This window comes from Mytilus galloprovincialis, chromosome 3 (assembly GCF_965363235.1).
Source record: "Mytilus galloprovincialis chromosome 3, xbMytGall1.hap1.1, whole genome shotgun sequence".
NCBI classification, from domain to species: domain Eukaryota; kingdom Metazoa; phylum Mollusca; class Bivalvia; order Mytilida; family Mytilidae; genus Mytilus; species Mytilus galloprovincialis.
This window is the reverse complement of record NC_134840.1, coordinates 19,205,199-19,263,410: the sequence shown is the minus strand read 5'-3', so window position 1 is coordinate 19,263,410 and position 58,212 is coordinate 19,205,199. Positions and strand designations below refer to the sequence as shown.

At 30.9% G+C, this 58,212-nt stretch overlaps 1 protein-coding gene across 15 annotated transcripts; it reads right to left on the bottom strand.

The window, feature by feature from the left end:
* Positions 1 to 998: 998 nt before the first annotated feature.
* LOC143067345 (protocadherin alpha-4-like) lies at positions 999 to 46,990 on the bottom strand. Of its 15 annotated transcripts, none has more exons than XM_076240527.1 (21): positions 46,783 to 46,990; positions 42,637 to 43,170; positions 40,105 to 40,218; positions 26,018 to 26,093; positions 17,799 to 17,831; positions 15,585 to 15,656; positions 14,506 to 14,699; positions 13,645 to 13,734; positions 12,753 to 12,863; positions 12,367 to 12,468; positions 11,885 to 12,016; positions 11,591 to 11,675; positions 11,103 to 11,197; positions 9,908 to 10,096; positions 9,519 to 9,577; positions 8,353 to 8,437; positions 7,791 to 7,913; positions 7,364 to 7,419; positions 6,597 to 6,875; positions 3,171 to 3,663; positions 999 to 2,711 (listed from the first exon to the last, which is right to left on the bottom strand). In XM_076240527.1, the coding sequence occupies exons 4-21, from the start codon at positions 26,085 to 26,087 to the stop codon at positions 2,643 to 2,645; spliced, it is 2,337 nt and encodes a 778-aa protein (XP_076096642.1). In that variant the 5' UTR covers positions 26,088 to 26,093; positions 40,105 to 40,218; positions 42,637 to 43,170; positions 46,783 to 46,990; the 3' UTR covers positions 999 to 2,642. The 15 variants fall into 15 exon arrangements, with proteins under 15 accessions (XP_076096642.1, XP_076096643.1, XP_076096640.1 ...); XM_076240528.1 differs by having other exon boundaries at positions 42,985 to 43,170; XM_076240525.1 differs by lacking the exon at positions 40,105 to 40,218.
* Positions 46,991 to 58,212: the final 11,222 nt, after the last annotated feature.

Here is a 58,212-nt window from a genome sequence, read left to right as displayed (position 1 = left end):
CAATCCACCATTTTCTACATAAGAAAATCCCTGTACCAATTCAGGAATATGACAGTTGTTATCCATTCGTTTGAAGTTTCGATTTTGCCATCTGGTTGGGGACTTTGCTTTTTGAATATTCCTTGAAGTTCAGTATTTTTGTGATTTTACTTTTTTCAAATCGCTAAATTATAGATTAACACATTAGCCCTCCATTTGTTTTGATTCCGTCGATTTTTATTTGTTCCATCTTGTTTTATATTTTTGTAGATTATTTATTCCGGTTAATCGTTATTTATTTTAATGTAGATTTTGGTAATACAAATTGATTTCTTTCATATCGTCGTGTAGTTGTCGAAAACACCACAAAAAGTGTGACACATGTAGATAGGAATCTGTGTTCTTTTCTAGGGTACATAAAATAGCCCATAGTTTTGTTGTTTTCCTACATGTCTTTTCAGTTGTTTATGTTCCCTGGTATCTCCGGCCTCTTTTATAGTCAGTGGTATGAAGTTGGTCATTCTTAGAATTAACAGATGGATCAAACTTCAATTAGAACAATTATTCAGTCTGTCTTTTACAGATGGAAATCACGGACTGACAAAATAGCGAAAGCATGCTTGTGGTATGACCATTCCGAAGACACCGTCAACAATTTATTAAAGTTTGTAAATAGAACAGTTAAAAAAAGTCAATGATATTTAGTATGTAGTTTTTAAATATTTGCATACCTGGGTGCCATGTATTCTATTTTTGCCTTCTCCCTTTGGTCATATTCTATTGACTTTGGAACTTATTGTACATTTGACATGATAGCATTGATAAGTGCAACTAAAGAGACATTAATTAATGATAAGTCAGTGATAATTGACATGTAGTTGTACAAGCATTGGCATATATTTCATTTCCATTATAATTACTAGTATGTTGTTTTGTATATTTGAAGTTTAAAGCCTTGTCATTTTTAAATACAACGTTGCACTTTACTATTACTACATACAATTGAGGCAAGACATATATCTTGGTCATCAATTTAATAGTCTGTTTAATTAATCAACCATCTTACATGAAATAAAATATATAATACTATATCTTTTGACCCATTCCGTCAAAAGTAAACAAAAACAACTATAAATTTCAGTAACTGTGGGAATGTCAGAAAAAAACCGTTTCTGCACACTATGAAAAAAGGATTGTACTTAAGATAATACATTTTTATTTCCGTTAAACATTTAAAATAAAAACGGAAACTATTTCAGGAATCAAAAAAGAAATTCTATGAAACCTTCACATATCTTCAAAACGTGGAAGTCATAAGATTTCCGTAAAATACACATATATATACAAATATATAAAAACTACTTTTTATGTGTATACAGGTTAATTGTTTCAATAATTGTAGTACATTACTGATTGCTTGAAAAAAAGACAAGTAAACAATTTAACTTTATTCTGTAAACCAGCAAATGAGGTAAGATTATTATTTTCAGGAATTGTTTATTGGGGTAGGGTGGAATTGATCATCCAGTTAAGATAAAAGATTTCAAATAGATACAGAGCATTCACATAATGCACAGACATCACAATGCTTTGAAAGATCATCAATCACTTTTAAATCTGTCCTAGAAAAATATACTATAAGTTTTTAATTTGGTCATCTAAATAAAATCAATACGTTTTGTTATGATTCATTTTATGTCTGCTATAATCATATAACATGTAAAAGGGATAGAAACCATAAATAACTTTAAAACACACATGTAACAAAATAAGACTTTCTAAACAAAGATAAAACAAATAAGATGTAAAAACAATCTTTGTTTTTTTTTCGAATAAAAAGTGGTTCTTTAACTATAGAGTAAATTAATGTACAAAAGAAAAATAATAATTTATTATAATATGAAGATAAGAAGGTTATGCAATATAAGAGACAGTCGTATATAGGGCAGTGTACTATAGCATAAGTCAACAATTTCATTGTGTAACAAATGCAATAGACACAGCTACTGAAACTCTATTAACACAGTAATTAAAAGAAAACGAACCGAGCTGATTGCAACAAGCAAAACCTATATTACTTCAATTTTCACATATATTGGAAATATTTGAAATGAACAGAACCAACTCTTGCTTACTACTTGAATGATGTGAAAGTAGAACATTCCTAACAAACAAGACATATGTTCGATAGACCAATTTTGACAGTGCATATGGCAAATGCCAGCATCTACCATACTTTAAAAAAAGACAACATGAGAAACAAACATTTTTTTCAAAAGACCTTACTATGAAAACAATTGTTTTAATTCCTGTAAATTTATATAGAAAACTGAAGGATATTATATAGAAATATAAGATTAATATTCATAAATTGTAGTACAAAAATATCACAAATTTCAGAAAACTGTTATATATGTTAGTTAAAAGATCAAAGTAAATTACAAATTATACATGATCGGCAAAGGAGCATAATATCATTTACATTAACCAAAACAAACTTAAATATATGCTGATATAATGTAAACAAATCCCAATTTAGCACCTGGATTTAGGTAAACGTGACTATAAATATTCATTAATGAAATTGAACTGACATAATTTATGAAAATATTTATATCCTACATAGGAATGAAATTATTGCACATGTCGTTTCCAAATATGTATCAGAAGTAAACTGTTATTTCTGGTTTTTCTTTCGATGATTTCTGTCCCAGTCTACTTTCTAATACACTCTGTAAGGGAAAACTGATATTTGAATAAAAAAAGACAATTTTATAAACTCCTATGTCAAAAAACATTTCAGAATTGAATTTGTGTCTCACAGAAAGCAAACCGTTAATAATATATTGTTTTCTGGTCGGTTAAATTAGTTTTTTGTGTTGGTGTATGTATGTTGCGTGTTTTCGAAAAGATTTTTTTAAATAAGCTGCCAAATTAATCGCAATAATCTTCCGAGCATGTCAAACACTGTTTTGTACATGATTTTCTAAATGAATTAAAATAACACTTTTGTTTAATTCTGTACGTCCAAATCGATTTTCAAGATTTAGCTTTACCACAAACACTCCAATTTGTGATTTTGAAACTCGACGATTGTTTTTTTTTCCAATAAAAAAAAACATAATTTGCAGATTCAATGATCATGAAAGGTACATTAACAGTGTTCAAAGCCCTTAATAAAGAACACTTACGTCCGACATATACGAAGGTATTCTGTTTGTATTTCCTATTTTATCTGACCCATTTGCTAATGCCTGTTTCTTCAGGTTTTTCATTAGTCCTTTGTTACTATCCCCAGTGCTATCGCTAGCGTAACTATTATCACTACTATTGCATTCCTCGTGACCACCACCGAATGTTTTCATTCGTCCACTTCCCCTGAAATAGTCTTCTCTTTCAAAGGGTACAACCGCAGTGTCAATATGGATCTCTTCATCACCAGCATCCAAATCCACGTCACCATTTAAATTGGGATAACCATATCGATAACGACTATCTGACAGTGGATTGTCTTGAATGGTTGTGGATCCATCTATTTCAGAAGTTTCTTCCAGGTCACCATTGAACTTTAAATCAAAATGTGATGGCACTGGTGAAGGATCTCCCGGTCTATATGTTAAACCACGTGGGTTCATTCCGCGTTGGTGTTTCACTCGGTCTAGTTGTTCAGCAGCATATAAACGTCTGCAAGAAAATCAGTTATCTAAAGTAGATGAATTTTAAAACAGTCGGAGATAATATGAAACTTCAATTTGAAATTTTTGTATTTTGTCTAAGTATACGGACTCGCTGATTTCTCCTTCTGAATGAATATTATTGTGTGTAAAGAAATCAAATCTTGAACAGATGTGCTCCGCTTATGACTTTAAAATAAATTTAAATCGGTGTTAAGTAAACTGAAAAAGGTAGAAGCAAAAAAAAAGTCAGTTGAAGGACAAGGAACAGTCCCTTTATAGTCAATTTTAATATATTGAAAAGATTAAAAATCTATTTAAACAAACTAACTTTAAAAAGTAGGGTTTTTTAAATTGACGCTCGTGTGTGAGTTTTTGTATTTTATTTTAAAATTAACGCGAAATTGACTTTTATGTTATATTTTCTCTGTTAGATTTGTTTAAATGCATTTGAATTTAGAGCTCAGGTAAGTTGATTCGTCATCTAATTTGAATTTTGTATCAACTGCCATAAAACTATCACTTGCTTACCAAATATTGTCATTTTTTCAATACTTGCTATAAACATATATTGTTTATCATTATGGATTTGTGGAACAAGTTTATAAAAGAATGCGTTATTGGGCTGATTTGAAAGAAAAAAAACCTCCTAAACTTGATTGCTTTGTTTTGTATTTTAATTTAAAGTGTGGATGTAAATCATTTTTTAAAAATTCTTTGAAAAGAAGATATTTAAGATAATATGTCTTCATATTTGTATTAAAAATGAACATTTTGTGAAAAAAAAATGAATATCTAAAGACAAATAATGAAAGCTGTGTATATAAAGATAATGCATATAAATTAATCAGAATATTCAGAATAAATGTTTTTAAGATACAATGTATGTATCTTTTCTACAATTTAAAGATATCTTAAACGCGTATATTCAATGATATTTCATTGAGTTGTGATCAGTTAAAAAATGAACTAACATTAAAAAAGTAAAATAAAAAAAATACTGAACTCCGAGGAAAATTCAAAACGGAAAGTCCTTAATCAAAAGCTGAAACTCATCAAACGAATAAATAACAACTTTCATATTCTAGAATTGGTACAGGCATTTTCTTATGTACAAAATATTGGATTAAACCTGGTTTTATAGCCAGCGAAACCTCTCAGTTGTATGACAAAGTAATATATAGATACAACAAACGAGATAATTAAAACAAATATTAAGTGTCTAGTAGACTGACATTACCATAACAGAAACTAACCATAACACAACCAGCATTAACCCAATACACAACGAAAGATTGAATAAAAAAACACACTAATAAAAAGGATTCGAACTCGTGCTTATGAAAGTTAGCAGCTCCCTGTTTGTTCGACTAGTGGCAACCGTCGGTGGTTGTACAAATGATAAATATGTAACATCCAGTTATTTCATAAAGACACAATAAAGGATACGACAAATGGAAGTTATTATTTGTTATCTGATACTACTTAAAGAATCTCAAATAATGATAACTTTATCATTGTGACGACACAAAATCTTTTACAAGGGAAGCACAATTTGTCCCCATCGGAATTGCTCAAACGTTACCATATATGTTCTGCCAAAAAGAACAGGTATTAAAAAAAATACAAAATATTGAGATTTTAAAATCATTTAAGGGTGAACATATTTAATATTTCAATGTTATTTTTATTAGTGAATAAAAAATTATTAAGACTAGAATTGAAAAAATGATATCAATATTTATCAAAACACTTCATTGAATGAAAAAAGTGTTTTTTTTATATTTTCGTTTCTTGGGTTAATAATTACGATCTAATAGTGGCACAAACAGGCCTGTCTAGTATTCGGAGAATTTCAAAGAATTTGTACTAAAACAAAATAATAATGCAACTTATATCAGATTAATTTGTGTATTTTCAAATTCAAAATACTTCAACAAATTTCTAAGCTTTCGTTTGAAGTATACTTATAATCTATAAAGAGATAAATTGAGCTGAAGCGTCTGGGATTGTTTTATGAAGAATTTAATAGAAGTTGAATAATACAAATCATGAGCTGAATAATGATTTGAGGATAATTGTAGCAAAGTGTAAGAATAATAACATTTTCAATTATAATTTTTTTTCAAGTAAAGATGTATAGGTTACAATTTTAAAATGAAGATACGAATGCACTTGGTTTTTTTTTGTGTTTTTAAAACAAGCATTTGAAGAGAATGCAAATTGGCTGGAATGGATATCAAACCGAGTTAAAAATATAGTAGAAATAACATGAATTCTTACTTCTTTTAAGGAAGCTCGCTTGTCATGTTTTGGAATTTTGGTCAGATTTTCGGAATCCTCTGGTTTTATCCATTTGAATGCCTTAACAAAATTTGCCCGGTGACCCCCCTATTTCTTTTTATAATTCTTTTACATAATGATAAGCTGTCTGTTAAACTCTTATAAAATTTTAATTACTTTTTAATAGTTTTTGAAGACTTAGCCTTGTCAATGATAAAGCTATGAAAAATCAAGAGAAAACATTTTCCCGCCAAAATTTCAATGGCTAATATCTCGAAAACAAGCACGGTGACCTATATATTTTTTTTGCTCTTTTGATTCCTTTATTAATCCCCTATCAATATATGTTAGTGTTTTGAAAAGTTAATTTCTTTGAAACTGAGAAGCCAGCTCCATTAAGATGAATTTTAAAATATACTGAGAACTAACGCTAGAGGGACTACAACCTATAAATGAAAAATGTTAGTAGAAAACACACCCATTGCGTGGTCTGTAAGGGTACAGTTATATGTTCTACATAAGGAAATGTCTGTACCAAGTCAGAAATATGATAGTTGAATGTTTGAGCTGTTTTAAAGGACATTGCGTTTTGAATTTGCCTTGAAGTCGGTATTGTTTTTATTTCACTTTTTTAAGCTATGACATGTTACACCAACTTACCTCCTTATGATGTATACAATAAGTATAATAACAATTATGAATAAAACCGCCGCTGCAGCACCTAAACCTATTGCTAAAATATCACTGCTCTCAGTCATAATTGCTGCCTTGGCTACTGGTTGTGAAGATGCTGGAAAATTTACAATTACCAGGGCAATACTTTCACGAACAGGTGCCCCATTATCTTTCACAGATACAGTCAAAATATATTTGTCTTCGATTAACTCCTCTGGTAAACCAGTTATAGAAACTTGTCCAATCAAGTCGACAGCAAATAAACTAAAAATAATTAAGTACTGTTTTAATTTAGAAAACGAAATTATCAACAGGCTTAAGATGTTTGACAAAACAAAACCTAAAACGCTATAATGTCTCGTCTGTATAGATGATTATGAATTATAAATAAATGAAGTCACATCTACCAAAAGGATATTCTAAAAATATTTCAATAATAAAACTTAGAATGAAAATAGGGAATGTGGCAAAGAGACAACATCTCAAACAAAGAGCCAAAAATAGCCACTGACCACCAATGGGTCTTCAACATAGCGAGAAAATCCAGCACCCGGATACATTAAATGCATTGATTACAAAAGAGAGTAATTATCTGTTATTAATGTTGCTGTTTTATTGGTAAAATAAGCAGTTAAATTATCTAGAGAAAATGCATAATTCTATCTTCATGGTCAACAAAGTACAAAAAAGTGACAAACCAATATATGATATAGTTAAAAACAATAAGCAACGTCAATTTCAAATAAACTTACCTTGTATGACTTAACAACTGGAATGTAAACTGAGAATTGGCGTCTTTGTCTGTAACCTACAATATAATTGACCATTTGATTTGTCCACCTGGTTAATTAATTTTAAATGCAGATTCATGAATCGCGATTATTTCAATTCATCTATTACAGCAACGTTGAATAAATTTTACCATCTTATTATACAACAAATTACCAAAGGAAAAAATGATTATGTTATATTATGCATATATCTTATTCGTTATTTTTTCAAAACAAAGTTTGTTTTTACGAAATGAAATACAAAGTGTGTATTATGACTACAAAACCAAACGACTATTATCTAAATTATTAACAAAAAATCATTTTAAGTGTCAATCCAAACGGCTACAGTAAGACTATAGCATGCTCAGTTTGATATCAAACTACTATAAAGTAATAAAACACATACCTCAATTATAGTTAAAACCGTCCCTTTAACACGTTCTGCAGACAGACTAACAGTTGGTGTTCCTATAACAGGACTGTTATCGTTAACATCCACCACATAAAAGTTGATTGTTGAAATGGCTGTCTGTAAATGAATTGAACATTTTGAACTTTAAAGAAGTAATAAAGGTATGACAAATCTAATTTCATGTTGCGATTTTATCATTAATCCCGTCATCTTTCCCTCGATTCATTCCATACATCACCGAATTTTACACTTACTGTGACCAGTTTTTGGATGGGTTTATGTTACTCAAAATCTTTGTTTTCCATGTAGTGCTTTGTAGACTTGAGTTTTTCGTCGTTACTTTTACTTTTTGATTGATCCTTTGGTATATGCAATCTACTTTATTTTTAACGATTATCATTCATATTTAAACATACTCTTTAATATACTAGTATAAATGTAATACTGTCCAATGTATTGATACATTTTTGGTTTGAAAGATTATTAATGATACAGAAATTCGTTATAAATAATATATTTATCCATCCCATAATAATGTGCGCACCCTCGTACTTACATCTTGTCCATCAGTAACAGTAACAGTGATCTTATAGTACTGAAGCTGTTCATAGTCCAAAGCTTTTCCAAGTACAATGTCGCCACTACAAACAAACAATTTCTAACAATTGTGATTGTTTTATTGTGATTAAGATTATAATACAATGTTGACTGCTGTACCCATATTTTTGACATTTTTACCTATTATGTCTGTTTGTGTGGTTCACGCATCGTTGTTAATAGTATGGAATTTGATGCAACTGTCATGCAAGTAAGAGGTTGAGCTAGCGATAAAACGAGGTTCAATCCACCATTTCCCACATTTATATAATTCCCAAGTTAGGAATATGCCAGTTGTTATCCATTCGTTTGATGTGTTTGAGCTTTTTGATTAGAATACTTTCCGTTTTGAATTTTTCCTCGGAGGTCAGTATTTTTGTGATTTTACTTTGTAAAAACTATATATGTGCAGGTCATTTGAATGTTTAAATACAATTTTACTCTCTGGACTGATAATAAATAGGTTTTTACTACTTCGAATTATAATCGCTTAATCTGTCCATGAAATATAATACAACAGATTGACAAGTCGATGATATGTGTTATGTTAGTTACATATCTAAGCTATATACTCATACCAGCAAAATTTTACATTTACAGTACTCATAGTTATGTATTTATGTATACTAGCTACCAATCAACACGTATTATTATTGAATATAAGGAATGAACGCGCCTGGTGTACAAACATAAAAGTCTTGTATCTTTGATTGGTTGTTACCTTCTGTGAGCAGAAGTTTAACGGAGATTCTCTAGGAGATAAGTGTAACAACTGTGTCCTTTGAAATTGCTAATGTATTGTCAGCAATATGAGTGTCACTAGCCAGTTGAACGGTTGAATGTAAAATGCCTATGCCACGTCGGGTATATATCCGCGCCACTCGGCAGTTGACAATATATTCAGGTTTAAAATTTAATTCTGGAAATGCATGGCTGTACCAAGTAAAAAATATAGCATGTTGTTGTTCACTTGTTCCGTAGATTGATATTGTTATGTCAGTTTTTTTTATGGATTTCCCCTTTATGAGTTCGGTATTTTTGTTAAGTAAACATTTCTTCCTCTAGTTCAATTACGGGATTGTGGTGCTTTTGTAAGTATTGTTTTGAAATCACTAAAATCCCAACCTTGATTGTATGATAAAAATATTCTGATTTTCCATTATGCTGTATGATAAAGTACTGTCCTAAAATAAAACAAAATAACATTATCTGTTTGCATTCAAAAAGTTTCACCATCAAAGTATTTACAGGTTCTAGTCCATATAATCGAAATTAAGATCTAAAATCGACGGTTATATTGAAGATCGTTATATTAAAAAAGAACAAAAGAACTCGAGGATAATGTGATAAAGAGACCCTTAAGTGTTTTAAAACTTTCTCTGTTTAATATGTCATTTAAAATAAGTTATATTGATAAAATGCATTAACACATTTTTAATAACTGTATTCTCTGTGAAAGATATATGGAAATGTTAATGATTATTTGGAAATCAAATGACAAAATGTATAAATACCTTCTTTTGTCCAGTGGGATGCAAGGACTTGACAATAGTACTAACTGGAGTACTTTCAGATAATGTAACATTATACCGCTGAAACTGAAATCGAAGTGTTTCATTTTGGGTTGGTGGTGGCAGTACTCCAGTTATATCAATAGCTAGTGTTGATATACACCAGCGAAATGGGTTATCTGTCTGTATTGCCTGAAGAAAGGAACATGTAAAAATTACACATTGTGTTAACTTTAGCATCTGAAAATTCTCTTTAATCATATTTAGTGTTTAAAAAATCCATCTTCGCTGTATAGGGCAAATACTTCTAAAATATCTATTTACAGTTTTATAACGATTAAAAAAAGCTAATTGAGTTAATGATTATTTCAGTTATAGAACAGACCGCGTAATATAACAAAGCTCAGAATATGAGAGTACACTTAAATGCATATTTTTCAAGTCTATAATTGTGATATAAACAATATATGCATTTCTGGTTGCTAAGAAGTTTAAATATTGAAAGTTGACGAAGAAACTGTTTTAAACATGACACAGTAAATCTCTCTAGTGATACTGACTTGTTATTTTTTTTTTAATTACTAACGAACGAGAGCGTCCTTTTCGTCTGTGCACAACATCAGTGCCAATGAAATGTATACTCTATTAGATCTTCAACAGATAACAAAAATTATCATCTCTGTGAAATTCCACAAACTTGTTCTTTGTACTAAGTGCAGTTTTAATTCGAAGGGATGCATGTTTAACTTACCATATTCAGTATTTAATTCTAATTTAAATTTTCTACCATCCTATTTTGTTATTTGGAATTTTCCATTTACTACTCAAATTAAATCACATTGATTATAAAATAAGTGACTAAAATATTTCCGATCCTTTTTGAAAACAAAACGTAATAAAAATTTAATTAAGCTATGGTTGGTTATTTCTAATCATCACAACCGACTTAGTTTGCACTGCTATATCAGCTATCATTGGTTAATTATGAAAACATTGAAACAGATGGTAATGTATGCTGAAGTCAATTTACCAGACAGTATCACTGTCAAATTAATGAGTTGGTATAGTTTGGTTAATTTAGTATATAAGTATCATATATTGGTTAGATCAGGTACAAAAAAAAATGAAAAACAACACGATAAATAATTTCATGCTTCCGATACACTTTGATGGATTACCTTTTATCAGACATATTTACCTTCAGGATAATTATGGCGTTAGCGTCACTCCCTAGCGGTCCGTTAACACTTACAATACCAGTCTGATCATTGATAGTAAACTTTCCTTTAGGATCTGAAAATAAATTGATAAATATCTCAATCATTCAACAGAACAAATAGACATATCAGTGGCGGATCCAGCCAACTATATGTCCCCATTCAAATGCATTGATCGGCCAAAAAAAAGGGGGTTCCAACCCCCGGAACCCCCCCCCCCCCCTGGATCCGCCACTGCATATTTTAATTACATAAGACTGGAATATAAGTTTCCTATAGATATCTTCAGTACAATGTCAGTACATTTTGGCTTCTTGAAATAAGCAGTGTTTTAGTATGTACATTCATATGAGAACAGGGATGACAGTGAAAAAAGAAAACAAAATACTATCTTTATAAGCAAAAACTTTCATAGACACAACATGTCAGTTACAAAACATATGTCAATGTATTAAAATTAAAGTATTACCTGTTAACTCATACTTCACGGCAGCATTTAGTGTGTCCTGATCAAAAGCTGAAACTGCTGATGGTGAAACTGTTACCAATGTTCCCTGTTGGTTAAAACAAAAATCAATTACAATTTCCATACTTCTTACTACTTTAACTGTTAATACAATTTTCACATCTTGTTGTCATTAAAATTTAACTTCTATATCAAGATATATTCGACAAGATTTTGTAAAATAACATAGATGATACGAAACTGTATCAATATAAGTCGAAAGAAATGAATTATAACTTAACATAAAAAACAACTTACCGGGACTGAATTGCCACTAACAGTTCCAAAATACTGGTCGAACACAAATTTAGGGTTCAAATCATCAGCATCTTTAACATTAATCCGTAATTTGACGGTAGAATTTAAACTGCTTCCACGCACTGGAGTATCCTACAAAGCATATATTAATAAGTATTAGATAATATGTTGTAACTCCATGTGTTTACAGTAGAATATTACTGTAATATTAACAGCAGTATTCATTAAAGGAAGATTTTGTGCAAACGTTTATAAGAGAACAACCAAACACACAACCATCAAAAAAGGCATACATATATCAGTATCCATTTTTCAATAAGGTTTCAGGGTCCATACAATTAACATTTATTACGTTCAACATATCTTGATGTAACAAAGTGGTTGATGAATTCAACAGAACAGACAGAAAAAGCACTTGAGGTGGAGTTTAATAATATTTTTTGACATTTGATTTACAGGTTCATATGAATAATGGTACAAACCTTTGCCATGATTTCTATTTCCATGTAAGTTGTCTGTTCAAAATCTAAATTCTTTTTCAGTGTTATATCTGGGTATAACGGATATTCATATTCAAAATAATCCTGAAAAAAATATTGAGTGAGTGGTGAAGCAATGTGAATTCTCCGCAACTGGCATTTATTTTTTGAGAGGTAAGACAATTCTAGGACGAAAACAACAGAACTATGTATTACAACATTGATAACAATTTGCATTATTTGACTTAACATGAACGAAACTGAAAAAAGAGATTGAAAATAAAAAGGAAAACGATTGCGTCTTCGATTTTTAATCAATAACTATCAATGTCACTAAACTGATTGTGTATCTTAACATCCAACTCGTGTTGATAATATATCGTTCCTACCGAGAAAGGACCAGGTAATATACTGTATGAAAACAAATCATTGCCATCTCCAGATTTGTCATCGTCATGAGCTTTTGCATCTCTAAATATTGTCGTACCAGGGGCTGCATCCTGCAAAAATACAAGTAACATTAAACAATAAATTATTTGTTGATATTAATAAACAAGTTTTTCCTTCATTCATAATCAGACAGTAAAGGACAAAACGGTATCAATTGGAATTTACATCAGAATCTCATTTCTCCTCATGCTGTAATAGTAAGTATTTGTTTTTTTATGAAGGTGCCTTCTATAAAACATAGAGTGTGTTTTAGTATTTTTTGTCTTTAGACTGTGGTTGATTGATGTATGTTTGTTCTTAATAACAGACTTTCCTGTGAAAACTTTTTGTATAAAACAATATTATAATATTTTTTACACTTTATTCCGTCAGGAACAAATACTGTTTTATTTCTTCCAATTGAAATTCTATTCATACAATTTCTTCCCTTTGGAATTAAAATATAAAGGAATTTCTTTTCCATGACTTTCTAGTCTCGTTTGATTCGTATCTTTGTAATAGTGAAAAATTATGTTCACGAGGACAAGAATTGAATGATTATGATAACACTTTCATTAGTAAATCTTAGGAATATGAAGATTATATTTATACATATTAGTATTCATCCTTGCACTGGGAAAGACTATTTTAGTCAGACAAATAAAAACACAACAACAAAATACATTGTGACAGTCTGTTGTTTCAGGCTAGTTACGGTTTTATGGAAGATATTCGGTCAGTGCAATCGCAGGGATAAACAATTTTAAATAGGTTTTTTTTCTGTATTGTATATTCTCTTATATAGTAAACAATTTTTTTCTATTTTGAAGCCTTCCAGATACATGTACTTACTTCACTTATGTTTACCGTATACTGATCTTGTGAGAAGGTCGGCGCATGGTCATTGACATCAACCAGGAGTACTCTTATTGTTACAGTCACCTACAAGGAGGATTAAGTATCGTAAGTAAGTAAGTAATGACAAAGCATGTTATACATTTCAAGGTAAACAAATTGGTAAATAGACTGCTCAATTATCCGCCTAATAAACATCAGGGTATCAGATATGTTTTTTTTCATTTTCCATCATAAAACCTCATTTTTACACAATTGGTGTTTTTCACACAATATCACAAAGCAAGCTATGATTATTTGTGTATAGCTACTCTATCATATTTCAGCTATTAATATGATAAATACCGTGATGGACACTAATAAAAAAAGAACTAGACGTGATTTGATCGTCATACAAGTTCATTACAATTTGTTATGTAGGTGTTTCTTTAAAGAAATAAAAAGGACATGTACTTAGAATATTTCGCAACATCTGCCGAAAACAAACAAATTAAATAAATATAAAAATAATATTGATTCAAATCTTATTTCTTTTAGTGTTAACAATATTTTATTCAGAAACAGATAAATAAATACGTACATAAATACAATACATGGATTGGTAAACAAGTGACAAGTTATTTTCTTTTAAAATGTATTGTAACTTTTGTCCACCTACTCTGAAGAAATGGCATCCAATAATAGTTCAAAATAAAGGCAACTGTATTATACCGCTGTTCAGAAGTCATTAATCCAAGAGAGATTTGAATAAATTCTATATTTCTGGTGTGCTAATGTAATGTTTATAAATCAACAAGTTTGATTCACGAAGTAAAAAAAATCTATCAATATACTTCTTAAAAACATGTGACATTTTACCGTAGAAGAAGGCTCTGTTTTTGGAGTACATCGTATACGCAGTGATAGGGAGCTTGAGCCTTTGTCTGTGTCTAGTTGTTGTTGTAATGTGATGTTCCTTGATGGTAGTTCTAGCCGAAGGTTAGCATTGTTGATTGGTTGTAAAGTGATCTCGTTCTCAGTGCCATAAGTATCCAATATACCTATCACAGAACCTATCAAGACATAGAATCAAAATAACAATGTCTGTTAAACAGACAATAGACACTTGTGTGCCTCTAGTGTACAGCGTTCGATATCTTCAATCGTAAACGACATATATAGTAATAAGAGAAAAGATGAATATAACAAAACATGTTTCATTTTATGATCTCCGGTTCTATGACAACATAAACTTAAGTTTTAACATTATATGGTTATTGCACAATGGCAAAACATGACGCGAGTAATTGGGGTTCAATAAAACCGCTAAGGAATTAAATTTCATTAAGGAAGATGTTAAAGTTTTCAAATTCAATTAAATTAATGCATATTTCATTTTCGTTCCTCGTATATAGACTTGTTGAAATATCAACGATCAGACAAAGAATGATGTTTGACATATAAGTCTATCAAGCCAGATAAGTCACGTCTGACATAAACATTTATCAGGCTTTTCCAGTATATTGGATAATTTGTCTTAACCAACGACAGAAAGGAATTTAGACATTACGGTAATAAAACAAAGAATTGTAATAAAGACGGACAATGGACGCTGATATAAAACACAACATAATAATCATGATACTAATGGACACTAAACAATATTAGGCATCGCCTTTCTAATATACGAATCCTAGACTCTCGTAGACAAATTAAACCATTGAAGATTTAACTATGTCTTTTAAAGATGTTTACTAAAAACTATTTGTAGTCAACACAGTATTTATATAAGCACCTGATAAAATGTCTACTAAGAGAACTCCATAATAAACCATATATTTTATACCTGACAAGCCACTGAGTCTTAATTAGAGCAGACGAAACTTTATGTTAAAGATTAGTCAGGATGTATCAGATATGTTTCCATTTTAAATACAATTTACAAACATTTTACTCACCAACTGGAGTATCTTCTGGAATGTTCCGTATAAAAGTTTCATAGCTACCAAAAGATATTGTGGTACAGGGATCTGTAAATAAGGAATTATGATTTTAAATATGTTCAAAATGAAATACTTACACAATTTTTGTACAATAATACAAAATATTGCTTTCGTTGTGTTTACTATTGACAGCAAGATTTTATAATAGCTTAAACTTTTAGCTGTTTGAATATTTATTTGTATATTGCAATATTGCAGTATGTTAATATGTAAAGAACATTTGTTTTGAACATGTGTTTCTGTAACATTGTCTTTATTACATGTATACTTTTCAAATATATATAATATGAAATGAATTTTGACTTTGGAGGGACTTAAGATTGTGTTGGAGTCCCTTTTTTCACCATCAAAGATATATATAATTTTGTTTTAGATACAGCATATATGAGAAAGGTCTAAACTTTGCTGTAATGCCATTCTAAATCTAACATGAACGATTGTGAATAGTTTTATTTTCGGTAACATAGGAACACAATATATTGAATTGAGTGGATTGATATTTCAAAATGATTTCCACTTCACATTAAAACTGTACTGCATTTTAACTTTGTTTATTCAAAGTTGCTGTTTCATTTCAAGATTTTGCTTTTTACTTGCAAAATTCTTTAATATTGTAAAGATGTTCTGATTTCTATCTCAGACTATTGAACTTTTGATTCTACCTCTCATTGTAGAACTTTTGTCTATCAACAAATCCAAATCCATTGTTTGGTTTTTGTTTGAAGTAATATCTTATCATACAAAAAATCCGATATACAACGAATCCTACGGTGAAAATCATATCAAATAAAAGATGGTATTATCATTAGACACTGTGAATTACGTAGTAAATAATCGTATATAAGCAATAATTCATTCTAGTAACAATAATACGGTTGTTTCAATGTTTTCAATAAGTATTGACAGAATGTGAATTTAGCCACAGTTCTTTGCTAGCAATATAGGTTTTTCTTGGTTATTTTTATTAAGTTTTATGTCATCTTACATCTGATACTCATACAGTCCCGTCAATGATATATCAGTACACATTAATCTCTGTCGTCTTCCAGAATTCTATCTAGTATTCATTCGAATAAAATGTATCTTAACAAGCTAACTTCATGCGCTCTATTTTACCTATTCTCAAAAGCATGCACATGCTAACATAAGCAATGCTTTCCATTTCTACAGAGCCAAACTTCTTTTTTGTCATTAAACTTGCAATTTATAAAGAAGTCTATCAGAACAACAATGATTTGGATGAGCACTGGTCAACTATGTTTAGGCAAACGAGATGACCTCGTTCATAGGAAAAATTTACATTATGCAGCTAAATCCCCCTAAAATCATCACTATATTTTCGCATGTCATGAATGTGCTCCGTGACTCAATGTATAATTAAATATAGTTTCCACTTATTTCCTATAGGGTTTAGATAGGCTTTTCATTATATATTGGCTCCAAAGGAGAATCAAAACATCTGATTCGTATAAGAGAGGTGAAAGATACCAGAGGGGCATTCAAACTTATAAGTGTAAATAAACCGACAACGCCATTGCTAACAGAAAAAAGACCAACAGTTAAACAAGTTAACAAAACACGTCATATAAAAACTAAAGGCAAACCCCACCAAAAACTTGGGGTGATCTCAGGTGCGCTCCGGGAGTGTAAGGCAGATCCTGCTCCAGATGTGGCACCCAATTTGGTATATATATTCTTTCTTTATACATATACAGCACATACAGAGATTCTGGGTATGAGTTGACTTCATAACATCATTCTTTACTAGTTATACAATATTTTATTCAAAAAGCAATGACAAACACTTTTATATATCTCTACGCCGTGACATTGCCCATGTGAACTGATGGGACATTAATCCACTATTATTTAAGTAATCAATCATTTGTCGTGGATTGACTTCTTACAAATTCAAAGTTGTGTAAATAAACTCTTATCGACTACAAATGGTAATAACCTAAACAGAAAATACGTTTTAATAAGACCATTGCAATAGCTACCTCGTTTAACAATACTTCCATTTTAGTATATAAACTTCTGATATGTTACTGTTTAAGCCATACAAAGGTTTTTCAAAGCATATAATTACAAAATAAGTATAATGTGCTGTTAGTGTGATTACAGCATACAGGTACTGATGATTATAGGGTTGTAACAATCGGAACTTACATGGGGATGGACAGTTCATACAAATTGTCGTGTCTGGAAAATAATTGTATAACAACAGAAATTATTAGATATTCTGTTAAACTTTTCCCAATAGGCACCGTTATGAAAGCTGAACATGACATTATATAATAGCTTCAATGGAATCACAAGAAGGTGTAAATAATGTTGATGTATCCATTACTGATTGATGGGAATTCATTCTCTTAATGATAGCTAAGTGTCTTGGTGTCAATTAGATGGAAATGTCATTTATAAATAATGATAAATGTATAAAACATTGATTTGTGACTTTATGTTTTACTTTTTGACTTATTCTTAAAATAGTGCAATAATAATGAAGAAAAGAAAGAGATGTAGGTATACGTCAATGAGACAGCAATCCAACGACAAATATAACAAACACGCATTCAGAGGGAAACACACAATTTTCATTAAAAGACATGTGTTTATATGATATGTCAAGTTCTTAATTATTCATATTTGATAAAAATTATGTATAAATTTATCAGAAACAATTGAAGATCTCCCATTAACAATGATGTATATTTTACATAATATTTTACATAATATTTTACATAATATTAACAAGATTTATATTATGATATCTATCAACTGTTTTTGCTAGCTAGTTTGTTTTGTACTTGTGCGTATCACGAATAAGATTTTGGACACATTTCCTTTAAGATATAACTTTTCACTCGAATAAACTAGAACGGTAAAAGTATGTAAGATCCTGAGTTTTTTTAGTTACTTTTATTTAAGTATTGTTCTTTTCGTATTCGGCCTAGCCACAATCAGATGTGCATTTTGTGTTTCACATGAAGTCAAAAATGAGTATCACCTCAGGGAAAAACTCTTTTGATATTTTGGTTCAAAAATGGTTTAAATTATGAAAAATTGCCATCGTTAGGCTAACACTGGAAGCATTTATATAATTAGATCCAGTTTTGGAAGAAATATTTAATATTTTTATTAAATAAATGGTGTTTAAAAACTGTATAATTTTCTTTAATGGTTGCCTTCAAGACATGGTCACCAGTGTCAGATTTTTGGTCAATGACAAAGACAACAAAATATGTTTTGAATTATTGAATATCAAACATTTTAATTGAAAAAAAATTGACAAGAACATGTTTAACTCACAGTTATTTCAAACAACAGTAGCTTTCTTTGATCATTAATATTATCTGATAAAACTGTATCTAAAATTATCTATAAATAACAAAACTTCCAAAAAAAACCTTTCTTTTGGTGTATAGAACATTAAAATAACTTGATGCATATTCGTACAATAAACAATCAAACTTAGCAATACAATTTATATGTTTTGTCTACGGACAAGACATTGTATTCATATTTAATGAAATGCATTATTAAAACCTAATTTTGATATAGCTGAAAGTGTTCTCTTGAAGAATAAAAACATATATTTTATCAGGTTTATCTATCAAATGATGCTAACTTCGAGGAAAATGTTAACAAATACATTTTGATAATGTCTACGGACAAGACATTTTATTGATATTCAATTAAATGCTTTCAAAGATGATTGTTAAAGTTAAGATTAAAAGTTACTCATGTTACTAATCAAATTTTAAGTTGTGTTTTTTAAATTTTGGAAAATATAAAAATGTACCCACAATTCTTTACATATCTCAATAATTTATTGATTAAGCCAAAATGAAGACACATTCTTTTAACTGAAATCCATATATCTGACTGTTTAAAACAATCAAACTATTATTAAAACTCAATTTTGACATAGTTGAATGTGTTCTCTTGAAAAAATAACATACATTTTACCTATCAAATTATGCTGAACTCAAGGAAATTGGATACAAATATATTGTGGTGATGTCTACGGACAAGACAATTTCAGTTAAAAAAAAATCTGTTAGAATTAATTGTGACTATATTTATGTTGAAAATACTGAGTTTTAATTTGAATAGATAACTTTCATCACCTATAAATAAGATTTAAGTTCCATAGCAGACATATAATTGAATTTAATACTTGTTACGTACAAGTGTCTTGTCCGTAGACACTTCCTCATCTGCTGTTAATACTGAAATGCAAAAGATAAAGTTAGAGAGAGAGAAATACTTTTTCTTCATTTGATTTAGTTAATCTTTTAAGGTATGCAGCAACTGAAATAAACAAGATTGGAGTAAAATAAGGTATGCTTTTTATGACTGATAATCTGACACTTTTAAAAATCCACTCCTGTAAAGTAATTTTACAAAAATTGAGAACACTTAAATTACCATTTATTTATTAAAAATAAGATATTTCTAAGTTTAAACAACACATAGGACTTATTAAGACCCATGAAGCCAAGCAATATTGATAAAAAGACATGTCTACGGACAAGACATGTGTCTACGGACAAGACATTCTGACATATTTTTGAATTTTTTCCTCTATTAATAGATGGTAGAAAAAAATGTTAGTAGTGTTTTCATATCTACAAAAGAACAGGAACTTAGCAACGTAACATTAATGTTATTATGCTTCCAGTTTACTAGGGAATGCATGTCTACGGACAAGACATTTTTTTCACTTTATTTGTATATCCAACTTTGATGGCATATATCTCCAGCTAGGGTACTGCAATTTTGATAAATGAGGTATTTTTTTATAATGTATATACTAGAAGAGAAAACAAAACACATAATAGCATAAATTTGATTTATTTTTCTCTTTTATCACTACACTGAGCAAGCTAAAATCAAAAGTACAAAATTGCATAACAAGCGCATAGTATTCAACATCATAACTTTGTAACCACTGAAGATTTTTTGTTGCAACAACCAGTAAAAGAAAGATGAATAAATTGTCTATAACAGTGAACCAATAATGTAGTTCAAATTAAGTTCACTTATTAACTATCAAATGATAAAAACAGCGAAATTTTAAATGAAACAACATAACGTGAAATTTTGCCCATTTTCAGCGTGTATTTTAGTGTTTTTTTTCAAAACGGTAACACCTATACATAATATTTGATATTCATTGTGAAGCCCTACATTCTCTTCTTCAGTTCAAAGATGTATTACTTATGTAAAGTTTATCTTCTTCTCTTTACAAGCCTATAACATAGACCCAATATGAAATGCACATCTGATCTTGGCTAGGCCGATTGTTTGCCTAACGTTTCAATTGCATGTTCCCATATCTCCTCGTGTTGACATCAGAAGCACATGATTTTTTTTTAATGCAAACAGTTCTAAGGAAAGATAAACAAGAATGTGTCCATAGTACACGGATGCCCCACTCCCACTATCATTTTCTATGTTCAGTGGACCGTGAAATTGGGGTTAAAACTTTAATTTGGAATTAAAATTAGAAAGATCATATCATAGGGAACATGTGTACTAAGTTTCAAGTTGATGTAACTTTAACTTCATCAAAAACTACCTTGACCAAAAACTTTAACCTGAACTTTGCACTATCATTTTCTATGTTCAGTGGACCATGAAATTGGGGTCAAAACTATAATTTGGCATTAAAATTAGAAAGATCATATCATGCGGAACATATGTATTAAGTTTCAAGTTGATTGGACTTCAGCTTCATCAAAAACTACCTCGACCAAAAACTTTAACCGGACGGACGAACGGAGGCACAGACGGACAGACGGACGGACGGACGGACGAAAGGAGGCACAGACCAGAAAACATAATGCCCCTCTACTATCATAGGTGGGACATAAAAAAATGTCAATAATGAAAATGGAGACTATAGATATAGGAAGAGGTGGTATGAGTGCCAATGAGACAACTCTCCGTCCAAATAACAATTTATAAAAGTATTTACCATTATAGGTCAAACAAGAAACGTGAAACACGTATGAACGACATAAACAGACGACAGCTACTGTACATCAGATTCCTGACTTACAGACTTAGGACATGTGCAAACATTTGCAGCCTACCATATTTTTCTATTTGCAACATAAAATACTAAAACAGCATTTTGGTCACTAAAAGTAACGCCTACGGTCATTTAGAATTACTTAGTAAGGGGCTTATTGTGTAATTCAGTATTGTATCTCCTTATCATCAATCACTGTATATTCTCTTAACGCGAGCAATCATTTCATTTCATCAAAATGACGGGTTCTGTTTACTTATAAGAATATACTCGCAAGGATGTTGATTACACTTTTGGACACTATAGAATCATCATGGTTTTAAAATGATTATATGAGAAAGTGTTCAAATATATATCATTTTGGGGGTATTTCACAAACATAAAACTCTGAAGATAAAATTACCCTTATACCTCGTTATATAAAGGTATATAGGTAAAAAAGGCGTCTGTGGTATTGTTGGTATTATCTGTTGAAACACATACAGATCCTTCATAAAATAATGGTTTTATCATGGGTTTATAAACACGGCGAGTTTTTCCCTTTCCCCAATGACCCATTCAATTTAGTGTATGCATTCAAAAAATTCAAATATACATATGCAAGTATATATAATTAGTTAATTTCCTCACCTGTCAGACACTCCCAATCTAGAATATGTATTTACGTTGGTAAAAGAGTAAACCGAAATAGATTTTATAGTAGTTAAACATTAAATTAGAGAGTGAAATTAATTACATCGCCTCAATGTCATGCCATGACAGTTTACATAATTTGGTATTGCTAGAACACAACTGTTTGACGCCATAATTTGGTTCTCTAACAAGTAGAAACAGTCAAAATAGAAACTAAATACCGAATATAATGCTTATTTGTCAAGATCAGATATATATTAACAGCATTCCAAAATGTCAATTATTCGGATTGGTGTCATTCAACTTCATTCTTTATAGACAGCTGTGTGCGTTCTGTAGAGATTCAAGCATACCTAGCCATGGCTTGTACAATGAGCAAAAGTAGGCTTCGAAAAGCTCCGGTTAAAAACTGTGAAAACGTTAAAAGGGGAAAGCTAACAGCCTTAATTTTGTTTAAAAATTATAAATAAGTATAAAACAGATATGGTAGACAGAAACAACGACAACCACTGAATTAAAAGGTCCTGACTTGGAAATATATGGCGGGGTAAAACATGTTTTATGACTCCTCAACTCTCTCCTAATCTGGCTTCGAGATGCATAGCACAACAAAAGAACATGCTGTAAAATTCCGATGGAAAATGCTTTACTGATAGGATTGGCACTCGAAGCACTTGAACACAAGATAAAACACAAATTACCGATCTAATTAGGCTCACAGTACCAAACAGCTATAGTTCAAAGTAGATTTCAACAAATAAACCATATTTTCATAACTGAAATATTAATCAGTACACATCCTACGAATTTAGTGTAAAGACTTAAACATTCTTAAATAGCAGGACCTAGTTCAATCCTAAAACATAGGTATCGACAGGATGAAAGACCAACATTTTCATAGCTGTATAACAATATAGTCTACTCATCTTTTGAGAAAGTTTATTCTAAGAATCAATACATAAGCCATACATGGGTCGTTTCTATATTTACGGGCTCTTTAAACGACCTCAACGTTAGAATTTGGATGTTAAATCCGGTTTGTAATAAGATTTCTACATGTACAGCCAAACTATGAACCAAAAATGTTTATCTATGAAAGTTTTTTATACAGTTTTTTTTTTTGGTAATTTGTGGTAATGAAATCCCTTACTTAATACTTTATCAAGAATACTTTGTGTTCATACATTGAAATCATCACTACAGACACAGATATAGCGGACGAAATTTAAAATAAATACACTGAACGAAAGTGATAAATGAACCGCATTGTTCAAAATAGGAAGGGGGTGAAAAATCGTCTCTTATGTTGTATTTGTGTGTAGTTACCCGTGCGAAACTGATATATACTAACTAGTCTTTTCTTGAAATAAATTAGAATATCCGAAACACATTCGTATACCACATTTGGGTAATGTCAATTATTAAAGGTTGTGTATAATTTAAATTGTTTAGCGTATCTTGTGCAATATAAGCTACTCCCAATGAGTCGTCTGTGAATATGCTGACACAATGTTTGCTTAATCAACATTTCGTCTTTTGTTGCGTTTAAAATTGTTTCTAATACATATTTTAACAATTTTCCAAATGATCTGACACCTATCGGAATAAGAAAGTATAACATACAATCAATTATGTACAAAAATGTTTCTTGTTTTGTCTAAACATAACTGATCATGATTTATGTATTCAGATATAGATGGATTTGGACATTTTCATCATGCAATGATTACCAGAGTGCCAGTCTTTTAGTATAAGACACATATGAAATTGAAATAATGAATTCGATAAACTACTTAAAAAGAATCAAATCGCGTTGTATGCAAGACATTCTTCAAGTGTCTATTCCAGGTCTAATGTCAATTATTGTTGTTGTATGATAATTGTTAAAATAACGTGTTTAGATAGATAACGAAGACCACCTACTCGACACATAATGAAGCTCATTAGTTTCGTTGACCGTGTTTTCTAGGCAAAAAGCTTCATAAAACTTATAAACAAATTTGGTTTTATAGGCAACTTACAAGCTCCAGATAAAGTATAAACATTGCAACGAAACTACGAAATTTTCGAAAGTTTAGTCTAATTTTCTTCTAAATAGCATGGTTACACATGTTTTTCTTCTTAAAAAAAATCACCTAGCCCAACAACAAATATCAAAATCACCAAAATCACCAGCCAGTGTGAAATTGAATCCACTTTCCTTTAACATGAATTTATCGTATTTTGACGTTTTGTAATCACAGATAGAATGTTTCAATACAGTAAGTTGTTTCAATGTATTACAACAGTTTAAACATAACATCGAGTTTTGATCAAACTTATTTTCAAATACCAAACAAGTCATATAAAGTCTGAGTATATTTTCAAACATATCCACCGATGCGGTACATCCAAGCATAATGCTTGCAGTCAATCCAGTACTGTTCATTACTTACTTATTGATTTGCGTCGATAAATTAACAGCTACTTGGAAAGATAAAAATAGATTGATCTGAAATTAATTTACATTGACCGAAGAAACTGAACAGTATACTGAACTATTGATATGGTAGATATGACTGAAAAAAATTAACATGAATTGTGAAATAATTATCAGTCTTTAAAGACCAGTTCTGATCAAAATCCCCAAAAGCGATGGCTTTAGTCTAAAATTATGTCTACTAGTCATTTTGATATTATCTTGAAGTAAGTATTGCATACAAAGATCAACAATTTTCTCAATGTAAATATGACACAAAGTTACTGTATAGGTACGTCTGCTTAAGTACATCAAACAAGAAAAAAATATCCCGACATTTGATATAAATTGATAAAAAAAATCATTTCCACCATTTTTGGATTACTTCCTGAAAGATTGTTATAATAATGTAAGATTTGACCCTTCACACAACAGATTTGATTTACAATTAATATTTTATAACTATTTCCTTAAGCATATATATTGGATGACTTTCTTGCATGTTAGATGCTATTATGAATATCGAGCTGTAGCATTAACAACGATTTCTATTCGAAACAACCGAAGGGGTTTGTTTTTTGTTTTCTTTCCTTCACAGAATTCAATTGCATTTAAATTTTGTTCTCAGCTGAATGTTATTAAGGTTATAGTCCAGTCAACATTACTTGCCAATATGCATTGGGACAATATAATATTTGCTATCGTGTTGAGACCAATTTTTAAATCACAATTATTAACTGGTTATTTAATTTTGTTTATTTGGACTTTTTGAAATATTTAAATTACTTTTCTATCTTAAATACGTTTGTAATCTGATCGGGAATGTTCACATAATATACACAAATTGTACAGATTATATCAAAACTACTATACAAAAGAGAATACTGACGTACAAAACGCTACATTATATCAAAATAATGCGTGTATTTGTTATCAATCTGTATATATAGCCTTCAAATAACATTGTAGCCTTGGTTGATACCATTTCAATTGAATAATTGAGTATGACATAGTTTTGTAAAACTGCAATTATATATGTTTAATATTTATAAAAGTTTGAAGTTAGAATATTGCTCCAAAAAATCGATGCATACGATTATTATTTTGTAAAGCATAAAACGAGTTAAGAACCTTTCTTCTTCTTTTTTTTAAAATGCTTCACAATTCTATTTATTTTTAACACAAAAGATCAAACATTATTTACAATTTAGTTTGGACTGAATTCTTAAATGAGATGACAATAATTTGACTTACCCGTTGCTCCGATCTGAATAACAAATCCTATTAAACTGAGACAAAACAAATTTCCTTTCTTAATCCTCATAGCTGACTGAAAAAAAAAATAAAAAAATGTCATTTCTCGTAATTTTTAACAAATTTATACGACTTGTAATAAAATTTAAGCACATTATAAAAGCCAATTAAAATCCACTAACTCAATATTCCTGGAAGTTAAATATACATAGAGCAGCATAAACAAACCAATTTGGTCGAAAGGCTAATTGTTCTGTCTGAATAACATCTCCGCTGCCAACAACTTATTCCGAAACCTTAATTAATACACACATGCTACCCTGGTCCAATCAATTCAATATCCTAACTGGCTTCTTCATCACAAATGTTCCGTCAAATAGTTGGACATTGAACGTTTCTTAAATAAACGAGCTTAGTATGCCATAGGGATGGATAATATTGGAACGTTATGGTATTTTACTTAATATGAAAAGGTTTATTCGGGTGAAAATTAAGTGGATTGACTCGACTGAAGTTAGTGATAGTAAAAGTGTGAATTGAAAAAAACAAACTATCAATATATCATATGTACTTTGTAACTTTACTTGATTTAATACAGATGAAAAATGACACAAGACAATCGCAACTTGTACGCTTCAGTGGAAACCTACAGGAGTGTGTATTACAAACATATCTTTTTCCGCAACAGTATAACAATTGATGTCAAATCGATCATATTAGCAACAATCAGTGTAATTAATTTTAATCTTTAAACTGCATCAGCAAATTATTTTTCAATAAAATTGATGTGTTGGCGATAGAGCACGGAATTAGGAATCGGGAGACCAGCTATTTGACAAGAAAGGTTAATTGTCGATTTCAAAGCTAAAAAAACTCTCACTAATGGTAGAGAATGATAACATAGGAAAATCAATTACTTTATTGCAGGGATATGCCTTTCTCATGGCATATCTAAAGCGTGCATTTGAAAATTAGAATACAGCAATAGAAAAAAAAACATTAATAGCTCCAGTCGTCAGAAGAAATATGATTATGGTTAATTAGGTAATGATATTGCATAACTTTCGTTACAACAATTGTAGTATAGTTTTTCAACTTTAACTCCATACACTGATTCTGGCTCAATACTTGGGTAATAATGTTTCATCAGTCTGCATTTGAATTGATAACACGCCCAGTCTGAACTCTTAGCAATAAATAGAAATGTGCAAATTCATCGATTTGATAAAAAATGTTTCTGATATTTTATGATGCATTTGACGCAACTCCTTTAAAACCTTTTACTTCGTAAGTACATTCCCAATCACTTAAAATATATCTATTTTTACGAGTTGGTATTAATTATACTATCTACCCGGAGTAGCTTTTGGCTATGTCATTTCATGTTCGTTTTATACACATTAAATTATTAGATTTGCTTGTCCAGTAATAGTTAAATAAAATAAATTGTAATATTTTATTTCGATAAATGGCAAAAAAAAATATACGATAACTTTTATACGTTTATAAAATTCGTGTCTGGCGCCTAGTTAAACGGTAAAAAGTCTAAATATCTTTTTATTCTATTGCTTAAAACTCTTTCGTGTCACAAATGTCTCAAATGAATAACTTCAACTGCTTGGACAAGGAACGACGCAAGAAAATTATTCGAATATGTACTCTTGCTCTTTCTTCAATGATTTTGCAAGACCTGCGGCATAGAATGTCATAGATATATAGTCACTCCTTTGCTTCCTTCTAACCGACAGCAAAGCCATTCCCATAGTAGAGCGTCCGTTTGGCTGTGCGAGATGGATAAATTCACAGCCAAGTCCGGTCGACTTGAAAGTTAGAATGGCAAGCTCTTTTCAATGTTCCACTTTAAACTAATTCCAAATTTCCCCGCCCTTCATTTCTGTTGATTATCTTGCAGGACCTACCTAATGTATTCACTGTTTATCTGTTCTTGTACTAAACATGCATCAACTTTTGTCACTGGATGCAAATCAATTTCTTACAACAAGAAAAAGCTTTGAAGAAATGCTCGTACAAACAATTCATTAATTTAAATCTAACGCATGGTGTTTTCAATATTCTCGCACTAGTCCAGTATACATACTGATGGAATCAAGCTTTATTAATGTCTTCTAAACTACCTATGATTTCAAGCTGAATTTATTCAGTACTCAGTATCCATTTTATCTTTCTAATATTTTTTTAAATCAGGATAAATTTTAGGTTATTTTTATGCCAATTATTTGACACCATTATTTCCCACGCAAATTCTTTAAGTGGACATAGCGATAATAAATTATTGAACCTGGATCTGAATCTATTTGGTATTCATATGACGTGTTCTCACACCACAGAACACATTTTCAGTTTGCATTTCCAAATTCTTATAATTATTTCATGATTTTAACTGAATCTCAGCCCTATAAAAAATTCTAATAATATTCCACCATAAACGAAAAAGACCAGAAATAGACCAAGTAGTACAAATGGAACCAGGACCAATAATAAAACCATTGTTTAAATACACAATGCAGATCCGTTAGCTCACGAAACATTAAAGCGAGGCGCAACTGATCATAACTGAAAGTTGCGTAATTACAGACCAATCAATCGATTCAAATAACCCTTTCTTCTCTTTTGGTGTTAATTTCAATTTCTGCTGCTTTAGGTAATCAATTATATAATCCTTCTTTATGAAAAAGAATAAATTGGAAAAGGTTGTACGCCACCCACTTGGTTCCCAATAGTATTTATGACATTTGGTAGAACGACTTTGAGCTTTACTATCGCAATTTCTTCAATTGTAAACGGATTTTTCTGTCTTTTGATCGTAATGAAATTTTAACCAATCGAATACGTATCAATATCAATGCAAACGTATAAGAGATTTTTCACATATAAAACCAAACATTTAGATACGCGAAAAGAGATCCTGTTGCTTTATCGCTCGTAAACGATTATCACATGCAGTTTTTCCAGTCAGTGACACTCTGTATTTTCCAATATTAGGATTAGCTATTTGATCTGCTATATTCCCACTATTAATAAAATAATTAATTACTTTTGTTGATAGGAAGTATGGTTTGGAATCATAGGATCGAGAGATTGAAAGCAATGTAACCATATATCCGATTACAAAAAATCAAAGTTCGTATTACAGCATCGTGCTATTATATTAAAGTGTTCTATTTAAATATCAGCTTCCAGAAAAATTGGTACCGTTAATGTTATTCCATTATGAAGCTTATATAAGGTTAACAGTCAAATCACAGGTAGAATGTGTAATTGGAGTTACTTTCTAAATAGAACAGTTAGTCGTAACACATTCGAATACACCAATGAAATTACGGACAATGTAAAAATAAGGAGATGAGTATGATTGCCAATGAAACAGCAATTCCCAGACGTAAAAAAGGACAATGATATAAACGACTACATGTCATTATTTGTTCTTTAACAAAGATAAAAACTCATACTGTATAGTAAGCTATAAACGGCCTCCAAATGACAAAATATGCAGAAGAAAAAACTAAACAGAGAAAGCTAAACGTCTGATTTATAACATAAGAAACTAACCCGATAAATCAGTAAATAAAATACAGTATATGTGGGACATTATAATCATTAAAAGTGCATGTTAACCAGGAATTGGATAGATCAGCTGACTGTTATGTGGATTGTCTACCAAAACTTGGATTTGATTTCTGAGAACTCAGTTGCGACCTCTTTTGTGTTCTTATTTCGACCATTCTGACATTTAACAGCGACCTAACCTTAACTCTATTTCATATTGACAGTAAAATCATACAATTTTTAAGAGGACATTTTCTCACACTTGAAATGTTTTACAAAAACGGAAAATGGTTTTGGGTGTAAAAAGACCTTTACAAGTTATAATTAAATTCTTTGAAGCTCTCGATATCGTATGGTTTATGTCTCATTTTTTTAAGATAAACGTAACATGCATGGCAAACAAAGAAACAAAATCATTGCAATTCTCGTAAAACCGTAACGTTTTATCACAAGAGAAGAGTTAAAAATCTTATAGGAAAAGAAAAAGACTTACATAACTCGATGGAGATATCCAATTCCGTAATCCACAGTTTGATGTACGAAACAAAAATGCGTAAAACTGTAACATTGATCAAAATTAGTTATCAGCTGTCAAGAGTGATTTTGAGTTGATCCATAATATTGTAGAATGATATAGTTGAGGTTTGCGTGTACCAATTATCTTGACTAAGGTATTGATATTTTCGATATTGCTGGTAATTTTTGCAGCAAGACAGTCTAGTCCAGAAATTGTTTCTCGCAGGTCCAATTTCACTACTAAGTTTAACCCTCCTTCTTGAATTAATTGTGAAATCTCCACGTTTTTTTTTTTTTTTGTCAAAAGATTGACAGATCAATATAACTGTTAATGAAAAGCCGTATATATAGGAATACCTGTTTATCCTAACGAAATATTGATATATAAAGTTATTTAATGGAATATGTGGTTAAATAGATACTTAAATATATCATACAGGTACAACTTATTCGATTTCTATTGATCAAAATTTCATTAAGAGAAAATTAACATCTCAGCTGGGATAATAAGCCCAGTAAATATTGAATGGTTTATTGACAGTTTTTATATATCCTTGTGTTGAGAACTAGAGGGTTTTAAGTGATATTAATTGTTGCATTTCTGTCTATTTTCAGCATTGGAAAAGACGGGTCATTGTCTAAGATCTTCCGGTTTCGCGAGAAATAAACTTCTACAGTACATCTTCATTGTGTTACTGTTGTTTTATTTGCTTACAGTTCGAACTGTCTTCACAATAAAAAAAAAATTTGGAAAAATCTTTGCACTTTAAGCATGAATTATCATGGCGATATGATAATCTGTTAAGTAGTTTTGCAGTAATAGGTTCATGCTAATTTATTTTTCTTTATTTTTTCCTGATAGTGCAAAGATACGGATCAAACCAACAAAAACAAATAATCATGCATTGTGCAACTAGCAATATAAGATTACTGCAAATCAGTTAAAAGTTATTGTATATCGAAATTAGTTTAATAAAAAGCGAAGATGTTCTATGAAATTGCAGGAAATTTGCTTTAAAAATTAAAATGTTACTTTTACTGTTAACATTGATATATGTGTCACAATGTTAAACATAAAAGGACAAAAGTTTATTTATAGATGTTTTGGAAGGGTATATCAGTTGAAGCGAAATTGTTTCCCTAAAGCTGCTGTCCAATATACAAGACTTAAGGTGTCAAATTTATGTCATGATTTTTTTCATAATAACACCAGTCCTATCGGTTCTACTGTCAGAAAATTCATGATTTTTTGCCTGCTTCTTTCAGACACATCTCCATTAACCTCATTCAGTCAGCATGGATAAAATTGGAATGTTTACATATACCTGATATACCACATTAAAGCACCAAATGCCAAGTTGAATATGGTATGTAATAAAAATGTATGTTTCTGAAATAGATGAATCTTATCTTCTTGTCCAAAACAGGAAGACCTTGGCCATTTTTTTTTTACCTTGGTCAAAATTCAGCAGTAAACTTCATTGTAATATGAATGAAAAGGTGTCGTTACTGCTTTTATAAATTCTAGTTAATCGTGCCATGAAAGTATTCCATGATCGTACTAAAAGGATGGAGCTCTTTAAAAAGTATAGTAAACATCAACAATTAATTGCTAAGAAATAGTTTTAAATTTTCCGTCTAACTTTTTCAACAGAAAAGATTTTATTTTCATGTGCCTGTCAATAGTCAGCATTTTCGCTAGTGGTTGTCTGTAGTTACATCTTTAAAAATGTTTTGGCACTTAAAAAGATTTGTTACTGATGGCATATTGTTGATAATCTCTGTTAAATTTAATCACAAAAGTTAACATTTGTTGACTTATCTATGTATTTTCCAGTTATAGGGTTAATATCCCATCTTACTTAATTCCTACATGTGGTCTTTAACAAAGTTTATTTGAAGGAAATCAAATTCAATTTGATATACAGTGATATACATATTTTGTTCTTATTCAAAATACATTAATTTCTCGCTTTTTCATAATCTATCACAACTAAATCACGTTTTAAATCTGTGGAATAAATGCATCAGGGAATAATATATCACTGTATATTATAGATAAGTCTTTCATTTTAGTAAATATAAATAAGACCATGAACTTAGCTAGTTCAAGTCATCGTTAACTTCTTATTGTTTTCTTTACACAAAAATTATGAAATTTCAGATATTTCATTTTAATGTAATTTGAAAAGAAGTAGTTTAAAAGTAGAATATTTTATAAACGATAACAATGAGACATCTTTCCCATTTAACTTAACTAATACACATCCTATATCATAACGATCCTATCACATTAGCGTTCAATACAGAGGATGTCATTAGGAGGTCATCATGGACCGATCATAACAAACAGTGACTAGAGGGTACACTTCTAACACCTGCTTTGGTCTAAAGTGACGAATAATTGATCAGATATAAATAATATGTACTCCGGAGAGATGAAATGATACTGGTATATTACCACAAGTCACATTATGACTAGAGCATGTTGGAACAAAATATTTGAAATAGTTTCTTGTTGGTGATAAGCGTTTCAAACGAAGTTTTGCAAGACTTTACCATATGAGAAAATATGCCTAGCTACTTGAAACAACATATGTTTTGTTTTATGCATCATATATCCGATTAATTTATAATCAGGCAAAAAAGCAAACGAAATGAGAAAGGTATCATATACATTGTAAATTCGTTTTGAAAGATACGTAGAAAGGCTTTTATGTATCTGAATTTTGAAATACCGTTATTTAAATTTAAAAATAAAATATGATAAGATTGCAATTGAGACAACTATCCAACAGAGTTCAAATGATGCAGATATAGTGGCAGCAGTCCTTTTGCGCCAATTACTGTTTTTCCAGGGGTATCATTTGCGCCAAATATAGTTTTCCAAATGTATCAATTGCGACAATTTTCGGATCTCATTTGCGCCAATTTACCTGTACACATATCTATTTATTTCTTCTCATTTTTGCTTAAAAAGTATCATATGTTCGGAGATATTGCACCATGAAGTTGATCGAAGATGAGCATCTAAAGAGAAATGACCTGAAATGCACTAGAGAGTCCATATACATAGAGAAAAGAAAACTTATTGCTCTGCTTAATATTTAATTCAAGTTACTATGTGTCATCATGCAGCCCTCAATGACGACAAAAACCCATACCATAGATGTACAAATATATATATATATATATATATATATAAAAACCTTGACACGAAAAAAAAATCTTTCGAGAAAAATAAAGGCTTGTTTTATGAGAAAAAAAAAACAATAAACGAGAAACAAATATGACAGACAACGTTAACAACTAATGACAGCCCCTGAAATACTGGTTCCTGACGCATGTATGAAGGGGAATTTGAAAAGAAGGGTACGTTGTTCTGTTTTGTGTGTGACCGTATGATGGTGCTGCAGTTTATGCAATGTTAACCGAAAATAAACGCTTCTTTTCTGAACCTTTTTTTAATTATTCTTTCAAATTTTACAGAGTTGTTTATTATTACAGGAAAATATTCGAAACTTTACAGTTATGTCATGGAGAGAACACAAAATTAGTTTTCATCTGGTTTATCAATAAAACCTCACGAGAAGTTATGAGATGTCATGAATCCAATTTAAACGTAATGTAATAATGACCGGACTGGCGTTTTCATCTCAAGAAAACTACGGAAACTGCTAATTGTCTGGTGCAATGAGGGGTAAAATAGCAAGAACAAATGTTAGAGCATGCAAAGTGATTAATTGTTGATAAGCATGTCAAACATACCATGCAAAAAATAAGATTCTAAATTTATAACGTGACCTTACTACTTGCTGTAAGAAATATTTGTACGTTTCTACAACAACGGCGCCACATGTTAGAAGTTATTGGTTGGTATGAGGGTTTACAGATAAAACATTATGGATAATGTAGTTCCGCGGCTTTCATCACGCCAAATACATTAAGTATTGTCAAGAAGTATTTTGTACGACTAGAAGAAAATGAAAATGAAAAAGTATAGAATGAACAAAATGGTGTCATTCCTATCAGATTCCTTTCTGGAAGCTACTACTGCTTTAAAATGCTGCCTGCCTGTTTTTATAACTGTATCTCAATCTAATCAATTTTAATATAAAAATATAATTCAATATATTCCATCTAATATATCTATATTTAAAGAAAGCTTATTTTCCAATACTGCAGTAGAATTAGGAAGGATATTTGATAGACTCGGGAACCTCAACAAAAGCACAATTTTATTGTCAGCCAAACTACTTTCCGTAATCGTTCATGGATATACAGAATGGAAGGCATTTTAATTGAATCTCAATTACATAGTTAAGAAATTATCAAGTTAGTTCGCAACGGAACGTAATTTGAGGTTCGTTATTACAGCAAAACCATTGAGTTTGATAGTCCTTAGAAAAAAACGTTATGTGATTTATTGGTGAGGGTTAATGGTGTGTGAATCTCTAATTGATGAAGTGGTCATATCCATAATGGTCGCATGTCTGCTGGCTTTTCATTTCGCTTTCTTCACCAGCCCCTGATTGTTTCCTATTTATCTTTGAGAAATCTTACTTGGGTCATTTGAATAACAAAATCCATATAGTTGATCAATATTTTGTTATTAGAGTCGGTAACTGTAAACATTGGGGCTGTTTTATTTTTGATTTGAATTGATAAAAAAATGCCTTAGGAAAGTCCGAGACCGAGTAGTTCAGTGTAGTTGATTTCAATTGACGCTATCAACAGTATGTCAACAGAAATAAGTTGAAGGTACTGGTCATCTCATTCAAGGAACTTGGTATATTTGTATATTTCAAAATAACCAGACAGTAGGTGAAACATACAAAACACTTAATTTTATTTAGTGAATTAAATGGATACGAAAAATCAATATTAAGCACAATAATTCAATCAATTTTCATTTTCAATTTCTTGGACATGTAATATTTTTCATTCATGTATATATGCAACTTAATATAAATAAAAACTTTGACAATTATCTGAACTCTATACTAATTCATTGATTCCGTTCTTAGAAAAGCAACAGCTAAAGTTGATAAGACAATATGAAAAAAAAAGATCTAAAAAATTAATTCAACATCGTGCATATCAAATTTCTAGTTCCAGACGAATTTGGCACAAAATATAGTTCTTTTTCATGACAAAGTGATTTTTGTAAACTAATAGTTCCCCCTTTAACTAGCAGAGCGATTTTCATATTTAATTTTGTCACATTAAACAGGTAGCCAGTTACAATATTAACTGACGAACAAACATGTTCATTAAATCTACTTCATCTTATCTTTGGTTCATATTTGTCTAATTGGAAATCATACTACATTTATGTATATATAAGACTGGGAATTCCACTACAACCCCAGAAAAGAGGAACAAGAGAAGACAGGGGATTGTGTTATCTCATCAGAAGAAGACAGGAATTTTACGATCACCTCACGTACGATGTCCTTAAGAAGACTGGGAACTCCCACTTTAGAAGAAACAAAGAATAAGCAAGGAATTTCGCTAGCAACGCAGAGAAGATGTCTTTAAGAAGATAGCAAATTCTGCTATTTGGAGGAAGATGTCTTTAAGAAGATAGCAAATTCTGCTATCTGGAGGAAGATGTCTTTAAGGAGATAGCAAATTCTGCTATTTGGAGGAAGATGTCTTTAAGAAGATAGCAAATTCTGCTATCTGGAGGAAGATGTCTTTAAGAAGATAGCAAATTCTGCTATCTGGAGGAAGGTGTCTTTCAAAAACAGTGAATTTCCATATAACCTTATGGGATGTCTTATAGAAAACGGGGAATTCCAAAGATTTAAACAAAGATGCCGAGTAAGAACTTTTTAACAAGTGCAAGTAGAGATATGCATTGATTCCTGTTTCATGCCATATCTTTATTGCAATATGAATCAATAATTCAATTCTCGACTCACACTTAAAGTTCGTAGTAGGCAGCAATCGACAGTTTATCACCTAATTCGTTTCTTGTTTTTTTTCTTCTTCTTTTGTGTTGTTTAAGGATTCAAATATTCTTTTATTATCCGAAATGTTCGTTTACTCCGAATTCATTTTCTGAACTTAATTTAATCTGCAGATTTTAATGGCTGGAGAAACCCTTCACAGTTACCTCAATATAAATATAAGGAATTGTGCTATATATATGGTTCCCAATGAGACAACTATCCACAAAGATCAAATTAAGTGGATGTAAGCAATTGTAGGCAATCGTTCAACCTTCAACAAGGAGGAAGATGCATACGGTATAGTCGGCAGGTATTAAAGGCCAAGATATGAAATATCTGAAACAATTCAATAAAGCAAACTCACGGCCTAATTTAGAGCAAAACATTTTACAAACACAAATATGATAGACATGAACCAACGATAACCACTGAACTAGAGTATCCTGACTTGGGACAGGCACATATAGAATGTGACAGGGTTAAACATGCTTGAAGGCACCAACCCTCCACTTGATGTAAAAGTACATCACAATGAAATACTATAAAAATCAATGGAAAGGCCCTTAAATCAGCCCATAACAAAACAGAAAAATACATATAACAAAAAAACAGACCGGAAGTAGCCGGGTATTGATACATCCCTTATAACAAAGAAAGACACGAAGTGCAGATCAGATCTGCGAGTACTTTCAGTTACTAGCAGCTATGTCAAAGCCAATAATAACTAATACTGTTCATGTATCTAAGACTAAGCCGTTTTTTTTAAAGACTGAAAACTGTTTTCTGGGTGCTAAAAGGAATTGCAATGGTGTAAAAAAAGAGAGAGATTTTCCTTGTCTCAGAAACATAACGACCTAGTATTTCTATCAATATAATCAGAGAACTTGTCTCTTGAAACAAGTACTGAAAACAGCATAACAGTGTTTCACGGTTGTATAGTATTGTCATCGTATTTCATTAGTACGTTCGATTAGAATCTCAGAGATAGTTTTCATATAATGTCATTCAATAATAATTTGTATCCCCTGATTAAACCACAGACAAAATATCCCACTCGTAAATGCGCGATGAAGAGATATATGGCTATTAAACGCATGTAATCGAGTTTCCTATTTGGTTATACCTTATAGAATTGGTTATACCTTATAGAATTAGATGTAAATTTCCATATAAAATAAAAGTGTGTAAAAAAGATATTGCTCATAAAAGCGAGTATAATTTCATTGCTTATGAAGAAGATTGCAGTGATTGTATTTTCATAAAGTTTATGTCTAGTAACTATTATGCGGTCTGATAATGAGATACATAATTTCTGAAAGTATCAGGTTTACCATGTTTGCGTGTTATCCCAAAGAGGGCCCCTTCTTAATCGTTGGTACCTGTTTTTTGTTGTTGTTGGTTTTTGTTGTTGTATTGATTATAGATTGTTGAACTCATCGACCTTTTAGGCCATGGTATTTTTTCTAACGACCCTGGTCAGCATTGTAATCTATACAAGTTCATGTTGGTTGTCAAATTTTGTTTCACTTGCATATTAATTCACTACTCATAATTTCTAATATTGTGATATTTTTAAGTAATAGACCAACACTACATAAAGGAGATAGCTGTAATTGTATCTGAAGTGGACGTCAATCGGTATTTAATTGTCACAAATTGAGTTTTTGGTCGTTTTTCTTTTCCCCCACGGCCTTCAACAATGAGCAAACCGCATACCGCATAGTCAGCTATAAAAGGCCACAAAATAACAAAAAATGTTAATCAATTCAAACGAGAAAACTAGCAAAACAAAAAATGAAGAAAAAAAATGTTGGCAACAAACGAAAACCAATGAATTACAGGCTCCTCACTTAATTTATTATGATTCTTGCACATGTTTTTATATTGAAAAAAAGTGGAAAGGGATTAATATAAGTTGCAAAACTTGTTTCCCAATCCACTATAAATAAATATGTTTAAACTAAATTGAAAAAAAAATGTGCAAACGATTTATTGAACGTATTAGTAGGACCTATTTCCCCTTGTTTTTACCATTTTGCATGATATTTATCCTGGATCAATGATGTTTATTATCAATAATTTAATAACGAAAAGCATATTTAAAGATGATTAGAAATTATTCCTAATTATATGTTATTATGCGACGTCTTATGACTTCATTATCGTTGCGAGTTTTTTTATTTAACAAGGTGAATAACAACTTTCTACAGAAATGGTCAATGCAGTCTCTAATTCAAATTGTCTTGGGGACATTTTCAGTAAAATTAGCTAAAATACCATCCGTTCTTGCAGCAAAAAAAAACAACATAAGCGGTATCTGTTTAAACCTCAGAGAATGTACGTGGATACCTAAAGCGGATCCTTGCTTAATTTGGTTGGCGGGAGATGTAGCTTGAAGAATTTTGTTTTGAAATAGAAAAAAAAATCATGTCACACTATGACTATGGTTCATTTTATTTTTACTTTGTTAGCTTTGAACTAAAAAGGTTAAAAAGTTAATGAAAAAAACAAAAAACAAAAAAAAAAAAAACAAAAAAACACTTCACATGTTCCTATATTTCTTACAGGCTAGGTGCTATAGATTATAGTTTTAAAGGCTGCCTTCAATGAGTGAGTGACAAGTTTCGTCAGATAAAGGTGGATGACCACAGCAAGACTTGAACCATCATATGTATTAAACGGTATACAAAGGGGAAAGCTATACAATCTAACCTGAAACACATTGTTGCATTGTCGATTGCATAGCATCATCAGCATTGGCCAATATTACAAATAACCTACATATATTTAGGCCTAGTATGTGTTAATGTACATCAATTGGCAGGGTAGGATATGCGGATGGACCGTGAGAAAAAACAAGATGCCGAATGATTTCCGATGAGACAACTCTTCACAAGAGACTAAATGACACAGGAATTAACAACTATAGGTCACCGTACCTGGGACAGTAATGATACAGTACATCATAAGCACAAACTAGAAAAATAACTTGAAAAATGCTGAACTCATCAGATGGATACTATACAAATATATCATGCTTACAAGGGGTATTTGCCAAACATACCGGTTGAGAGGTAGAAATTTCACGAGCCGTTAGGCGAGGGAAATTTGATTACCTCGAAACTGGTATGTTTGGCAAATACCCCTTGTAAGCATGATATAATTGGTTAATTCCACCGAATGTTCCACCTCAGAAAGTTTATTATAATCAGGTATCATATGAAATTTCGACTTGAATGTATAATTTTTGTATACACTGCATCTGTGTTATTTGCGCAGTCAAATTGCATTGACCGTATAATCATTTCGTATCATTTTTTTATGTACAGTCACTGACTGTATATATATCTCCCTTTTTATGATAATAATCTGGTTCTCGGCTGACTACTACACTTTGTTCATCAGTTTCAGTGACGCGTAATACGAGTGGATTCCAGTTTTATGTGACCGGTTGACAATTCGTTTCCGTTGAGTTTTATTTATGACGTCACGGAATTTTTACGTCATTCGGTCCAAATTCAATAATGATGCTTTTTATCCTAAATATTCCATCTGGAACCATGAATTTGTCATATTAGAATAGAAATAATTCCTCGAGTTATTTTTAGACATGGTATTCCCCATCTGCCAGGTATTTACTAGCAAATACCCCGGCACATGGAATTCCCTAACGGCAAATACCCCGGCAGAGATAAGAAAATCTCAATATATAGAAAGTGGTGAAAAATACCATGTTTCTCATCCAATCAAAATACAGCATTATTACATAAGGTGGAATTAAAATAGAAATTCATCTGACAAAAACACAAATGGACGTGGCCGGGTACTGGTACATCTCAACAACAAAAATACTACATTTAAGTTCAAGACGATAACAAATAATTAAAAAAAAAAACATGAATCTATGACTAAATTATCAACAGTTCACATCCAACATCCTATGGATTTAGTGTAAAGACGCCATAAACAGTCGAACATTATTTACAGCTATATTGGCTAAAAAGTAAAACCAGGATTGCCTGATCAACACAGCACCTAGCTACAAACCCTGTCGATGATATTCTGATGTTATAACTGTTAGAAACATTGGACAATCAGACTAGATGAGATTCACATATTTTCGTCACGTTTCAATAAATCTCTTGTATTGCAGAAATACCTCTGAAATGATTTTTATAAAATATATAGTGTCGTTACCACACACAAACAAATAATTATGTTCAGTTGTTTTACGCAATATGATATGTTGAAATACGTGATCCGTGAATGTAACAAATTTAATATAAAATCCTGTTTCACGCAAACATGAACATTCTGAGTATGTTCGAGTGAATGAATATGTATCAGAATTTAGGTAAACCAAGTACACTTCATTTGATTAACGTAATGAAAAATTGTGTAATACTGTACACGAAATTGACAGCTAATCTCCATTTTGTAAGCAAGTTAAATTACGGTATGTGAAATAATTTTTTTCCAGACCACTTTTATGTCATCAAAATTAAGTTTTAAGAAAGCTTTTTAAGCACATGTCTGATAAAACCAAATTTAAAAGTCGACAATAAAAAAGAAGAGTACAAAAAAAAGATTAGGGAGGTTTAAAAATCGTGAATACAAGATATAGAAAATGCAAATCAATACAGTATCATATAAGCCCAAATCATATATTTATATATATGTTTATTCAATGACAATGAAAAAGAAAGTGTCACCACTCCAGTGATGATAAATTCTGCATTTTCAAATTGTACTTGCATTATTTTTGATATTGATATTTTTTTTATTTTCTGCAAATTTAAGTCTACAACGTATTAAATTTTGTCAATATTTAAGAAACACATTTTTAACAGACAAACCAGATGATTCACAAAAAAAGCTGAGAGCTTAGGTTGCCTATTTGTCGTCATCTTATCCCCATGGTTACTTAGCCATTCCCCATTTTTTTAAGCAATTACAATAGGTACTGGTTTGTGAGGTTTCGAGCATTGAGTGAAGTTTGTTTTGATGGCAGATCTTTGATAAACTCTGATAAATTTATTTGTTCATGACTCTAGTTATACAATATATATGTATATTGTTGAAGAACGTATGCTGTTTCCATTGTGTATTTTATGGGGCGCTGTCTCATTGACGTTCACCAAATAACTGTTTTATTCATAGTGTTGCTTTAAAGATTCTGCATTTTCTTTCATGGAAATTCTGTTCTGAACGGAACGATTCCGATGTGTACACACTAAATAATGGGAAGGTTACACAATACACACATTTTTAGTTTTCTCTGGCTTTAGCTTAGCATCAATACTTTATTATCTCATTTCTGTCTAGAATTTGGAATTGTTCAGATTTCTAATCGAAATCGTTTAAAACGAAGGGGTTATCATTATCCAACTTTTAAAGCTTTTTACCATTACATCTGTAAATAGATTTTCATTCATTTACACGACCCGAGTATATCTAACAGTTTATATATATCTTAATTTTTTTTTTTACAAACACATGATATTTACAGATGCAAGTAAAATGTTGAGCTTACTGAACCAATGCTTCGAATTTCGAAATATTTTCGAGATTTTTGACGTAAAATATACGACAGCAGCTAAATCACTGTTACTCGGGAACAGAGGAGGGACAACAGCAGAGTTAATGAGCAATTATATTTTGCTATCAATTATCTTTAGAGCAAGATGAATCATATCCTGAGTTGGTAACATATTGTTAGATCACTAACTACTATTAATTGGTGGGGAGGTTGTCATCAAAGACTAGTCTTCAACACATAAATGCTTGTGATAATTGGGTTAATTTCGTTGCGTTGCTGTCCGACACTAGCTATTATTATGCAAATTGCAGTAAAAAACAGATAATCAAAATCTCGTCAATTCATTATTTTAACGTATCTTTCTTTTGACTGACAATTCCCATGCTTGTTTGACAGGACGAAGCTCGGCAGACGACAAACACCAATGGCTTCAGTCTGACTTAAGATGTTAATTCAATAAGGAATTTCAAATCAATCATTATAAGCATAAGAAACTATAAATAACATAAATTTATCATTTTTATTTCTCCCTCTTTACCAATTTTGACTTGTATTACCGACAACCTTTGCATTCACTATGGATATACATCCAAAAAAAAATATAAGAAATTAAGCATATCAAATTATACGATTGTGCTAAAAAAATAGATTTTCTATGACAGTACTAAGTATTAAACACAAGAAGAAAACAACTCGACAGATAGGTCTGATTTCATGAGTTACAAGTATGCAATAAAATTTTACGCGTTTCTTTAACACAAATGAAATATTCTAATACAATGCTATAAGAAATGTTTCTTAACTTTTAATCCTCAATAATTTTCTTGACATTTGGTAGATTAAATGTTTTAATTCTTTAACTTCATGTTGGTATTTTACTGTCTTACTGCCTGAAGGAATTTTAATACAAATGAATTTTTAATAGCAGCAATCAGCCTGTCTAAAGCAAAGTTTTTATGAAATTAAACTACATACACTTTTGTCACAAGATACAAGGTATTACCTGGCAAAAATAAAACCACCGTGGGAAATTGTCTTACCTGTAAAACGTAGGTTAATTTCAACTTCAGTAATGACACGCTAATTCCACCTTTTGTCTGTTAATTTGTGATATAGATATCTCGCACTGCAACAAGTCTCTTATTAATATTTTGGTCAAGTCAACTGGTTGTTAAATTTGCATAATTAGTAAATAACCGATTTTTCTTTTTCTCAGTCATATGTAAATTAATTCAACATAAAGTTCACAAAAGTGATGTAGAGCTCGGCCAACACTGAACACGATTTCTTATTACACCGTTTTCTACTCGGCGCTTTTGTTGTTTAGTGAAAGAGGAAAAAAGTATAACTCCAGCAGAGAATAAAAAACTACGTATAAAATTAATTACCTCTGACTTTGATAAATAAACGGTTTTCCAGAGTTCCTCTCAGTGAATTGGTTCCTAAATAATTAACAGGTTTACACTTCGAGCTTAGGTTTTATATATATATCACAAAAGAAAACTGTAACGTACTCAGTTTGTGTCCACAATAAGTCAGTCCAGAAGTTAAGAAAGTACTCTCTGTCAGGCAATCTGAAAAGAATACAACTATATAATATTGATTTGTAATAAACATCCAACACTATGCAGTCTTAATTATACAAAATTGACAAAAAATAATTAAAAGTTTCATTGTTTGAAGTCAATAATGTACTCTTTTTGCAGTAAATCTAAACATAAAACACAATCTATTAACACAAAGTAAACATCATTACAGTTTTATCTAAACGGAATTAAAACTTGTTATTGTGTTCACTAGCGGCACATTTTGTACATTTCATTTGAATTTTATCGAATTTGTATCTAAACCTTTTGGTCAGGTGAGTCAGTTTGGTGTTACTAAAAGCTTTCCATAATTGCTGTGTCATTCATTTACTATCTATCAATCTACACCGAGGGCAAAATTGTCCGCAAAGTCAAGTTACACAATGTTTACGAAATAGTACAAATGTTTATAAACTAATTAAATTTCTACAATAGGTCATATCTATCAAACTTTCCCAAGTGGACATCATGAAATAACTTTAAATCGTAGGTGCCGAATAATTATGCAATACTTATGAAATCTAATTTTTGTAACTGTTACAGGCAGAAATTGATTGAAATAGACAAGATGAAGCGATATCTCATTTAAACCGGACAACAATGATTGAAATACAGATGTATGGATTTCAATTTTAAGATTATGTTCCCTTCAAGAAATATTCAATCAATCAAAATATTTCCCTAGTTAACTGTAAGACAGATTGCTGCAGACTCGTAGCATTTCACGCATTTGAATTGATCAAGAATTCCGTTTACGATAAAAGAAAAAAAAGTTTAACTTCGTAATGGTTAAAATGGTTCAAAATCTTCAAATTTCGTTAAACTGACGACCTTTTATTTGAATTACCATAAATCCAACTATATCGTATATCATAGGCGCTGATATAAGGGTTACTTAGAACAGATACATCCAACTATATCGTATATAGGCGCTGATATAAGGGTTACTTAGAACAGATACATCCAACTAAATCGTATATAGGCGCTGATATAATGGTTACTTAGAACAGATACATCCAACTATATCGTATATAGGCGCTGATATAATGGTTACTTAGAACAGATACATCCAACTATATCGTATATAGGCGCTGATATAATGGTTACTTAAAACAGATAAATGTACATTTACTATATGTATTATGATGCAACACTGAAGCTTAAACTTTCGGACTCATTGCAATCTCAGGGTAACACTGGCTGTAAGGTGACAGGATTCTCTAGTAAACCAATTTGAACAGAAACAGCTTTTCGCTTTAACAAAAACAGGAAGAAACTTGCAGAAATTCAGATATTTTTTTTTTAGTCAAAAAGCAATTTTAAAAACGTGGACGAAATCGGTTCCTACTTTTTAACCACTTATATGGTACTGCTGATGTTGTACTGTAAGTCATGTGTATCAGGAGTCTGTTCTTTTGCTGTTGTAAATTTGGTATGTAAAGAATGAACATGAAGCCGTATTTTTGCCATTGAATTCAAAAAATTAATTCATTTAAAATAGCTAATTTTTTCTTATCCGTCAGACTTCTTGCATTTAAGAAAGTGGCTTACATTTTTCAACTTTTAGATAACGTTGACATCACAAATGACAGTTTTCAACACAAAAATGAGCCTACGAGGTGTTATTTTCACAAAGCATGTAGCTTAACAATCAACATTCTGAATTGACAGAACATCGTCATATTGCTTTATCGATAAAACTTTGAAAGGATCGAACAATTGTGTAGGACCATGTAATCCTTATACTTCTGTTAGCCTTTTTTCATAACATACGTATATGCATCTGTCGTGATGTTCATAACGAGGGGGAACCTTCCATAAGTTGCATTCGATGAAGTCATCAGCACTGAAAAGTTGTCCGGGTTGCACTGATTTTATGCGACCGTCTTTCAAGTAGTGTAAACTTTTAAAGTATTTGAAAGTAGCAATTTTATATACGTCTTTAGATCACTTAATTGAAAATCAGATTAAAAATAAACTTTTAGGCAAAACAAAAAACAACAACAACAACAACAAAAAAAACAAACAAAAAATATATAATATATATTATTAAAAATCTAATGAAATAGAAAATTTAAGCATTTCCATTTTAACTTGATCGCGGACCAAAAAACGTTTCTAGTTGTCCAGATTCTGATTTGATAGGAAAGCGCTAGCATTATCTTTTCCCCCTCAAACCAATATTGTTTTTTTCCCCATAGTAAGCATTGCAGTAAGTACAACAGTATCGATCAATCGATAAGTAAGTTCCTCATTACGATCTCCTTTTAAGCACATTTTTCATAACTGTTTTAGCCACTTTGTTTACATTGCATCGTTGCAGATTGATTTGCTATCCTTGACTGATCTTTATGTATAACAATATTTCATCTTGACGTAATATTGAAATAAGCAAAAAAGTGATCATTTGAAATTGAAATGTCTGAATGATAAGAACCACCATAGCGAATACAAACATTTGTTTCATATAAATATTTATCTCTTTTATGACATATAGATAATAATTTGTAATATATGACATGTATAGTGTCGGGATTGCAGTAAACTTATTTCTAAGTATGAAAATATAGATAAATATAAGCATGCACCTTTACAGAAAGAGTGTCAAATTACAGTTTTAGTTTAAGTGCGTTAAACATGAGTGGTGAATTCTCAATATAATGAAGTTTTACAGAAAAGGACAATTTTCTCCTGAAGTTGTTTACTCTCATGTGCGAAATTAGAAAGTTGTTGAAAAATCTGTTGGAATTTTACTAATTCCCCAAGACTCATCTGCTTTGCAACTATTTCAATGGTTTTATTAATATCAATAGCATAATAATGAATTCAATGCTAACCATTGTTGTAGGAGACTTTTGATACAACATTGCAAGTGTGCAGGTTTTTTTTTAAAAGAAAACATATTGCATTGAAGGACAAATTTACCAAACGGAAACAATACATAGTTTTACTTCCGATATCATTTTAGTTTTGATTAAGAATGTCTTTCCTGTTCATTTTTAAGAAAAATACAAGAACATTTTCCAAAAACCAATCAAAGTTGCAGTTTTGCGCCGTCTTCTGACAATGATTAGTTCGTTAAGACATTGATAATTTGCGTTCCATGTTTTGAAATACGCCAAGTAACGTAATAAAAAATAAACTCAAAATACACAAAGTAGATGTTAATTCTTTTATTGATTGAAATACATTTTAAAATAAAAATGGCCCCGATGTGAATTAAATATAGGGGAAATCGGCCATACCAGATATCTCTTTAATTTTAAAGTCTTTATTTGATAACCATTTGAAGAATAGCATTTCACTAGTAATACATATAATGTACCTAAATCAATCGTGTTGGACATTTCTATAACAGTTGTATGCAAATTTATTCTCTCAACTTTTCAGACTCGGGAAGATTTAACATAAAAAGTTTGCGACAAACAGAATATGCAAAACGTCACAATATAACACAAAAGTGTAACTTGAAACAGTTGTACAAGTTCAGTCAAAACATTAAATTTATTTTTTTAAAAACCTGTCATACTACATGTATAAAATTAAAATGATGTTTAATGTACAAATGTTTTCACACATTATATGTTTAAATGTACTTACTTCATACCTGTATGTAGACATTATAAATTAGTTGTCCAAACTTATATTTCATAACATATCTATGAACTTTGGTTTTCGTATTAAAATGTCCAAGAAAATCGACACCAGCACAAATCAATAGTATAAAGTAGTGTGAAAGACACAACTTCGCGGACAATTGTCAAATTTGATATTTTGTTTTCAGGTGAGAAAACAGGTAAAACAGGGTTATTTTATTATTTTGATTTATTTTATGAGACAGCAGACGATGAAATCCCATCCAATGAAATGACGCGTGAATTGTTAATAGTAGAGTATTCATGCGTGAACATAACTGTCCAAAAATACTTGTAAACATGATTTTAAAGTTTTATTTGTAAAGAAAGTAAATATGCTTATGCAAATCACTGGACTTAATCTCCTCCATTAAACAGATCTAGGGTACAATTAAATGTTGATTAAAATCTCCATTACAGGATCTTACAGTCGATAGTGTTAAAATTTCATTTGAATGTTTTAGTTTTAAACTGCATCTTATTCTTATTTATAGAATTTAAGACTTACCATGCCTAAAGTTTGTTGTTATATCTCGAATTTCAATTGTAATTGTACCATTCTAAATTCAATAGTTAATAATATTAGACAAACACAATGAAAATTTTCAAACAAAGCTTATATCACATAGAAATTTGAAAAACGGACATTTAAAGTAATTTTAAACATCTGTTGAATGACTTTAGGAACAGTTTTAAAATCAATGTCATTCATGCCATCAAGATAACGTTTCAACCATTTTGTATTATTTTAACAATGACTTTTGAAGAAAAAAAAACCGTTAAATTAAACCTTTCTGAAGCAATGTTATCAATACCAATCACATATTCATGAATTTTAATGTCGTCAACAATTTTAAGTTACAAATGAAATAACTAGGAAATTTGCATTATGAGGACAGGTTTTCATTCTTAAGGTAGATGGGGTGTCTAAATTATAATCCATAGAATCTTTTAATAATTTGCCAAAATGTAGTTCATATCCTGCTTGTTTAAAAACATTAATAAAAAGAATGGGTCACCGGACTTATTTTCACGCTACAGGTTGTTCAAAATTGTAAAGATTTTGTATAGATTATGCATGGAAAACCCATTTTTCCGCCATAAAACGCAAACCACACCATAGAATTTTGAGATAAAATATGAGAAGATAGCTTCAATATTATGCTTTCAGATAAGAAAAAGAAAAAATGGGGTCACCGGACTCGTTTTATTGCTACATGTAAAAATGGGTAAATTCCTAACACATTCTATTGTAAAAGTAACACTATCTGGATTATCTGCCCTTGCATTTGAGTTGCTTCCCCTTATTTGACAAAGTTGGAAAAAAATTAATCAAACAACAGAATTCTTATTTTTGTAAAATACAATCATAAATATGATCAAACATGGCATTTTCTATATTAAAATGAAAATTCTTACACATGAATTACCTACTATTATAAAAATTTGCACATTTCATCAAAGATCTAGACCTTGTTTTCTAGTATTTCAAAATCCAAGATGGAGGAAGACACCCTATCTACCTTAAGCACAAAAAAACACACTTCTCTTTGCACTTTATGTAAAATAAATATAAAAAGCACACATTACATATCAGTTTTGTTATTTGTAGTGTTGTATTTTTATGCCCCACATATTGGACCGTAACATTGGGGTTGAAACTCTAGTTTGGCATTAAAAGTGGAAAGATCATATCAAAGTGAACATGTGTACTAAGTTTAAAGTTGATTGTACTAGTCTCCAACTTCAAACTTATCTTAACCAAAATCTTTAAGGGCATACGATACAGTTTTGAACCTGTATTTACAAGTTGATGAAAATTTGCATATAGGCTATTTTTTACCTCCTTAAATCAAATATGTAATAAAAAATATACCTTCATGAGCTACTTTTTGAGTAAAATGAGTTTGAAATTTTGTATATTTGCTCAAAATTCAGATTTGTGTCCGTATTTTCTTTTTCGAAAGAAAGACATAACTTTTTTGTTTTAAAAGATAAACACAAAATGTGTTTTGTTAAATAATCGGTAATTTCTGTATTTTATAAGTATCATTAAAAATTATGCAATTTTTATTCCGAAATAACTCTATATTTATCAAATGTTCATGGATAGAGGAAAAAACGTCATTTTTTGCTGCATGTTTATCAAAATTGAAAAAATTGCGCTATTTACAGTTTTATAAAATTTGGGTCACATAATCTCCTTGCAAAATGAAACAAATTGCTGTTTTAAAAAATAGGGGTCCATGAACTAGTTTTCAAATTAAATCAGTTTGAATGATAAAAATCAGTCGAAAAATGCATCTTTTCCCGATATGTCACAGTTTGACGTCGCGAAAATAACATTTTACGTTAGCAACGTCATTACCTTCCCTGTAACTGTATCGTATGCCCTTAACCTGGAGCGGGATAGACGAACGGACGGACGGACGAACAGACGGTTCGACGAACGGACGGACGCACAGTTCGAAAATCATTATGCCCCACAATAACTCGTTCGTTCTATTGGACAAAACTGAGGTTGCATGAACACTTCCCTACATATGATTTATTTGGAATATAAAATATCAATTATGAAACAAGACAACAACTATTCGACTATCAAAACAGAACGTGCGTAGTGCACTTTTATTGCATCGTTTCCTAAGTTTGTGGAAACATCACTGAACATAAGACATTATAATATACAGACAATCCAATCATACAATAAAGTGGTTTTTAACGAGCAAATGGATTTGTTCCTATACCCGTAGACAAGTAGCAGCTTCGGTGTCAGTCGTAATGAAGATAAATTGTTTTAGCCAGACAGATATCATTTCTGCAGTATAGAACACAGCTACTTAAGGGAAAAAATAAGTTAATTGTTCATAAGATTTTGGTTTCATACATAAAAATCAAAGACCAATTGTATAATCTCGTCATAATAATGACAACCATTGTCATATGCTACTTTGTTTTAAAATAAACACTGAGCAATCATTTAATCTCGATTTCAGTGTTAATTGATATCTTGACGTCAAGTATTAGGTACTCCTATGGGTACAATCTAAATACCTTGTTTACTTCTTATAATAAAAAACACATCAATATAAATAGGGAGATATGGTATGTTGCCAATTAGACATATATCCACCAAAGTTCAAATCAAGTAGATGTAAGCAGTTATAGGCAACCGTACGGCGTTCGGCAATGAGAAAAACCCCATACCTCATAGTCGGCTATCAAAGGGCCTGACATGAAAAGTATGAAACAATTCATTTGAGAAAATTAACGTCCTAATATATAACAAAACAATTATGACAGGCATGAACCAACGACAACCAATGAAATACAGGTTCCTGGCTTAGGACAGGCACACACATAATGTTGTGGGGTTCAACATGTTTGAGGTACCAATCCTCCTTTGACCTGGGACATTGGTGTAAAGACACGACATAAAAACAGTATATAAAAATCAGTTGGAAAGGGATTAACTCATGAGATTGAAACAAACAAAGCAGAAAAAAACATCTAACAAAACCACAGGCTGGATGTGGCAGGGTATTTATACATTCATTAAAATAGACACACAGTACAGATTTGGGAGTACTCAAAATTACTGACAACTAATTAAAAGTTAACTTTTAAAAACTATCTTTTATGTAAGACTAAAATACCAATCAGTACACATTCCACATCCACTGGATTTGGTGTCAAGATTTCATTAACAGTCAGAGAAAAACATAACCTTGTGCATTCCAAAGTATAGGTGTCGACAGATTGGAGAAGCATGAATGTATACATAAGAGTTAAAAAAAAGTATGTACATGTAGTGTGGTTTTAATTTTATGATAACAAAATCTAATAGTTGTACCAACTAGAGGCTCCAAGAAGCCTGTGTCACTCACCAGATAGTTTTATTTACAATTGATACATAAATCAATGCAACCGTTATACTCTTGCTTTAGTTTCAGAGATATAAGCCACAAACTGCATTTTACCCCTATATAGATATAAGAAGATGAGGTATGAGTGCCAATATGACAACTCTCCATCCAAGTCACAATTTGTAAAGAAAACTATTATAGGTCAAATTACGGTTTTCAACACGGAGCCTTGACTCACACCGAACAACAAGCTATAGAGGGTTTGTGGCTTGCTGTTAGGTGTGAGATGCTTTGAGTAGTCTCTGATCTGTTCGCATGTTCTATTTTTAGCCATTTCGGCCATGTTGTTTGGCAGGCATGGTCATCGAATACCCTAATGATAATTGTGACAAAGTTATGTTAAATTTGTCTATGTAGTTTCAGATATTCTGATATCGGGCTCGGACTTCTCTTAAACTGAGTTTTACTGTGCGTATTAGTGCGTTTGTTTTTCTACATTGGCTAGAGGTATAGGGGGAGGGTTGGAATATAAAAAAAAAACATGTTTAACCCCGCCGCAATTTTGAGCCTGTCCCAAGTCAGGAGCCTCTGGCCTTTGTTAGTCTTGTATGATTTTTAATTTTAGTTTCTTGTGTATAATTCGGAGTTAAGTATGACGTCCATTACCACTGAACGTGTATGCTTATTTGTTTAGGGGCCAGCTGAACAACGCCTCCGGGTGCGGGAGTTTCTCGCTACATTGAAGACCCATTGGTGGCCTTCGTCTATTGTCTGCTCTATGGTCGGGTTGTTGTCGCTTTGACGCATTCCCAATTTCCTTTCTCAATTTCATCAGATGAGAATATAACAAACATTTAAAAAAAAATGCTAAAAATTGAATGCAAATGCAATAATTCCTTAAAAGGTCAATTGACAATTTTGTTCATTTGACTTATTTATAGATTTTACTTTGCTGAACAGTATTGCTGTTTACAGTTTAATTCTATTTATAATAATATTCAAGATAAAAATCAAAAACTAAAAAAAATCCTTAAAATCGCCAATTAATCGGCAGCAACACAACAACGTGTTGCCTGATTTGTCTGAAAATAGCAGGTCAGATAGATCTTAACCAAATGAACAATTTTACCGACAAATAGATTTGCTCGAAATGCTTTAGTTTCAGAGATAATAGCTTAAATCTGCATTATTATCCTTATGTTCTTTTTTAGCCACGTCAGTCATGTTGGTTGGCTGGCGAGGTCATCGGACACATTTTTAAACTAGATACTCGAGTTGTCTTTGCAGTTTCAGATGTAAAAGATTACAAAAATTAACGAACAATTGTTAAAAATTGAACTTAAAAGGCGATAACTCTTGAATAGGTTAATTGACAATTTTGGTTATATTTGACTTATTTAGTCATGTCGACTTATTTATGGATCTTACTTTGCTGAACATTCAGCTACGTACAGTTTATCTCTATCTATGATAATATTCAAGATGATAACAAAAATATGCAAAATTTCTTCCTAGATATTACTTATTCAGGGGCAGTAAACTAACAAAGGTTTGTCTAATTCGTGTGAAAATTTCATGGCAGATAGATGTTAACCTGATGAACACTTTACTTCAGTCAGATTTGCTCTAAATGCTAAATAGTTTCGAAGAAATAAGCCAAAACTGCATTTTACCCCTATGTTCTATTTTTAGCAATGGCGGCTATGTTAGTTGGCAAGCAGAGTCTATGGACACAACTATAAAACTAAATACCCCAATGGAGATTGTGACCAAGTTTGGTTAAATTTGGCCCTGAAGTTTCAGAGGAGAAGATTTTTGTAAAAGTTCACGGACGACGACGACGTCGACAGACAACAAGTGATGAGGAAAAATTCACTTGGCCAATTGAGCTTGAAGAGCTAACAAAACTAATATTCAAAGATTTAATTCAACCTTTTAGAGTACGTTTATTTTAAGGATCGATTAGTTTACCCCGGATCTAATTCAATTTCCGGGCGCAGTAAACAACATCGCCGTAAACATTAAGATGTGCTATTCCGTTTGAAATAAGTTTTTTTTTTTTAGATAAGAATAGGTATTTCTAGCTTTAACTGTTCCATACTGGTGGAAAAGTCAAACTCTTCAAAGAATATGTTCGCTTTGCAGATAAGAAAAGCATCGATCGAATTATGGAGACTACGCATACTGGTGTAAATGATAATTCCGGAACACGAAGGCACATACACCCTTATTCTTATGTCAGTCTATTGTTCTGACTGTAGTTTATACTGCAAGTAGTTGTGTTTATTTCCAAAATATAGTAACACAGCTATATTTTGTGCAATGTCACACTTTTCCCACAATCAGGGGTTTCTTAAAGGATGAAAAAAAGTTTGAAATTAGTTTTACAATTTAAATAGATCAACGTATTAATTTTAGTTGCAGTATAAAAACAATACCAGGTCAATGTCAGAAAAATAAAAACTTTTTTTTATTCGGAGCAATTTGGGAAGGACTCGGTAGAACCTCGCCCTTCCCCAATTTATCAGCCTAATACAAAAAAGTTTATTTTTTTCTGACATTGACCTAATATTGTATATTTTTTTTAGGAAGCCACTGTCGGCTACAGTTAATTTCTTTTCAATCTTTAATACATAAATTTTCACATCTCAAAAACGAATGTCACATGCATGAAATCGAAATTTAACGATCCTAGTATCCAGTCAGTGCACGATATGCATGGAATCGGACTTTGATTCGATAATTGAAAGTTACTGCAATGCTCACTATAGTCCTTAGTCCGAGCAATATACCGTTTGACCACGACTGTAAGCATTTAACTGATGAATGTCTATTCTCTTATTGAAAATTCGTGTAACTACATACATTCGAGTTGCCCAGTGACTGTGTCAAATATTAAGTAAAATAATTATATGTATACAATATTGAAATTTTAGGAATATGGATAGTCGTAAGTTTTTTTGTGAAATCAACTTCTGCTTTCTACTAGATCAAAACTCTGGGTTAACAAGTAAAACCGACTTTAATATTTTACTGTTATAGTTCTGAGCTTATGAGAAAGCTGTCATCTGTAAGCTTTTATTATAAAATGTGTTCTAAACTTAAGTTTAGTTGGACTGTGGTAGATAGTTGTCTCATTTGAAGTCATACCACCCATTTCTTTTTCCTCATTCCTTTATTGTTTCCGTCCTTATTCTTAAATGCTGCGTGTTTAAAGCAGCAAACGCCAGTAATAAAGTCTTTATGTTAACCACTACTAGGCTAGATCTCCCGGACACAAACACGATACAAACAGACCAAGTGTTTAAAAGATTGTGATTCGATCAGTATGGAGCAAACTTCATATGTTTAGATTGAGACGATACTATGATTGCAACAAAAGAAAATACAGTTTCCTTCTAAACATGAATGGATTTGTCAATGTTATGAAAGTGATAATATTTTGAGGTATTAGTTCTTTACAATTTCATCTCTTAAAAACATTACAGCAAAAATCAACGTTTAATTTTATCAATGAAAAGCTACTTTTCAGTTTTTAAAAGGCAAAAAAGTCTTTAATTCAATATTTGATTTTGAAGAGCAATTTCAACCAAATATAAATATTTGCATAGCATCTATAGCATCTATGTAAATTTTGTGTTGTAATTGGTTTTCAGAAGTGCCTATTGTATAAAATTGTGCTTCTGTATTCTCTTGTGATTACCGAAGCAAATATCCTTTATATTACATCAAACTCAGCAGTAATATTACACAGAAATGCAGTACTGTAAATGCAGGGGAAATAAACCCATTACCGTAGTAAAATAAAAACTATTTCATACACGGAAATAATTGCATTTGTATTGCTATCCGTGGCTTGAAAAGTAAGCGACTAAAATTAAAAACAATAATGGGGTTTTAAAGAGATGTTCAAATGTGTTGTACACACAGCACCAAAGCAAAGAAAAAAAACCCAATCGAATAAGGTGCAAACAAGAACAGACGACTGACTGTCAAATAAGTGCAACATGTAAAAAAAAATCAATGATTACATGCATATCCATTATCGCCCTATTCTATATATGTATACAGACATGAAAGTGCGAAGGAACTTATAATTTGTTTCGTTGAATGTATTGAATTCCGATTAGGAAATTGTTACACCAAGTTGTCTTCGTTCAAGATCTTGGTATTTCAGACACTCATCGTAACAGACGTATTGTCACATTAACAAATTATAGTGGTATGTATACTGAAAATCGGTAGAATCCATCATTATTATCATGATTTTTTCTGAAATTGTTGAAATTCAATTGCAAAATAATAATCCATTATTGAACGTATGCAATGCTTTTAATTATATAGAAAACATATCTCCTCTTCGATGTATAAACATAAAAAAATATTATAGCTTTCAAAGACATAATCCCAGATAGAACGAACTATATTCTACCCTATGTTAACGCTTGTTGTTACAAAAAGTAAGTTCAACGTACTTGATCTGATGCAATCAAAATTCTACCATCTTTTTACATGTACTATAGTGATCTATAATATCAGACGGTCTACTTCGGAAAAGATTTTATACATTTAAGGAATGACTGTAATAATGTTTCTGTCTATGAAAAAAAAAACATCAAAAATGTGGTGCACACTGAAATTGACTGAATAACGCAGGTTATTTTCGAGTGTGCAACACATTTGTCGAATAGACATAAACAAATATTAGTCTTTCTTATTATTTTCAAAATTCTAAATTCCATTTCAAGCCGGAGTAAATCAAATCATGGAAAAACGTTGATGACGTCACTGCATATGACAAAAATACGCGTCTATGAACTGATAGACAAAACAATGTCAGCCAATTAGAAGACATGTTACATTCAAAAGTAATTATATACTTTTACACCATGTAAAGGGTAAACAGACAGTATTGTGCAAATTACAAAAAATATCAGAACAAAACAGAAAATAAATGAAATATATATAAGTAATGTTTCCTTTAAATGGCGATTTTTTTTTTAATTATTACGAGACTCAATGATATGTTACAGCAGTATCATAGAAACTTTTATCAATAATGCTTTAAAGCCAAGGAGAACATTTGAAGGACATAAATAGAAAATTTCACTAAAAATAATATTACCATAAAAAAGCTGACTGATTCTTTTTTTGTTGTTGTTCCACTGATCGGGATTATATGTTATAATGTCATTCTGTAGTCTGGCAACATTAAAAACACGGAAAATACGACATCCGCACAGTCAATGTGTTCATAACGCCTGATTTTGACTTATAAAGCTGTTAATATCAGTGTCTTCCTCCTATTCCCACTTTTTAAAAATACTATTCCTTTATTCGTACATTACGTTTGCGCGCATTACCATTACATTTGCGCGCAAAAATCATTACTATTATTTTTATAACAATCAAGATTAATTAGAATTTCACCTAAGATTTGCATGTATTTTTTTTAAAGCATAACATATTTGGTACACTGTTTATGTGTAACACCTTGTTTATTTGTAAAAAAAAAAAAATCATCAAAGAAATACTTAAAATTAAAAAAAATATATATGATAAATAGATTGGGGTTAGATTTATTTTTAATCTTTTGAATTTGTAACCTAAAAATAAAGAAAAAATATGATAAATAGATTGGGGTTAGATTTATTTTTAATTTTTTGAATTTGTAACCTAAAAATAAAGAAAAAATATGATAAATAGATTGGGGTTACTAGATTTATTTTTAATTTTTTGAATTTGTACTTAAAAATAAAGAAAAAATATGATAAATAGATTGGGGTTACTAGATTTATTTTTAATTTTTTGAATTTGTACTTAAAAATAAAGAAAAAATATGATAAATAGATTGGGGTTAGATTTATTTTTAATTTTTTGAATTTGTAACCTAAAATGTCTGCTGTACTAATAAATCATAATATAAATAATATTATAACCAAGTATAATCTTAAGATATGGAATAAAAGTATACTTTAAAAATATAAATACTTGGAGCAATAATCAAAGATTTAAAATAATGGCATGGGTGAAAACTGTAAACTTTTCTTCAAAGCATGAGCAATCAGGACGAACTAGATAAACTCAGAACCGACGACTGGAACGACAATACACAAGAACTTGTAGAGAACATTCCAACTTTTCCATCTTTCAAGAACACAATGTACAGACTATGTAACAACATACTTGGTTGAACAGAACAGTCACCGTTTGAACCACTACTTAACACAAGGAGCAAGGACAATAAATCATCTAGAGGGATGACACAGCAACCTGAAGAAGCATGTCATGCATCCACATCTGAACATCTTTCAACTAATTAAACTTCTGAAACACCCTGACCATGATCCAGTATACAGCCAGTGGGAAGAGAGTGGCCCCAAAAAGAAGTATGTAGAGATCAACAACAGATTAGACGAACTTAAGGTTAGACACCGCAACCAGGAAGTCACAACAGTAGAGTTTGGTGATGCAGCCTTCCACCTTCGTTAAGTGGAATAGATTGATTAACTTTAATAAATTTGTATACAGTGATTGTCTTATGCTTCTGCTACAATGTGTGATTTGATTTAGTGCTGTTGTTTAATTTGTTTTATATTATGCTTGCTTGAATCTGCAGTTGAATTTGTGTTATAAAAGTAATAAAATAATTTTACTTATATTTGTTAAATTAATTTCTTTCATATTTATTTTGTTTAAAAAAAAACCAGAATTCATACAGATGCAAAAATAACTTATTACCTGTTCTCATCATAATAAAAAAAACACTGGTCAATTAACAGTTGATTAAAAAAATGTTTGTACAGTATAATCCTTTGTTTGCACAAGTTTTCCTCCTACTCCCACATGAAATTTTGGGCATAGGACATTTGAGCGAAAAAGAAAAAAGCACATAGGGTCATTTGAGCGCCGACTTCATAGGACATTTGAGCGCCGGGATATTAACCTTACCTGAGTTTTCAGACAGGACATTTGAGCCAAATTTTCCCTGATAATTTTACACGAATTAAGATTTTTTTTTAAAAGTAAGAAAAAAAAGTAAGATTTAGTTATAAATATTTTTTATTTTATTTCACACCCGAGTAATTCGACCGGTTCTGGCTGGTTTATGTAAGTGAAATCCTAAGTTGATCTCTATTTACCAATCAATTCTACTATAATTCATTGGCTATGCAAATTTTCTTTGTTCTAAAATTCTTATATATATATCTATTAAGTGAAATGTCCCTTGGCACTTGAAATCTTAATACTAATAATACATGTACGTGTTTTCTAGGCACTTTACAATATTCATACAATACACTGTAAAAATTGTGCTTAGAGCCTAAACATGTTTAGGAAAATGTTTAGAAGCTAAACACATAAATGTCTGTGGTGTTCCCATTCTAAACATGTTATGAATTTCATTTCATTTCATTTCATACTACATCTTATTTTTATGTCTTGCAATAGCAAATGAAAAAGCATTTAAACACTTCAATTGTATTTGTCCTTTCAATATTTTTCAGGCAAAAGGTTGCAAAGCAAGA

Excerpts from the sequence above, each read along its gene's own strand:
- LOC143067345 (XM_076240523.1), bottom strand. The coding sequence starts at position 30,152 with ATGTTACAGTTTTACGCATTTTTGTTTCGTACATCAAACTGTGGATTA. Across the intron at positions 11,676-11,884 it reads TTAGTGGCAATTCAGTCCCG|GGAACATTGGTAACAGTTTC; the intron begins GTAAGTTGTTTT and ends TTTAACCAACAG. Across the intron at positions 8,438-9,518 it reads ATTTTTATCATACAATCAAG|TGGCGACATTGTACTTGGAA; the intron begins GTTGGGATTTTA and ends GTTTGTTTGTAG.